Source organism: Monodon monoceros, unplaced genomic scaffold, assembly GCF_005190385.1.
Source record: "Monodon monoceros isolate NGI ecotype Baffin Bay Population unplaced genomic scaffold, NGI_Narwhal_1 Super_Scaffold_22, whole genome shotgun sequence".
Lineage (NCBI taxonomy): Eukaryota > Metazoa > Chordata > Mammalia > Artiodactyla > Monodontidae > Monodon > Monodon monoceros.
The window spans coordinates 38,760,310-38,832,398 of record NW_021703779.1 but is presented as its reverse complement, the minus strand read 5'-3'; the positions used below and the strand labels follow the sequence as shown (position 1 = coordinate 38,832,398).

The following is a 72,089-nucleotide window of genomic DNA, read 5'->3' as shown; positions in this document are numbered from 1 at the left end:
GCTGGGCCCGTGAGCCATGGCCGCTGAACCTGTGCGTCCGGAGCCTGTGCTCCGCAACGGGAGAGGCCACAACAGTGAGAGGCCCGCGTACCCCAAAAAAAAAAAAAAAAAAGTACATGCATCCCAATGTTCATAGCAGCACTATTTATAATAGCAAAGACATGGAAGCAACCTAAGTGCCCATCAACAGATGAATGGATAAAGAAGATGAGGCATATATATACAATGGAATGGTACTCAGCCATAAAAAGAAGAGTAAAATAATGCCATTTGCAGCAACATGGATGGAACTAGAGAGTATTATGCTTAGTAACATAAGTCAGATAAAGACAAATAGTGTATGATGTCACTTATATGTGGAATCTAAAAAATAATACAAATAAATGTATACGCAAAACAGAAACAGACTCACGGATAAAGAAAACAAACTTGTGGTTACCAAAGGGGAGAGGGAAAGCAGGGAGAGACAAATTAGGGGTATGGGATTAAGAGATACAAAATACTACGTATAAAATAGATAAGCAACAGGAATATACTGTATAGCACAGGGAATTACAGCCATTATCTTGTAGTAACTTATAATGCAATATAATCTGCAAAAATACTGAATCACTATGCTGTACACCTGCAACTAATATTGTAAATCAACTTCAAGTTTTTAAAAAAGAATGCAGCAGAATAATATTCATAGCAGCATTATTCACAATAGCCAAAGGGAGGAAAGAGATGTCCATCAATGAATGAACAGATAAACAAAATGTGGTATATACAGGCAATGGAATATTATTCAGCCTTTCAAAGGAATGAAATTCTGACACATGCTGCCACATAGATGAACCTTGAAGATGTTATGCTGAGTGAAATAAGCCAGTTACAAAGGACAAATACTGTATGATTCCACTTATGAGGCACCTAGAATAGTCAAATTCATAGAAACAGAAAGTAGAATGGTGGTTGCCAGGGGCTATGGGAGGGGATAATAGGGACTTAGTGTTTAATGGGTAGCGTTTCAATTTGGAAAAAGTTCTGGAGACGGATGGTCGTCATGACTGCAGAACACTGAATGTACTTAATGCTAATGCACTTAATGCAATGTACTTAACTATATACTTAAAAATGGTTAACATGGTAAATTTTATGTTACGCATATTTTATCACAATAATTAAAAAACAGGTAAAAGGAATAAAAGAGCCTTTCCCACTGAAGCCCTCGGTGGCTGGTCAAGAGCTTAGCATCCAACAAGACCGGAGACACAAGAGGTGCTCAGGGAATCTGTGTTAGGTGCACGAGTCAGTGGTGTCACGATATGTCTATTCTCATTTGTATTTCAAAGGAACAATCATTTCCTGAATTAGCAAACATTTTGTACTATTTACAACGCTCCCTCTTTCGTAATTTTGGACATTTGAGGATGATGTGCAAAGCTTATCGGACAGAACATTCTGATCGTGATTGTGATTGCAGTAGTGGCCCCGAATAAACCACGCCTCCCTGTACTCTTGCTTTGTGTAGTCCCTTTCACATTGACACTGGGCTTCAGCATATGACTTGCTTTGGTCAGTAGGATATTGTCAAGCTCTACACAGGCAGAGGCTTGATAAATGGTTGCACACTGAGGCTTCCCTACTTGGAAAGCTCACTCTAAGAGCCAACTGACCACCGTGTAAGAAGTCTGAGATCACTATGCTGTCAGGAAGCTGAAGCGAGCCATGTGGAGCAGCCAAGGTACTCACCGTGTTAAATAAAATAATGGTGCCTGAGGAGGTCCAGGTCCTAATCTTTGGAACCCGGGAATATGTTAAACTACGTGCAGTGTTCCATGTTATGTTCCATGTTAATGTCATACAGCCTATCCACTGTTCTGGTAAGAACAAAATATATACATGTGTAACAGGCTGTAAAATATGAATAGAGTAATATTACTGATTTTGAATATGAACTAAGTGCTCTTGTATGTGCATTAAAAACTGGTATTGCACAGTATAAAGATAAATGGTGAAATTCATATCAGTAATTTAAATTTTTGGGGGGGGGTACGCGGGCCTCTCACTGTTGTGGCCTCTCCCGTTGCGGAGCACAGGCTCCGGACGCGCAGGCTCAGCGGCCATGGCTCACGGGCCCAGCCGCTCCGCGGCATGCGAGATCTTCCCGGACCGGGGCACGAACCCATGTCCCCTGCATCGGCAGGCGGACTCTCAACCACTGTGCCACCAGGGAAGCCCAGTAATTTAAATTTTAATTTTTTGTGACAGATCTTTTGATGGCAAGTAGCAGAAAATTACATGAACTATCTTAGGTTTAAAAAAATGCATGAGGAGGATTTATTATGACAATACAGAGACATCTCAGAAACCAAGAAACGAAGGCAGAGTACAGGAGACCCTTGAACCAGGACCTGAAAAGCCATCAGAAGCACAGCAGTGCTCCTCCATCCCCCCAGGGCCACATGCTCTCTTAAACCTACTTCATTTTATCTGCTTTGTCTCTGTCTCTGTCTCTCTTTCTCTCTCTCTCTCTCCCTCTCCAGGATGACTTTCTCTGCTTTTTCAGACATTCTGGGTCAAATAGGATAGTCCTAGCCCAACGTTTTCTTTGTTTGCAGTCTTAGCTCCCAGTACAATGACCAGTACCTCTGAGTCTCAATTCTAAATTCCTTGGAGAGAGAAAGTGGTCCAGGTGGGTCAATTATGCAGCCCTGGTCCAATCAGCAATGGCTAGGAGGGCAGGGTCAGCTAGAGTAAACATGGCCAATAGGGCCAGTGTGTGTATGTGGGGGGGGGAGGGAGGGGGCACCTACATGTGTGGCTGTGTGCACATGCATGAGCATGATGGCATTTTGAGGCAGGCAGACACGCTAGAGATGTTCCTATAACCCAGCTCGTCTAGGCAACAGGAATCTATTTGTTCCTGGTGCTGTAACTTTAAAGAAAGTCAGAAGAGCAGGGCAGGTGGTCCCAGATGCCAAAGCCAGGAATTCTGGGAGTATAGAGACAGATACTTGTCCAGAGAAAGCCTGAGTCAGAGCATAGGCTCCTGGGATGCTGCTTCCTGGAACTCTCATACGCCACCCACTCACCCTCAGCTCGGGGAAGTCCAGACCAGTGGGACATCTGGGGCATGGGCATTCAGGAAGCTGAATGTGTGGTGTGGGTGGTGAAGAAACAGACAGCCTGTCTGTGTTTAATCTGTCTCTAGACAACACGCTCTTCTGTGTTTCTCCACCTTTCCTAACGCGTGTCTCCATTTGAGGAATCAAAACTCCCACACCTTTTTAATGGTGATTACATCTTCAAAGTGAATTAATTATTGTGATTAAAATCAAATCTGTAATTATTATAGGGATCATTCATTTCTAAATAAACATCCCTCCAGGAGATTTTGAAGCATCTCTTTTGGAGAATGGAATGCTCTGTCCCCTGCCCCACACCAACTGTATCCCACCACTGGTTGAGAATAACTGATTTCAATCATAAAACAGTCAATTCCATTCCACAGACATTCTTATTCGTGGTAATTATTATTAAATCAACACTTTTGGGATCTAAGAAATGGCCTTAGAGTGAAGATTCATGGGGATACATTTACTTGCAATGAAGAGATAGCCTTGAGCCGTTTCATTTTATTAAATTGCCCTTGTATTGGACATTTTTATATCTGCTGTTAAAAAGTCAGCTATTTGAGATATGCCCACACACTGTGTCATATTTTCTGATGTATATATAAAATGCAGTTTGTGCAAATGAATAAAATCTCAAATTATATGGCTAGCTGATCTATATGTGGTGGGATAATAAGTATTCCTAGTATGGTACTCCCGCCTACAAACCAAGTGGGTAGTCAAGAGCATCATTGTCTTTATTATTCTAACATCTCATCATTTATTTAGAATTGGGTTTATTAAGGCCACCTATTGTTGCCTTGAGTATTATCAAAAGACTTCAGAAATCATGTTATTTCAGCTTGAAGGCTAAGTGGTCTTCAGCAAATACGGACAAAAAGTTGTCGTGTAAAAATCTCTTTCCTAGAACAATTAAAACAAGAACGCGTTGGGGTGTTCTCTTCTTGCAAAGGTCTAGAGTATTATTTCCCAAAACGGGTTCTGTGTGGTGTTATCAGATACGATGCAGAGAGCAGGGGACGAGGGTCCTTGTGCAAGCAAACACTAAGAGCTTTACCACAGGACAATTCAGAGGCTTTAATACACTAATGCAGAGAAGGATAGCCAAGAAGAGGACACACATGCACTGCTTCAAAACAAATTGGATCACAGAAGTCCTTTTTGAGGACCATGCTGGGAAACTCTAATTCCATGAGATGTAAGTTTGAAGAAGCTCATCTATTGTATGGTGGCTTTTTCAATAATTGAGGTGAAATTCACATAACATAAACCATTTTCAACTGAACAATTCAGTGGCATTTAGTACATTCACATTGTTGTGCCACCACCACTTTCATCTAGTTCCAAAACATTTTCAACATTCCCCAAAGATAACCCTGTACCCATTAAGCAACCTTTCCCTATTCCCGTCTCCCCCAAGCCTCTGGCAACAACCAATCTGTTATTTCTACAGGTTTAATATGGTGGCTTTATTTTTTAATAGACTTTACTTTTTAAAGAGGTTTTAGGTTCACAGCAAAATTGAGCAGAAGGAACAGAGAGAGTTCCCATACACCCCCTGTCCCCACACACGCACGACTATCAACATCCTCCACAAAGTGGTACCTTTGTCACAATCATATGTCAGCTTTTTAATGGGATTTTTTTTAATTTATTTTTTTGTTTGTTCTTTTAAAAATTTTGTTGAAGTATAGTTGAATTACAATGTGGTGTTAATTTCTGCTGTACAGCAAAGTGACTTAGTTATACATATATTTATTCTTTTTCATATTCTTTTCCATTATGGTTTATCACAGGATATTGAATATAGTTCCCTGTGCTACACAGTAGGACCTTGTTGTTTATCCATCCTACATATAATAGTTTGCATCTGCTAACCCCAAATTCCCAATCCATCCCTCCCACCTCCCCTCGGCAACCACAAGTCTGTTCTCTATGTCTGTTAGTTTGTTTCTGATTTGTAGGTAGGTTCATATGTGTTGTATTTTAGGTTCCATATCTAAGTGATGTCATATGGCATTTGTCTTTCTCTCCCTGACTTACTTCGCTTGGTATAATAATCTCTAGGTCCATCCATGTTGCTGCAATTAATCAGATATTTTAAGCCTTGTTTTCACAGCTCAGATATTTTTATCAGCATATATGCATGACAAATTTCTACAGAATTGTCCTATAGTTCCACTTTTAATGCTATTGTCCTCTATTCCCCTAATGATGACTACATGAGTTTTTTTTCCCTACTCATCTGCGTCACAACATTCTAGTTCATGACTGTGAAGATGAACTGAAAAGATATTTCCTTACAGGTGCTCAGATAAACCTTTGTTGTTGGGTCGCTTCATCTCTCCAAGGTTGACATTATGGCTTCCATAAAAGTAGAAGACTAAGCATATGCTATACCTCCTCACCTGCCTGAAACAAGAAGTCTGCTTTTTGAGTAGAATAATGAATGGGTTGTAAGAAAAGGGAGAACATCTAATTTTAAAACGTAGTCCTCTTTATGTTTGTGTGAAATGCAAAACTTCAGGCCGTTGTTGTTTTCATCTTAAAATAGCCACTAACTGAAAATTTCAGATTATTTAATTGATTATTCAGCCATTCAAAGGTTATTTGGCAGCCATCACCAAGTCTTCTAGATGCTTTCTAGGAAAACAAACAAAATAAAATTTTAAAGAAGATACCTGTCTTAGTTTGAGAGGTGTTGCATAGTAGTTAATAAAATTCTTTAGGCTTGATTAAGCCCAAGTACCCAAAAATTGCAACTTGTATTGATTTACTGTAGTTTTCCAAACCTCTTTTCTAAAACTGCTCTCTCTAGCTTTCACCCTTCTTGGTAAAAAAAAAACTGTAGTTAGTTTTGCATAAATTTAGTCAATCGAGGGTTTTCTTGATCATTTCAAAGCTTTCCCTCTCTGTCCTTGTCTTTGGGGTAATAGCTAAGTTCCAACAGGCTCAGTAGGAGGCCAGGTTGGGGGAAAGAACTTCAGCTGAGGAACCAGTGTGGGCCTGCTCTTACTGCTCTCTGCACATCATTGGCATTTGCACTCACTGGCACCTGCCCAGATATTTCCATCTGGCCTCTGGTCAATGGTCTCTGCTGGTCACGTGTTTTCATCTTTATCCAAACTGGGAATACTGAAGTTCCACCATTATTCTCTCAGCTAACCCCTACCCTTGGGAAGACCTAGCATGGCTTCTTGTGCCATGCTGGAGTGCAGGGGGGCCCCTAAGTCTCCCTTAGGTCCTTCTGCCTGGACCTCTCAACCTTCAAGAGCCACTGCCACTTGTCTATCCTCACTCCACAGAGGAGGGCTTGGGGAGCCTCCTTGCAAGAGTTTACTCCAACTGGAAAGGGAGTGCAGGTTCCCATACTCATCTCTCACTCCCTGCAAAAGCCCCTCCCCTGATCTGAATCTCTTTGCTTTGCCCAGTCCAGGTCATTGTGATCTCTTCTCCAGGCTTGTTCTACCGTCCACTTCTTTTGTTTAGCATAGACTTCGTGCCCTGAGACGCCTTGGCTTTTAAAACAGAAAAAGACCATACTCTTGGAAGTCAAATCATTTGCTCTCAAACTATTGTCTCTGCCACAAGTTTCAAAAGCTGATTTTTAAATTAAAAACCAAAACTGAGTACATTTTGCCCCTTTACTCTGCTCTAACAATTCATTCTTTCCTGAATTGATGATGCCTGTCACTGGAAGGACAAGGGGAAGGACCCTCAGATCGTATTTCAAATTGTTAACTTGTTTCTCTCTCTGTGTCTCAGCAGAGTGTGTTTCTCTCTCTAAGAAGAGTGTAAAGATTAACTAAAATATAAGGCTACATTACAAAAGATGTCACAGAGCTGTATTTGGTTATTGACCAAAATGGTATAAATACTGTGCAGTCAGTGGCAGGTCAAATCAATATGGGATGGTCTCGGGGGTTTTCAAAGAGGAGAGGAGGATTGATTGGTTTGTGATATGTAAATCAGTGGAAAGGAACATCTAGTGGATTCCATGTTGAACCACAGAAATGGAAATATACAAAGTGTGGTGTTACAGAAGCTGGGGGAGAAGAAGATTTCAGGGAGGAAATGGTCAACTGTATTAAAAGCTATAGGGGAGTAAAAGAAAATACTTATTGAGAAAAAGCAATGGTGTTAGTTGGAAAGTTCCCATGCATTGGTGTTGGAAGGGCATCCGGTAACATTCCCTGATATTTCAAAGTTATTGAATTCTCAACAGAGCTGGATATATAGAGATTGTAGTAATGGACAAAGAAGGGTAAGACATGTTGGAGTCATGTTGGAAAATGGTCCCTGACCCAGAAAACTGCCAGAGCACACTTCCACTGGTCCCTGGGGCTCTGTACACATAATCACATACCCTGGCAGGGAAGGGATCCATTTGACTTTTAATAAGCATGCAAATGAAAAGAAAGGAGTAATAATATTAGTGTCTGAATACAAACTGGCAAGGTAGTATGTGTAAAATCAACCTTACTTTAATCTATGCTTATAACTGGGAGTTCTATCAGCTGTGCTCAATCATTATTTATTTATTAGTATTCTAGATGGGCTCTCAAAGCCATATGTCTACAGCAGAAATGCACAAAAGGATTAGCAGAGAATCAAGCTGCAGTATTAAATTTTAAATTGCATGGTATATTCATAATATTCTTGGATCTCCTTTTTTCTTTTTAAAGAATTCCTTTCTGTTCAACTCATTTGAAAAGAAAAATGACTTTCACTAGATTATTTTAAAATGAGCTTTGGTTTAACTAGAATGAATATCTTGAAGCCATTTTAGTCTTGCCTTTGTACTGTATATAAAGTGAATACAGAAATCTGCTCAAAATCACGAGTTTGAAAAATCTATAGCTTTAAAGGGCCAATCTATTTTAATTTACTTACTGAATGGCCAGCTGGATATGTGATGGAACTGTAAATAACACCCATTTTGAAGTAACTACATGGTGGACATTTTCTGCTAGCCAAATAAGCATTTTGGGGACTTAGTGATAAGAATAAAATCTTGCTCTGAGTCAGGACACTATTAGAGCTGAGTTAAGTGCCTGCCTGCCCAAGAGCTGGATAACAGCTCCATGGGGTGATTGGGAGTTAGACTTCATGGCAAAATGAGGCGGTGTGTCCTCAGTGACAGAAAAAGGAGTGTGTAATTGAATGAGTGAACTCGAATGATTGATGGATGACTGTGGAGACATGAAGAGAATGAAATTTATTTAGAGAAGTTCTCAGGTACAAACTTCCATCTACACATGACCATGGGGGTCATAGTCTTTCTGCTTACTTTCCCTATGCTAAGCACTGACTTGGTGGCTGCACTCCTTCATACATCTCACCAAGATCAGGCAGTGACCTAGGAGTTTGAGAGGCATCAGGAATTTTCAGGAAGGGGAAAAGAGTTTTAAAAGTACAGAGAATGAGTATCATGAAGCACATCTTTACCAAAATAAAGTATGAATTCTGAAAGTTTTTTCTATTCTCATCACCAGTCTTTCTGGATTCATGTATCTGTGATTGAAGAATTTTTTTATTGAAGTATAGTTGATTCACAATGTTCCAGGTGTACAGCAAAGTAATTCAGATTATATATATATATATATATATATATATATATATGTATGTATATATTCTTTTAGATTCTTTTCCACTATAGGTTATTACAAGATATTGAATATAGTTCCCTGTGCTGTACAGTAGGTCTTTGTTGGTTATCTATGTTATATATAGTAGTGTGTATCTGTTAATCCCAAATTCCCAATTTATCCCTCCCCCCTTCCCCTTTGGTAACCATAAGTTTGTTTTCTATGTCTGTGAGTCTATTTCTCTTTTGTAACTAAGTTCATTTGTATCATATTTTAGATTCCACATATAAGTGCTATCATATGGCATTTGTCTTTCTCTGTCCGACTTACTTCACTTAGTATGATAATCTCTAGCTCCATCCATGTTGCTGCAAATGGCATTATTTCATTCTTTTTTATGGCTGAGTAATATTCCAGTGTGTGTGTGTGTGTGTGTGTGTGTGTGTGTGTGTGTGTGTGTGTGTGTGTGTACATATATATATATATGCCATATCTTCTTTATCCATTCATCTGTCAATGGACATTTAGGTTGCTTCCATGTCTTGGCTATTGTAAATAGTGCTGCTATGAATATTGGGGTGCATGTATCTTTTTGAATTAGAGTTCCATCTTTTCTGGATATATGCTCAGGAGTGGGATTTCTGGATCATGTGGTAGCTCTACTTTTAGTTTTTTAAGGAACCTTCATACTATTCTCCATAGTGGCTGTACCAATTTACATTCCCACCAACAGTATAGGAGGGTTCCCTTGAAAAGATTTTTTATAATGGAGGACTCGATTAAGAAATCAGGTCAGTTATAAGTGACAGAGTCCATATTGGGACTGAGGACTCATTACACTTCACCACACCTGTTCGAACACAAGTGACAGAAGAATCTCAGTGGGTTCTGATGTCTGTTGCCAGTGCCTCCTTATAGGACCCATTCACCCTCACTTGATTCTTGAATTCTCAAGCCAGCTCAGTCCCTCTCTGCCCTGGACCTGCATGTGCGTTGTCCCTCTACCTGGGATGCTTTCCCCTCTTCGCAGGCCACTTCCTTCTCATCCTTCAGGTTATAGCTTAAACTGGGCTTCCCCACAGCAGTCTTTCCTGAGGACTCAATCTGGACAGTCCACAGTTTGTAACTATTTTTTGTTTGTGCTTATTTGCTCCTTATCCTCTTGATGGCAGGTGGTTTCTTTGCTAGGAGTGCTGCAGCAAAGTACCACAGACTGGATAACATCAGCAACAAAAGCTTATTGTCTCACAGTTCTGGAGGCTGGAAGTCCTATATCTAGGTATAGGCAAGGCTGGTTTCTTCTCAGGATTATGAGGGAAGGATCTGTTCCAGGACTCTCTCCTTGGCTTGTAGATGACCTTCTTCTCCCTGTGGCTTCACATTGTTTTCCTTCTATGGATGTCTGTGTCCAAATTTCCCCCTTTTCTATGAACACCAGTCATATTGGATCAGGGCCCACACTAATGACCTCATTTTAATTTGATTATTTCTGTAAAGACCCTATCTCCAAATACAGTCACATTCTGAGGTACTGGGGAATTAGGACTCCAACATATGAATTTGGGGGAGGGGGTGAGGAAACACAATTCAGCCCATAAGGCAGGAATTGTGTAATTTTCTCATTATTCACTGTATAGCTGCTCAGCACCTAGAACAGTATCTGGCACATAATAGACCTCAGCTAATGTTAGTTGATTGAACGAATGACCTACTCTTCCCAGTTGTTTAAGAGATGAGTTACCTTGCAGGTCTAGCACTGAACTTTCTCTTCTGGACCCTGTGGTTCTTGTATGCTGGGGAATTATCTTATTGCTTCAGGGTCCTCAGTGGGTATAGTCATTACTTTATACAGACCCTGCATCTTTCCTGGAAACACGTCATCTGACTTATTGGAATACACAAACTACAAGATGACAATGTTTTAAGTGGAACAATTACATGTCACATAGATTCATACCCTTGTTTACAGAGGTGGACATAGGCTGTCTCCAAGCTTCCTAGTTTACATGGTTCATAGGGTCCATCAGATAAAAACAGGTCAACTGCTCAGGACAAGAGCAATTATCACTGGTTGTTGGTGTTAAGAATGGACAAGAATTTCTACTGGGTGATGCCCTGAAGGTGGCATTGTGTATCATGACAAACTTTAATGTATTTATAATTTCTTTTTTCTTCTGTTTGGGTTTTTTTTCTTTAATTTTTATTTTATATTGGAGTATGGTTGATTTACAATGTAGTGTTAGTTTCAGGTGTACAGCTAAGTAATTCAGTCATACAAATACATATATCCATTCTTTTTCAGATTCTTTTCCCATATAGATTATTACAGAATACCGAGTAGAGTTTTCTGTGCTATACAATAGGCCCTTGTTGATTAACCATTTTATATATAGTAATGTGTATATGCTAATCTCAAACTCCTAATTTATCCCTCCTCCCCTCCACATTTCCCTTTTGGTAACCTTAAGTTTGTTTTCGAAGTCTGTGAGCCTGTTTCTGTTTTGTAAATAAGTTCATTTGTATCTTTTTTTTTTTAGATTCCACATATAAGTGATATCATATGATATTTGTCTTTCTCCGTCTGACTTACTTCACTTAGTATGATCATCTCTAGGTCCATTTATGTTGCTGCAAATGGTATTTATAATTTCTGATTATATTAGAGTACATTTTCATTGAAGAAAATATGAAACTTGCAGGTAAGCACAAAAAAGGCATTATAAATAACCCAAAGTCCCAGCATCTAGGAAAAAACCACTGTTAACATTCTGGCGCGTGTTTTCATGTTTTATGTTATGCATGAATAAAATTTTTAACAAACGTTTCAAACTGCGTATTACTTTTCAATCTGTTTTTAATTAAACTATACTTCATACACATTTTCCCAAGCCATTAACTATTCTTTAAAAATATTTTTAATAGCTTTTTTGTATTTCACTAAATAAAGGCATTTATTTATTGAGCCAATCTTCTATTGTTGGATAATTAATTGGTTTCCAAGATTGGCTACCATAAGAAATGATGCTGTGGACATACTTATAGGTAAGTCATTGCAAAAATTTATAATTATTTCCTTAGGACAAATTCCCAGAAGACCAGTGGTCAACATTTAAAAGTTTTTAAACATAACTGACCACTTTTCTGTATGAACTTCATAAAATTTATACTCTGGCCAGCTGTGTTCAAGGGTACCAGTTGCTTACACACGTAACAACTTTGTGTACTATAATTTTATTTAATTCTTGTCAGCTTGATACACAAAAGGTGATATATACCCCGTTGTTTTAATTTGTGCTTTATTATTAAAGAAGCTAAAATTTTCTTAAAAATAAAATGATTAGCTCTGCAATTTTGTGAATTACACTTTCATGGCCTTTGCCAATTTTAATTTTTTTTGATTTGTGAAAGCTTTTTATTGTATATATTTATTTTTAAACTTCATGTGTAGTAGTGATGTGTTCCCAGTTTTGTTTATGCTATTCCAATAGAAAAGCACAATATGCTTAAACTTTTAATATGTACTGTTTTTCCTTTATGCATAGGAGTGTAACATTTTTATATAGTCAAATAGACCATTTTTTAAAATGATGTTGCTTTCAGTGTCATGATTAGAAAAGCTTACTGCACTCCAAGGTTAGATAAACGTGTACCTATATTTCCTTCTGGAACGTTCATGTTTTTTTCTTAAAAATTTACATTTTTAGCCCAGCTGAAATCTATTCTGGAATATAATAAAGTTAACTTAATTTTTCCACAAGTATTTAGTCAAATTATATAACAAATATGATTTAAATGACACTACTATCCTATGCTAAATTCTTAAACATTCCTGCATTTGTTCTGGACTTTCTATTTTTCTTACCTTGAATTGATCGTCTAGTCCTGTGCCCGTACCACATTGCTCAAATTGTTGTGGCTTTATAATATATTTCAACATTTGGTTTCAGATTCCTTCTCATTTTTCTTTTAAAACTTTTCTTGGTTATTCTTTCATGTTTATTCTTCTGGATAAACTTTGAAAGCATTTTGTCAAGTTGCAAGAATGTTCAGTTGGTATTGGATTAGATTAGAAATGTATCACATTTATAAAGCAAACTGGGAAGAATTAACACTTTAATAATAATGAATTTTCCTATCCAGAAATACAGTGTCTTTCTCCATTTTAAACTCTTGTTAAAGTATTTTTTGATTTTCTTTACACAGTATAGCACATTTTGAAACTATGGTATATTTTTTGCTTCTTTTGTAGATGAAATATTTATTTTTTAATATGTAAAAGTCATTGATACTTGTATACTTATGTTCTTATCCACCACTTCCTAGTAGTTTTAACATTTTCATGAATGATTTTCTTGAGATTTCAAGGTAGGTTAAAAAAAATGAAAATAGCATTAGTTTTGTTCCCTTTCTAATATTTATACCTCCTATTCCTCTTCTTGTTTTATTATATTGTTTGGAACTCACAAGAAATAAAAAAGAATAGTGATTATTTTAAGCATCTTTATCTTATTCCTGACCTCAGTTGAACAGCCTGTCAGAATTATACAAAGTGTTGGTTTGCAAAATATGCCATTTATCATTTTAAGAAAGTTTTCTTCTAATCCCAGTTTACTACACATGTTTATATAATTAACGGATATTTAATTTTATTATCTATTAATTAATTGGGGACATCTATTGAAATTCTGGGTTTTCTCTTCTTGATGTGATAAATTATGTTAGTAGATTTAAAAATATTAAATAATCCTTGCATTCCTGGTATAAACTCTTTTTCATTGTGGTGTACTATTATTTTCATGCTGGATTCAGTTTGCCAATGCTCTGTTTAAAGATTTTTGTTTCTACATATTCACTAGATTATTTAATAAGCTTTCTCTCTGAGTGTTTAATCTTTATCAGGTTTTAATACTGGGTTTTGCTAGCTTCATAAAATGAATTGGAAGCTTTCCATCATTTTCCCTACTTCGGAATTATTTAAATAGCGTTGGAATATTATAAAAATGAAAATAACACGAGAATTCATTGCGACAAGGTTTGTGATTTCTTCCAGTTTCTGGTCTATTCCAACGTCTTACGTCTTGAACCAGTTCACAGGGCTCTTTCTCAGAAAAGTGCTTCTGGAACGTTAATGTGCATACAGATCTCCTAGGGATCTCATTGGTATGTAGGTTCTGATTCATTAAAACTGTACCAGGTAGTTCAAGTAGCCCACTCTCTAGAGAGTCACTTTAATTCACAGAAAGATAGAAGAATATCTAAGGAGAAGGATTATGTCTTAGGTCTTGTCCTCTAGCAGGAGACGCTAATTTGAGGACTCATGTACATATGATTTATTTTAAAAGTGCTCCCAGGAGAGACTGGCATGGGAGTGAGGGGAACAGGGTAGAGGAGAGAAAGAAGCTGAGCAAGGGTGTGTGTTTAGGAGATGTCCCAGCCTCAGCTTGATCCCGCAGGGAGCTCTGGGGGGGGAATTACAAGTTTGTCCGGACTCCGGGCAAAGGAACTGTGCTTTGTTCTCCTGCACTGGCTAAGGGCTGTGGGGTCCAAGGGTAAGGTGGGAGTGATGTAAACTTCCCGGTAATTCCTGCTCTGATGGCTGTGGGCAAAGTGGTTCGGGTGGCCTGAGGTCAGTCCTCACAAAAAGAGTTGCAAAAGTTGTGGGAGGGGTTACACACTGTTAAGAGGTATCCAAGGGGATGTGGGCAGAGCAATGACAGTACTGGCTTGTTACAGGGTGGATTCTGTATCCCTCAAGTAATCCTGCTAGACACTGTTTATTTCAGACAAATATTCAGTTTAAAATAGAGCAACAGAGAGTTTAAGACTGTGCTCCCTGATTAGTTGTGACGCTTGGTCCTCCCATGCTGGAATACTTTGGCAGAGATCAGTTGATCAATCACCTGGGAGTAGGGTTGATATCCTTCTGTGAAAAACAAGGAACCATCTAACAAGAATGTGTGCCTGCCTGGAAAGCCATGGTAACTTTGCTTTAAGGTGAGACATGGGAAAACCATGGGCAAGGCCAAGATTCTCCTAGAAAATTGTTTTTCATTTACTATGGTGCATAGACACATGGAAAATAAGAACCTGAAGCTCTACTTCATATAATTTAACAAAAATATCTTTAGCCTGGAATTTTTCAAGGCTTTGGACATTAAAAATATCTCAGTAAAGGACCCAAATTATTTCCAACAAGATAACTAAGTAAAATAATGGTTATGGAAATTTAATCTATATACTAGTTTGTAATTTGAGGAAAGTCTACCAAAAATCATGTCTTTAACTTTAGAAAAGATTATCTGCTGCATCTCTTCTTTATACAGTTATTAGCTAGAGTTTCAGCAATCTGTTCAAACCATAATATCTGTATATGAGAATATATTTGTTATTCTCACCTCTATAGTAGGGGGGCATACAGCTTGTCCAAAAGTGGTCCATCTGAGCCTTAACAAACAACCATTTGCACTGTGGCAGATTATATTTTCCAAAGATGGCTGCTATTTATGTGTATATATACATTATACATCTATATCTTTATCTGTATCTATATTCATATCTATTATATCTATATCTATATCCCATTCGTTGTGCCCTTCTACAATATGCTATTGACACTTCTCCATCAAGAGGTGACATCTGTGTTCCCTCCCTCAAGCTTTACCTGTGTTCTCACGGGTAAAACTTTGTAACTGCCTTGTTCAACAGAATATGGCAGAAGTGATGCTGTGTGGCTTCAGAGTCTAGGTCACAATAGGCAATATAGCTCTTTTTCTTGCTGCATTTACGCTTAAACCCAGCCATCATGTTGTGGGGATGTCCAGGCTATGTGAGAGGCCACATGTGGGTGTTCCAGCTGACAGTCCCAACTAGGCCCCCAGCCCATGGCCACCGTCGTCAGCCTCAGACATGCAAGTGAGTGAACCTTTAGAGGACTCCAACCCTCAGCCTTTGAGCTGCCCAGCTGAGGCCCTAGACATCACGCATGATGCGGAGACAAGCTTTTTCTGTGATGTTCTGTCGGAATTCCTGACCCACCAAATCTACAAGAGAGGACAAATGATTGTTGTCGTTTTAAACCACTAAATTTTGGGTTAATTTTGTTAACTGAGACATGCACCGGTAATCCATCATGTCACATATTAACCTTCCAAATAGACATGGGTCTATTTATGAACCCTTTTACATTTCACTGATCTGTTTAGTCATATTTTTAAGGAAAGTTTCTTTTTGTATCAGTGTATACGTATATAATGCTATGGAAAAACAAAACCCCCCAAATCTCTATGGTTTAATATATCAAAGACTTATTTCACATTCACACGAATTCCACTGTGGGTCAGGCAACTCTCTAGGCCAGTTGTCTTCCATTTGGAGATTCAGTGGCACAGGCTGCTTCCCTGTTGTGATGCCACAATCTCAATATATGGCCTCCAGGTCACTGAAGCATGGGAAGACAGAAGTGAAGAGTGTGTATCAGGATGTTAAATGGTTTGACCAAGAAGTGACACCTTTTCTGTCCATTGGCCAGAACTAGTCACACAGTCCCATCCACAGCAAGGGGGCTGAGAAATGTGGGAGATTACATGAATATGGGGTGAGTAATAGATGTTTTGCCACACCCTTTATTATTCATTGTTTATTTTTCCAGAAATTTCTTGGCTATTCTCACGCATATATAGTTCCTGACAAATTTTGAAATCTGATATATTAGGTTGTAATTGTTTTTATAAAAAATCAGCTCTTTCTATTTTGGGGGGAAGGAATAAGCTAAAACAAAGAGGGACAAGAAAGGTTCCTTATTTTTACTGTTGGACATTTGTTGCTCCCTTCCTACCAACCAAGACTCTTTTGGTTCCTGATTAAACATTACTAATCATGGTTTAATGTCTAGTTCATTTAGCATAGGCCATAACCAATTCCTGGTTCTAGATCCAAAAGTTGAGGAAAGGTCAATGCCATTTTCAAATTTCCTTGATGATTTGCTGAGTAACTGAAACACTGGTCTTAGAAACCTAGACTTGAAACAGAAAATACACATATCATGTGAGGGGAATGCCCAATAATTTAATAGTTCTATAGCTTTGGGGGAGAAGAGAGTAAAATACAGCCCTATTAAAGATAGGATAAAATGTTGCATTCAAAAGAAAAACAAACCTTGCTCCAAAAGCTTTGGAATCGTTATATAATTTTAATTGAAGTCTCTGAAAGAGTAAGCAAAGTATGGAATTTTGTCAGTTTTATATTTAAATGACAGGTAATTCTCCTTAGCTGAGTGAGGGGGAAACCATGCTTTTAAAATTTTATGTCCATCATGTTTTGTATGTGTAGAAATATTCCCCCTTTACCTTGGAAAATGACACTTCAGATCTATCTCAGACCTGCCTTATGCGGTAAATCACAGGTATTATTTTGAGATTACATTGTGCTTGAATGTTCCTTCTTTTTTTTTTTTTTTTTTTTGCTGTAGGCAACCAAGAGTCTGCCTGGAGAAGCAGACATTAGGCCTGCTCCAGGCTTCTAAACATTGACGTAACCCAGGCAGGGTTCAGTTTGCCAGTTTGCATTCCTTTTTTCTCTTACATTTGCTCCTAAATTGATCCAGTCCCATGGCTTTGTAACAGAGAACGAACCTGACTCCATATTGGATCTATTCCTTCAGCTCTAACCCTTGTGCTATGTTACCTGTGCTGGCTTTATACCATTGTAAAAGAATGTTGCCTAGAGCCTGAAATGTACAGGATAGCCCATTCTCGGGGCTCTGACCTTTAAAGGTATAACAATTTTTCATTCATACAGAGATAAAAAGTTGCAGAACAGAAAATAACAATTGTCTTGTTGGAGGTTTATAGGAACATTGTGATCAGACCTACATGGACAGCTGCCAGAACAAAGGATTCCTGTACCAAGAAGTTTGCAGCAACCAACCACACCCCCTCCCCTTTTAGTACAAAAGAAGCCTGAATGCTGACTTTGGGACACTAGTCCACCATCTCCGTCTGCTGGCTTTCCAAATAAAGTCACTATTCCTTGCCCCGACAACTCATCTTTTGACTTATTGGCCTGTTGTGCAGTGAGTAATATGAGCTTGGACTCAGTAACAGCTTTAAAAGGCACCTACATCCTGGCGACTCCAAAATTTATATCCTCCATCCAGATCTCTTCCCCGAACTCCAAGTGTTTCCCGCCTCTCTGCTTGGCTGTCTATTAGGCATTTCCAAATCAGAACTCTTGATTTCACTTCCACCCCACTACCCGTTCCTTCAACCTTCCTTATTTCTGTCAGTGTTCCGTTGTTCAGGATAAAAACCTATACATCCTTCTTGATTGCTCTTTTTCTCTTTGAATCATAAAGTCAATCCACCAGCAAGTTCTTTGGGAAATCTAAACTCAGAGTATTTCTAGAGTCCAATCACATTTCACCACTCCACTACTACCAACTCAATCCAAGTTTCTATGAAGAGGTAAGTGTTAATTTGCTCATGAATTATCCCCTGTAGAGAAGGAATTGGCCTCCTGAAAATCTCCATAGAAATTGGCTAAGACTAGTGCTTAAGGCAATCAATCCTGGTCAACAACAGGCCTTGGACCACAGCCCTCCCTGCATGTCCTGAAAGAGGCTGGTACTTTTCCAATCATGAGCAATGATGAGGCAAATCCCGCTGTTAGCTGTCTTTATCATACAGCTGCAACAAGTACCTTGGATCCTTCTCTTACTTCAACAACATCAGAAGAGGAGCTGGCAGGATAGGGATGGAAAAAAGTTCTGCTGTATCCAATTGCCACTGTATCCTGGTCCCTGCTCACCCCAAAGGAGGGACTGGCAGGATAGGGATGGAGCACGGTCCTACTGTGTTATATTGCTGTTACATCCTGGCCCCTCATTATATCAGGGAAGAACCTGTTTCTTCCTTAATCATTCAACTTAAAAGCCCCACATCCCAAAAGTCACACCCCTCTCCCACATCTGGCATCTGTGGTGAAGCTACCCCAGAGTGTGAGGGCCAGCAGGGAATTCACATAACTGCCCTGGTCCTGTCTTCTTGAGTTTTTCCTGATGAATGATGTTCCTACAGGTCTGATCTACGTGCCAGCAGATCATTTGTACTTGTTGCACAATAGGTGCTCTATAATGTCCAAATCAGAGCTCCTGATTCTGCACCCCCATCCACTGTATTCCTTCTCTAATCTTCCCTATTTCAATTAAGTGAGAACCTCAATCAATCATCAGTTCATACCAAAAACCTAAGTGTCATCGTCGGTTCCTCTTTTATATCCGTACCATAAATCCAATCCATTATCAAGTTCTGCAAGAGCTCTATGTTCAGATTATAGTCAGAATTCAACCATGTTTCACTGCATCGGCCTTCTAGTCAGACTGCCTATTTCCACAAAAGACCCAAGGTCATCTTTTATACACTTGAATCAGGTCATGTCACCATCTAGTTCTAACCTGCCCAGTGGCCTCCCATTCCATTTAGAATACACTCTACATGTCCTATCATGGCTACGGGGCTCTACATGATTTGGCCTTTATCTCATTTTCTTTCTACTCTTGCTCTTGTTCACTCTGCTCCAGCCACAGTGGCCTCCTTTCTTCATCATGAACATGCTAAGCTTGCTCCCATCCCAAGGCTGTCCCTCTGCCTGGAATGGTCTTCTCCTAGCCCTTGCATGACTTACTTCACCCATATCTCTGAGTTCAAATACCACTTCCTCCTGGGTGCATTTCCTGACCACCCAATCTAAAGTAGCATTCTCCTTCATGCTAGATCCCCTTATCCTGTCTGATTTTTGTCCTTGCACTTATCATCACCTGAAAGTATATTATATATTTCTTTATGAGATTGCCTGTCTCCCTAATAGATTTTCAGCTTCATGAGAGCTGGGACCTTGTCCATCTTGTTTGCTACTCTATCTTCAAGGCCTAAGACAGGGCTTGGCACTGCTCAAAAATTATTTGTTGAATAAATGAATGAGTGGGACTAAAAAAGTTCTGAAAATCATTTCTCAGATATCTGGGAAAATCGGAGGATCTTTCTGAAAATATAATGATTCATCAATTAGGTAAGGAAAGGCAGGGTTTTCTGTACTCAGTAAGTGTTTAATAAATACAGATTGAATAAGTAAATGGATAAAATGAAGCTGCCTTTATTCATTGCATAGAACAACTATGGAATACCTCTAAGCTTGTTATTTTTTCTAGACTCAAACCACCAAATATGTTTTTTAAATTAAGTTTTAATTGAAAAAGTCATACTTTTGGGGAAGACAAACTGTTCAATATGTGAAAAAATTCTTTTGGGAAAGATAAAGAAGTGTCAAATATGATAAGTAGTATCATGTATTTGTGTGTGGGGGAAGATCAAAAAATCTTTCTTTGAACATCTAGTCAATGACTGTTCATCCTTTCAAAAGCAAACATTAATTGCAAGCTGTCAGTACAAACTCTTATAATAATTCTTTCTCTGTGAAATTGACCTTAAATAGGATTAAAACTGACCTAACATGAATTTGTTGAGCTACTAGTGAATGTAGTTTGTCCATGATCACTGAGACATGCAAAGTTAATGAAAAATCCCTTATTTCTAAATGAAGGTCACATTTTATACAAAAGGAAGGGAATATTTTTCAGTCCTGTGAAATTTAAGAACTTGAGAAAGTTAAGATTTGACAGTAGAGTCTATTATTTTATAGCAAGAACATAAGAAATTGAAGTTCCAGTATGACTGAAACCATTCTGTTTCACTATGGAGAAAGTTATTACTTCCCAGCCTGCCAGTAGTTTTATAAGCATCATAATATGGGAGTCAAAGACCTTGGTCCTGTTTATAGCTGGGACTGAGTTCACCATTTCCTTAGGTGTTCTCCAGCAGGACCTTGCCTAACAACTACACAGAGCAATAATCTTTGAAATCTAAAGCAGTGTCAGTTCAATGTCTCAAATAACCTTCACACCGAGCCTCTTAAATTGTTTTTCTTTGCCCATAAAACAGATGAAGTAACTGAGTTTGTAAGAAGCTAACAACTTTCTCCAAATTGCAAAGCTAGTAAGATTTTCCAGGCTGGGGCAACTGTGGTGCAATTGAGTTAAGGATGCAAAACATGGAGCAACATGAAAGGAGACAATAATCAATTGGACTTAGTAACCCAGTGAGAGGTGCCAATAAAATATTTAAATGGTGAGTTCTCGGGAATAAGTGGAAATTCTTGTTTTGAAGTTCAGAAAGTAGACTAAGAACAGAAATGGACCTCGAGGTAATATTTGAGCCATGAACTAGATAAATCACTCAGGTGGGTTAGTTAGAAGAGAATTGAGGCCATGAACGAAAGGATGCCATGGTAGGAGTGGATCCTATCACAGGATGAAGACTAAGAGAAGGATGAATTTTAAGGAAGAGTTGCTCATTTGTGTCAGATACTATTGAGGGGTTCTATGGGGTGAGGAATAAGACCTTTGAAATAAAATGGACATTGAGGTCCTTACCTCTAACAAGGAGCCCCCAGCGATTTGGCAGGGTACTGATGATTTTAATAACCCTATTTATCACCTAATTAAAGAAGGGCTAATTTTAGAACCATAATGAAGCAAGACAACACATTTTGTTAGAGGATTTGTTGCCTCCTTAAATATAAGTCCTTTTTTTCTCAAATGGTCTTTGGACTGCTTTGAATCCTTGCGTTTTTAATTTTGGGTATAAAATAATTTTTCATTATCCTTATGGAGTAACTCATGGACAGAAAGATGTATTTTAAAAGAAAAAGGCTAGATAAAGATCTTAGTTTTTCTATGACACTAACTATGTGGCTCTTAAAGTGATTTTTATAAAGTTCAAAAGGTGCTTAAATTTAGAGCTGAGAGTCTTTTTTCTCTCGTCGTCTTTTTATAAACCAAGGATTGTCTCGAGTTATGCCTTTGATGAGATGTACAGTATGTTGTAAGAAAAGATGTCCTCTCAACGCTTTGAAGATGCTCATAAAATGGTGGAAAAGATGCCAAAAAAGATTATTCACTAAAATTAGCATATATCTAGTGGTTCATTAGCTTGAATTTACATTATAAAATGGTTTATTGAATTGATTGACTGGGTACTTTTATAATGGCTAAAGACTGGTTCTTGACTCTGTGCTTTAGAATTGCCTGGGGAGTTGTTGTTTTTCTTTTCCTGAAGCTGTCTCCTTTAATTGGGTAATATTTTTGCAGAAAGAAGGGAGCATGCCATATTGTTGTTTTTTATAAAAACAGACAATTTTTAGAGCAGTTTTAAGTTCACAGCAAAATTAAGTGGAAAGTACAGAGAGTTCCCATATTTTCCCTGTCCCTACACATGCAGAACATCCCCCAGTATCAATATCCTGCACTAGAGGGTACATCTGTTACAACTGATGAACCAACATGGACACCATTATCATTCAAAGTCTATAGTGTACATTAGGGTTCACTTTTGGAGTTGTACATTCTATGGATTTAGACAAATGTATAATGACATGTGTCTATCATTATAATATCATACAGAGTATTTTGACAGCCCTAAAAATCCTCTGTGCTCCACCTATTCATCCCTTCCCCTCCCCAACCCCTGGCAAATACTTATCTTTTTTCTGTCTCCATAGTTGTGCCTTCTCAAGAATGTCATATATTTTTGGAATCATACAGTATGTAACCTTTTAGTTTGACTTCTTTCACTTAGTAAGATGCATTTTTTTAAAAATTCAGCTTTACTGAGATGTAATTGACATATAAAATTGTAAAGAAATACACACTTAAGATTCTCCATATCTTTTCAAAGCTTGATAGCTCATTTCCTTTTAGCAGTGAATAATATTCCATTGTTTGGATGTACCGCAGTTTATCTATTCACCTACTGAAGGACATCTTGGCTGATTCCAAGTTTTGGGTAATTATGAATTAAGCTGCTATAAATATCTGTGTGGACATAAGTTTGCAGCTCCTTTGGATAAATACCAAGGATCGCAATTGCTGGATCATATGGTTAGGGTATGTTTCGTTTTGTAAGAAACTGCCACGCTGCCTTGCAAAGTGGCTGTACTATCCTGCATTCCCACCCATAATAAATCAGAGTTTCTGTTGCTCTCACCAATATTTGGTGTTGCCAGTGTTCTGGATTGTGGCTATTTTAACAGACATGTAATGGTATCTCATTGTTTAATTTCCATTTCCCTGATGACACATAATGTGGAGCATCTTTTCATATACTTATTTGCCATCTGTGTATCTTCTTTAATGAGGTGTCTGTTCAGGTCTTTTGACCATTTTTTAATCAGGTGGTTTGTTTTCTTATTGTTGAGTTTAAGATTTCTTTGTATATTCTGGGTAATCGTCCTTTATCTGATGTGCCTTTTGCATATATTTTCTCCCAGTCCGTGGCTTTTTTTTTTTTTATTCTCTTAACATTGCCTTTGCAGAGCAGGAGTTTTAATTTTAATGAAGTCCAACTCATAAATTAATTATTTAATGGATTGTGCCTTTGATGTTGTAAGAGGAGCTTTATTTATGTATTTATTTATATTCTGCATCTTCCTTTTGTTTTTTTCCCCAGCTTTATTGAGATATAATTCACATATAACATTGTGTAAGTTTAAGGTGTACAATATGTTGATTTGATATGATATATATTTCAAAATGATTATCACCATAGCATTAGCTAACATCTCCATCCTGTCACATAATTACCATTTCTTTTTCATTGTGAGAATGTTTAAGGTCTACTCTCCTTGCCACTTTCAAGTATATAATACAATATTGTTAACTATAATCAGCATGCTCTACATTAGATCCCCAGAACTTATTCATTTTATAAGTGGAAGTTTGTACTGTCTGACCAATATCTTTTTATTTCCCCAAACCCTCAGCCTCTGATAACCACCACTCTATTCTCTGTTTCTAAGAGTTTGGCTCTTTTAGATTCCACATATACATGAGATTATACACTATTTGTCTTTCTATGTCAGACTTATTTCACTTAGCATAATGCCCTTAAGTTTCATCAATGTCATCCCAAATGGCAAGATTTCTTTCTTTCTCACAGCTGAGTAATATTCCATTGTGTGTGTGCGTGTGTGAGTATATAACTATATATATAACTATATATATAACTATATAACTATATATATATATATATATATATATATATATATATCTCACATCTTCTTTATCCATTCATCTATTGGTGGACTTTTAAGGTGCTTCCATATCTTGGCTATTGTGAATAATGCTACAGTGAACATGAGGGTACACATATCTCTTTGAAGGTCCTGTTTTTATTTCCTTTGGATAAATACCCAAGAGTGGGGTTGCCAGATCATATGGTAGTCCTATTTTTAATTTTTTGAGGAAGAGAGGAGAGCTTTTAAAAATATCAAATGCCCAGTCTCCAGCCCTAAAGAGTCTGTTTTGGTTAACCTGAGTGAGGCCTGGACATCAGCATTTTAACCCTCTCTAGTTAATTCTAAATTTGAGAAGCAGAGGTCTAATGCCATAGTTTCCTTTCTCTACTTTTAGGTAACAACTTTCTTTAATTAAAAAAACAGACAAACGAAACTTATTATTTGTTTTTCTGGAGATGGCCCAATATCCTAATTTTCCGCTTACTGCTCTGATCTCTTCTTTTCAATCTCACTCAACATAGGTGACCTCCAGAGCTCTATCCTAGCTCCCCATCTCTCTTTAGCTAGATTCTCTTCCTCAGCATCTCCATCAGCTACATAGCTATAAATACCCTCCATAGGTTGACAATGTCCAAATGTCTTTTCTCCAGCTCTGAAATGGCCCCTGAAATCCAAACTTGTATATCACATTATCTTTTCTGCATTCCAACTTGGATGTCTTATAAGAATGTTAAACTGAACCTGTTCCAAACTGAATTCTATGCTTCCAGCCCCAACCTTCACTAAAGGTTGTGTCTATGCTTCCCTTAGTCCACCATGGGGCAAGGATCAGACTGAAGTTTCCTCTTTTTGTCTTCTCCCACAAACAATTCAGAAGTAAGTCTTGTATAGTCTACACACACCCCCAAGTACATCCAAAATCTGTCCACTCCACTCCTCCTGAACTACTTCAACCATAGTGCAAGCCACCGCCTTCTCTTCCCTGGGAGACTTCAGTGACCTCCCTACTTCCACACTTTGCCACTTCCCACTTCCTCATCTGCCCGTGATCCATCTCTACATGTGAACCAGAGTGAATTTCTAAAAAAATGTAAATCATTGCTTTAAAACCCACCAATGAATTGTCATCCTTTTGCAGACAAAACTGCGTTTGTTTCCAAGGGCTGCCATATCAAAGTACCAAAACCTGGGTGGGTTAAACAACAGAAATGTGTTGTCCCACAGTTCTGGGGGCCATAAGTCTGAAATCAAGGTGTCAGCAGGGCCATGTTTTCTCTGATGGCTTCAGGGGAGAATCCTTCCTTGTCTCTTCTAGCTTCTGGGGTTTGTTGGCAAACTTTGGTCTTCCTTGGCTTATGATGCATTACTCCAGTCACACGGCCATCTTCTCCCTGTGTGTCTTCACATCTTCCCTCTGTGTATGTCTGTTTCTGTGTCTAAAGTTCCCCTTTTTATAAGAACACCGGTCATATCAGATTAGGACCCACCTTAATGACCTCACTAATTTATCTCTATAAAAACCCTATTTTCAAGTGAGGTTGCGTTCTAACGTACTGGGGGTTAGGACTTCAAAATATTTTATTTGGGCGAGACGATCCAACCAGGAACAAAAACCCAAACTCCCTACAATCAAGCTTTACATAATATATATGGCCCTTGCTTTCATCTCTGACCACACCTCCTACCACTTGCCCATCTCACTCTGTTCCAGCCACCTTGGCATTTCTGCTTGCCAACTTTGCCCTTAGCATTTACTTGCAAATGTCATGTCCACAGAGAAACCAACTCTGGTCGCGCTATTAACTCACCCCTCTTCCTGCACTACTTCAGTTACTCTCTAGCTCATTACTATTTCATTTTCCTCATAGCATTTGTCACACTCTGAAGTCACCTGGTGTTTATATTGTCTCTCTCACTGTGGCAGATACTACTGGTTATCTACTCGTACTGTTCATCCTCTTTCATCACTAAGAATCTGACTATGTCTAGTCTGCCATGCACCCAGCTCCAGGGCGTGGATCGTGATTGGGTCAGACTAGTCATGACAATTGTGCTTCCCTTTGCAGAGATTACTGTTGGAGTGGGAATGTGGCCAGGTTCTGGTCAATGGGATGCAAGGGGAAGCCCTTGGGCTTTCTGGAAAGACTTTCCTCCTGATTGAAGAAGCAGACAAAAAGCAAGCTCTTCTCTCCTCTCTTGACTCCTGAATTTCAATGTGATTTCTAGAGTTCCACCAGCCATCTTGCATCCATGGATCGATCTGCTAGAGGGGAACAGAAGCCAACAATGTTGAGCAAGATGGAAGTGGGAGGAGCTTGAGTTTTTGATGATACCATGGCTACTGTACCAACCCTAAAACTATTACTTCCTGATTGAGTGCCATAAATTTCCCTATGTTTTAAGCCATTGATATTCAAGTTTTTGTTATTTGCCTTGAAAGTGTCCTTACTGACATACTCCTCCACCATTACCGAAGATACTTTGTCTGTCTTGTCCAATGCTGGACCCCAATAAGAATGACATCTGGCAGGTACGAAACACTGAAAGAATATTTGTTGAATGAATGTATGCTGTCATGCTACTTATCTTTGCTCCTCTGACTCAGCCTTCTTCCACTTACAAAACCTCTCCTTTGTCTCAGACTGCCTTCCCATTCTATTCTCTCTCTTTTAACCTCATCTGGCCCCAGCTCCTAGCCTGGCTCCTTCTCTGCTCCCCACATCCCCTTGGCTCACCACAGTATAGGTTTAGGCCCAGCCAAAAGTCTGACTGTGTGTCACTCCACAAACTCATCTTCATCCTCTGGTTCCCACTCTGTGGCTTCAAAGCCAAGATCCAGTGGTGTTGTCTTGGATGAGCCATCCTGACCACGTTATACCCTGCAGTGTCTTCATAAGTGAAAGTCTCTTTCTTCCTTACACTATCAAAAGCACCTTAAGAACTGGATCTATGTCCTACTTTTAGTTGCATCTCCCACAAATAATAGAGCATTACTGTAAAAGCACAGTTCAGTGAATTTCTGTTGAATAGGGGCAGTGTGGCATAGTGGTTAAGTCCTGGCCTTTTAAAGACAGCAAAGCCAGGGCTCATATCTGCTATTTGCTTGCTTGGTCAACCTCAGGGAAATCACCTGTCCACTCAGAGCTTCAGTTTCTCCACTTACAAAATAAAGAATAATAGTATCTACCTTATAGGATTACTGTGTATCTCTCTAAAAGAGATAATGCATATAGATATTTGTCACAAAGCCCAGTAGAGAGTAAACACCCATGAAACAGTTGCTATTATTATTAATAGCTATGTTTGAATGAATACTATTATATTCATGAGCATGGTAGAGACTAGTATTCTCATAGATAATTGGAAATCATGCCTAGCAGGCTGTGCTGGTGTGTTGGGATTTTACACACACACACACACACACACACACACACACACACACACACACACACATCCCCGCCACACCCCTATCTGTATCCATGTAGATATGATATCAAATGTTATTGGCTTTTGGTGGGTGTCTTGATAAGTACATATTATATATATGTATCTTGTTATGTATCCACCTAGAAATTTTCCACTTTCAAAATGTTGTAGCAGAGACTATAGCAGACTGACAATGAATCTGAAACCATTTGTTTGTTTGGAAAAGTAGCTAGGAAGAAGGAGAGGCTACATTTCCATTTGTATGTTAATGATGTTAATTTTCCTAAATTTGGAAAATGCAGTGTTCAGGTCAGGACTCCTGGTTGCCAACCTCAAAAACTGTCTCTAGCTAATTAAAGCAAAAAGGAATTTATTGGCAGGATTTGTGGGTGTGGTGATGGGGGGGCACTTCACAGAATCACCAGGAAAGCTGGAGATCCAGGCTCATAAAATGGTGACAAACACGGATGCAGCCCGAAAGACCAGAATGCTCCAAATGCCATCATGGGTGGACCCTGTGTCCCTGGAACACCCTTTGTCGCATGGCTGGGCTCTCTTGCACCTGACATTGGCTGCTGTAACCTCTGGGCTCTTGATTCCAGTGTGCCCATAGGGAATAACCTCTGACTGTCTGCAGGTCTTGGCCACTCCTCCTGAATGGCACATCTGGTGAGCCAGGCTTGGGCACGCCTGGCTCTCCAGCTGCTCTGAGGAGGGGAGAGGAAACACCTGCTCCCTTCAGATCCTGCCTCCCACCTGCCTTGGGATTCCCCATCCCTTCGGGGGTATTTGGATGCTGGGCAATCCCTGTAAATATCCACTAGAGCTACCGAGAAAGAGAGAGGCAACCTAAAAACAGAACCAGAAATAAAAGGCTCAGGAGGGTCCCTTGAAGAATTTCCCATCCAGCTGATAGACATCTTCTTCTCCAAACTCTTCCCATCCTGAGTGCCTATGAAATGGCAGCAGGAGTATTTTCATCCCCTTTGGCATAGATAGAAATGTAAAGAGAGTCCTTCTTTCTCAGGAGCGTTAATGATGGCTGGTAAAGTAACCACATGTGGCACAGTGACCTTTCTGAAAAGCATGGTGATGTGATGAAAAGAGTTGCTGGTGCCAGATACCTATTGATAGGCTCAGAAACAGGTCCTCTGGAGCCCAAGAGGCGGAGGCAAGCCTCCATCTTGAAAAGGGCAGCAAATGGTATTCTTCGCCACCCCTGACAGAATAACGGCTGGAGGGAGCAGTGGGGCTCCATCTGGGAGAGAGCCTGTCTTCTGTGGCCAAGCAATCAATGTGTTTGCAATTTTTACACTTTCTGTGGTGCCTTGCAGAAGGGCAGCTTGTAGGAGGCTGGAAAATTCCAACCAGGAAGAACCACACCTTTTCATGTTACTTCAGAGCAGATAGAGTGGTTCTGAGAACCCAAAGGCAAAAGATAGCAGAGTGGAGTGGTGAACATATGTTGAGAGAAAAACACAAATTATCAGGAGAAATGAAAATGTTGATGGACGTCAAGCTCTGATATTTGAAAATGTTGGTGGCCAAAGGATTTATCCACCCTCTCGATCTGACCCACAAAATTGAGCCAGAAAATGTGTTCATGACTATTTCCATGGCTCTTACTCAGCTACAAGTCATTTCCCCTTTCAGATTATTTCCATTTTTAAGCTCCAATTTCCATTTGCTTTTTGATCTTCTGCTTTTAAGACATTTCGGCCAATATCATCATTGGCCAAGTGCCAGGTTTTCTTTCAAGGCTTTGAACTTGTCATTTATCCTTTATCCTTGTAGGTGGATTCTGTTTTGTGACTGGCTGGTCCCAGGTGGACAGGGTTTTCCTGGTAAAGCAAAAGAAAAGGGGCTTCTTACTAAAGGGTGGAGATCAAACTGAAAAATTGAAGACACCTCCTGTAAACATCAATGACTGAAGTAAAGGTTCTGTGGAAAAGTAATAATGTGATTACCAATTTATGAATGAATAATAAATGACATGATCTAGCTGAACCTGACAGTTTCAGCATCAATAATTAAGTTTTATGACATATTTATCACTTTTTTATAATCTCAGTTTAATTCTTCATCAGTGTTCATTAAAAAAAATATTCTGGAGCTGGGTTCATCTGACATAAAAAAAATTATAAATGGTTCAATGGTTCATTGTGTTTTCCACAAAAGTAGCTGATGGTTTTCTGTCTTCATTTTCAGCTTTTAAGGGCAAGAGTTAGGAAATATTTCCCTTTGTATTCCTACAGCTCATAACAGTATTATCCAGCTAGCAGGCATTTAGCCCACACACGTAGTTACCTTTGTCACTTTTCTACTAGTTGTGGTGCCGTGGGTTGGCTTTACCTGTTATTCTCACACTCACATAACTCGAGGAGTCAAGGACTCCCACTTTGTCACTGTGTCTAAATCAGATCTAGTGTTTTATTCTAAATGATGCCGAAGAAGGCGCTGATTTCAGTACTGTCGTGGATTTAATCATGGATCTGCTGCTAAAAATCATTTACTGGATGAACAACTCAGAAAAGAACTCTCACCACCCACCCACACCGTAATAAAACAGGGCAGAGTTTTGCACTTGCTTCCACAGCATCGCCCGAGAAAGAGTTCTGATTCCCATGTTTCTTCTCTCTTACTGAGAATTTCAACTTCATCCCGGTCAGCTGCTGAATCATTAAGCAGAATGCCACTCTGTATTTCCGTGTCTTCCGTGCGGACGGCACCTCTTTAGGGCAGCCACATGCTTGCCAAAGAATTCAATCCCGAATATTATTTAGCCCCTTATTATTTCCATAACACCACAAAAGAAGAAGAAGAAGACGACGACGACGAAGAAGAAGGGGGTGGGGGACTTCCTCGCCCTTGTTACTCCTAGCCGTTCGCATCGTAAGATGCTCCGTGGAAGGGAGCCTAGCGGTGGGCAGCGGCTGCGAGTCCCCGATACCGGGCGCCTCACATTTCCGTGGCATTCCCATTTGCTAGTGCGCTGCCGCGGCCGCACGCCTGATTGATATATGACTGCAATGGCACTTTTCCATTTGACATTCTCTCTCTCTCTCCCTCTCTCTCTGCCTCTCTCTCTCTCTCTCTCTCTCTCCCTGTGTCGCTTAAACAACAGTCCTAACTTTTGTGTGTTGCAAATATAAAAGGCAAGCCATGTGACAGAGGGACAGAAGAACAAAAGCATTTGGAAGTAACAGGACCTCTTTCTAGCTCTCAGAAAAGTCTGGGGAGAAAGGAGCCCTGCGTTTCCCCCCAAGGTAAGCAGGAAAACAGCGCTGACGGCTTGCCTAGGAAATTACTTCTTTCCAAAAGGAGCATTTCATCCTCCTCTCAGACAAAGAGACAACCTTTAAATACCACTTAAATTTGCATTAATTGAATTTGCATTAATCTGTAGTGGGCTAGCATTGTGTTTTGTAAATGAACGGGTCTTTGAAGTCGGTGACAGGACAGGGGAGCCTCACAGAGAGGCTGGAAAATCTCTTTGGGTTTGACTGAAAGAGATTGGATTTTCAAACTCTGCGTAGTTAGATGTAACTTTGTAATGGTTCTTATATTTGACCCCGTGAAAGGAGATTGAGAAGCAGCTACTCGCCGACATGGATTCCTGGAGCCCCAGTATCTTCCCCGCCGCCCTCATCCCTCTTAAAACGGGGGCACTATGAACGTGGGCAAGACTGCAAGTTTAAAAGCGCACTGTTTACTTTTATTACTACTTATGTATGCTGCTGATCTCCTGCCAGGGCTCTGCCGGAGTGCTTAGAATGACTTCAAACAATAGGCAACATTTATTTCTAGCTTTCTGTGTCACGCTTTACAAGAATCCTGTTCCTTTGCACCTTTCTCTCAACTTGCAACATCTTCAATTCCATAGATGCAGTCAGGAGCGCCGGGGAGAGGGGAGGATGGATTTACTATAGGATTTTGATTGGGCAAAAAGTCCGAGGAAATGCATGCTGTTTGCCTTGGCCTTATTGCAAAGGGTTATTTTTAGTAATCAGCTTGTCCCTGCAGCCGACCGATGCTACCCAGTCCAAGCAGTGACTGGGAAAGGATGCTCCCAACCAGCACAGGGACCAGGACCTGTAGGAATGATTCCTACAAACACCTGAGGAATATTCGGAGGGTTCTTGCAAGCTCCTGAATACAAGTTCTCTCTTTAAATGAACAATTGGGCTGTAGGAGGCCTGGGCATAACTCTTTCTTGGGGGACGGGAAGTTTGACTGTGTACAGAATGTTAATGACTCAGAACACCCTGTAACTGAGGCTCATTGTAATCGAGGAGCTGAGATAAACCTGCAAGAAAGAGGTAGACTCCCTTCTCTGCTGAGATTCAGGTGCAGAAAAGGAAGCTATTTGGCAAGATGGGAGTCCCGCGTTCTATGCTCTGTAACTGTCATGAATAGCAGATATGGATGCTGTGAAACATGTCTCTTTTCATGTATGATATTAGTGTATTTTAATTACAAGGAGCCGGCGTTGGCAAATTGCTCCAACCCATAACATTAAATACCAGGTGCATTTGTAAATGTAGAGATGCCTAAAATGCAGAGCTGGCTCTAGGTGTCTATCGAATGCAGTGGGGACTACAAGATGCTTCTCAATTGTTTCGACCAAATGCAAATATCTGCCCCCCCCTTTTTTTTCTTACCAGTCTGGCTTCTGAAAGTAAACTTTTAGGTTCCTAGAGACCAATATTCATCGTGGAACGGGAACTTGGTTTATGGGGGAACTCCTCTGATTTTCTCTAATAACTAACCTAACAAGCATTGTTGAATGAGAGTCTGGCTTTTGAATGAGGTAACTTACAACCTTGGGATAGTCATTATTTATTTGAGAAAGCCTGAAAAGATAGCATGGATTCTATCGCCATACAATTTGAAACTACTGCTGTTAACAAAGCATTTAGCCGAACCAAAACAGTTTTCTTAAACTATGATTCAGACCATTATATGAGAGGGTCTGAGCACAAAATGCAATGTTTTGCATCATTTACTTTAAAATACATTTAGTTCAGGTAAAAGGAGTGCTGGCTGAAGCCTTCTTGATGACCATGTACCAAGCAGCTGACACCCACAGATGGAAACACGCCTGTGGAGTTTTCAATCTTAATTCATGTTCCAGTGACACTGTCAAGGGGAAAATAAATCATTTTTCAATACATTTAACAATTTCCAACTCATTTATTTTCCTCGGCCCTTGAAAAATGTGGCGAGTTTCTCGGAATTATAGCCACCAGTGGTGGCTAGCAATCTTTACTGTATTTTCAGAACTCACAATTCAAGCACTCTTATTCTTATTGGTTAATTATTCATGCCATCATTCTTTCAATAACTTATGCTAGTCCTGATGGATGCAAAGGTGAATGAGACATTGTCCTGCGCCCTAATTCTCAGTCTGTATGCCATCTCCAGTTAGATTTTGGAACAGAAATGGACTTGGCCAGTGGGTAAACTGGTCAATGAGCTCCTTGTTAGAAAGAACTATTTCAAATATCTGCTGGTACCCAGATTCACTGGAAATGATTGTCGCTTATCGGTGGGTTTTCTTTCCATTTATGATAAAGGGGTTCCCCTCAGGCCTTTATCACCGGATCCTGGGGACACGTCACTCACAGCTAGCAGAGCCTGGATCTTTCCTTCCTGGGTAGGAGAAGCCTAGAAATGGGGCGGTTTATCCTTCCTCTGCTCCCTTGAGCCCCCTTTGGAAAGGACCACGTGCTGTCTATATCGGGGATGGCCGTGAGTCACCTACTCAGCAACTGACATCAGGGCCACTTGATGAATCATTGAATTAGAAACATGCATGGAGGAAGATGCAGTCACTATCTCCCACCACTTACTTGTCCCACCCCCAGGATCGAAACCAGTGACCTCGGGGCCTGGCCTAAATTCAAGAGGCCCCTGGGAAGGAGTTGCCCGAAGTTCTTCCCCAAACCCAAGTCTCCGTCAGAGCCACTAACAGTGTCGCTTTCAAATAATCCGATCTTGTGTTTTCTGCCTCGGATAGGTTACTGGGGGGAAATACCCTGAAGACAGCATCACCAGAGTCCTTGATTTGGTCCTTATCAGCAGATAATCCCCTGTGGTTGGATTAAAATGCCTCTGACTCCCTGGGGGGCCTGACTCACCCTAGCCAGCCCTCAGCTTCTTGGCCAGCGGCCTTCCAGGCCATCCTCACCTCCTCCCATGACAGTCAGCTAAGGCAACTTTGCCCGGCCCCCTGCCTGAGCCAGTGGAAGCAGGAGGGATGGGACGGCAGGTGGCAGAACGGAGAAGGGCTAAAGCAGAAGAGGGAAGCTGGGCCATGGGAGGGTGGGTGAGCTCCGAGGCCCAGATTGCTGTGGCCTGCCCTGGCTGTGATCAGCTGTCATTTCCTCTTCGTGTATGACACTGTGGAACATATTAAAATTTCTCTGGGATGGTATGTTTGGAATTCCTCTGATGCCCCACCTCACCAACTTACCCGGACAATAAAAGCAAGGTTGTAAGCCTTTGAACAGCTGGCAGGCTATATATTTCCCCTCTTTCTTTCGCATAATCTAATTCAGAAAAGAATCCAGCTAGACTGGCAGTGCCATGTCTGGGTACTTGTTTCCTGCAAGTCCTTCCTCCACCACCTCCTCCCGCCCTCCCTGGAATCTTCCTGGGTGGCATGTGGCTTTTCTTTGCTTTTGCTCTCCACCACTCCCACCCCGCCCCCTTTTCCCCTCGCCTGAGCTCCTTCCATTGTGAGCTCGCTCTTTGCTCTGCCTGTTTTCCAGACAGCCTGGGTCCTGTTCCATCTGGGGACAACAGCCCATGAGGTCTCCCCATCTCCATAGTATTCCCAGGATGTCATTCTTGGCAGCAGCTCTGCCGGGCTGATAGGATCGGGGGTCTTTTTGGAGCGCCCCGAGCCTGAACCCACTCGCAGAGAGGAGCAGCCTCATGGCTCGGGCTGCCCTTTAGGCTGCTGGGAGTAGGGCTGGAGTGAACCGGGTTGGCAGGGACAAACATACCATCACAGTGACCCACACATCTCCGGCAAAGGGCCGGGGGTGGGAGTGCTATGGGAACGCCTGGATGCACTTCGGCCTACATTAAGAGAAATGTGGTTATTCTCTGTTTCAGGGAGAGAGACAAGTGACTTGAAACCAAGCTCCCTGGATCCTTGGGCCCCGCCCTGCCCCCTTTCTCTGTCCTTCCCACATCCTTCCCTTCCCAAGGAAAAAGAAGGACAGACGGGACTTTTAATTTGGCTAGCGCGGGCCTGAATGTCTTTATGAAACCCGTTTTGTGAAAGGGAGAGGGGAGAAATGGATCCTGGGTTGAACCGAACCCAGCATGGGGCTGGGGAGATGGAGAGGATTTTTTCTTTTTTTTCTTTCTTTAACAGCAGAACAACAGATCGGTTTATGAGTTGCAAATGGAAGGAACTGGACTTCTCAATTAGACATTCCCATTTAAGAGCTTCATGTCACCCCCTGTGTGCAGCATCCTTAAAAGATGCTGCACATGTCCTCGGGACCAAAACGTATTACGGAGCACTCTACAGTACAGGTCCCTAGTCCTTTTCTTTTCCTGGGGGTTTTGGTAGTCTTTTCCGAATTAGCTAAAGTTCATTAAAAGACCCAAAAGGAAAAATTGAACACAGCTGAATTAAAATGAGTCTTTTCCTGTTAGCTTGACAAGAAGGGGGAAAAAAAGAAAGGAAAGAAAAGAAAGAGAAGAAAGAACCAACTCCCCTCCTCTGCCACTTCTTGGGTTTTAATATGAATTATTCCATACAAGTCCCTAGGCTAGAGAATCTATTTAAAGACGCCTGGCAGCATGAAGAGAGAGGGTAAAAATACAACCACTCTTTTGTCCATCAAAGGTTTTCTTTGGGAGGACATTAAGAGCCTTCCTATTTTCCTGTCTGCCCCTGCCAGTGGCAACATTCCAGCTGGTAGTACCCACTCCTCACCCTTCAGATCAGCAACCATAAACTTCTACGTTTGCGTCCAGGAGAAAACAAAGGGTGGCGAATCCTGCTGAAACCCCTGTGCATGTGCAGCGGGGTGGGCGAGGCAGGGACTGGCTTGGCTGCGCAGGTTGCGTGCTGCAAATTCACACACCCACACATTTGAGTTTTTGAGGAAGATTGCGCCGATGGCATTCTTTCTGATGCCAGATGCTCTCACATCTGCAAAGCTTTCTTCTTGTGTGTCTGGCAATAGCTTGCTTGGTGCCATTCACGCTTACTGTCCCCCTCATCAGAGGGTCTCAGAGTCTGATGGGTGAGCCTATAATCACACCCCCAGACCCATTTTCAATAGTCAGAATGTAACACCATGGATGGGGTTCACAGTCTGGGACAACTACTTTCTTGTTAGAAAGACTACTGACTCAGAAAATGCAAAGAATGGGTAACTTTAGGAGGCAATATATCCCTCATGCTTAGAATCAGGAATTCATCCAATCAGAGTCCATTTCACCCTCATGTCCAAATCTGCCCATGAACATGGACTATAGCTTTAAACTCAGTTCTATAAGATGTGCAGTAGATATGTTTTTCTCTTTGTTTTTCTACAAAAGCTAAGAATTTTTTCATACCATTTTCTCTCCTCCAAGGCCGGGCTCAATCCCAACTTTTTCTTTTAAGCTGTGATCCAACCCATTGCCAGATTCTTTAAAAATGAAAGGGCAACAGGTTAATACATTCAAGAAAGTTGATGAGGTGTCAGAAAATTCTCAGGGGCGACCCTTCTGCAGTGCCACCAACCAACAATAGCCCTAAAGATGGAGTCTCCTCCCATCCTTCCATCAATAGGGAATAAAAACAGGCAAAGAGCAGGCCATGGAGAAGCAAAGAGAAGGAGGAAGGATTATTTCTGATGTTTAAAGTCTGCCACTGGAGATTTTCAAATAGCACAATTTCAGAAAGGGGAGCTTCCCTTAATTTCACCTACTCCCTCCCAGGAAGAGGGGTTTGAACTCTGAAGTTGCCTTCTTTACTTGACATTAGAAAAGGAGATCAACTCCTACAGTGAAGAAAATATCCCCCTTCCTTAACTCTAAGTGAAATGTAGACACACACATTCTTAATATGGATGTGAAGAGTCCAAGAAATCCAGTTCTTAATGTCCAATTTTTCTTTAAAGCGCGAGGCAATATTCAAGGACTTCATATAGTTCTGTGATTTCCCCCCCAAATTATGGAAAATGACTTTTTTTCAGAATTAAAATTTTTCTGTTGAGGTTTGAAATCCAAAGGCAGCAGAATGGAAGTGTCACAGGGAAACTGGCAATCAAAAGACGTAGCCAGAGTGTGTATGGTTTAAGCAAAGCAAAATACGAACAGAAAACCAAAAGCCCAATAAATTCATAGTGATTAGCAATAAGGGAAACATATTTTTATGTGATTGGCTTTTTTTTTCATTTTTAAAAAAATTTGTATTGGAGTATAAGTTCATTTACAATGTTGTGTTAGTTTCAGGTGTACAGCAAAGTGAATCAGTTATACATATACATATATATATATGTATCCATTCTTTTTCAGATTCTTTTTCCATATAGGTTATTACAGAACATTGAGTAGAGTTCCCCATGCTTTAACGTTGCCCCTTTGACATGAGTCTGTGTCCACAAGTGTTGCTTCCAAATTGCCACAGGATTGAATCCAGTATTCAAGTCCCATCATTGGGCAGAAAAGGCAAATTGAATGGGGAGTGGAAATACTGAGTTGCTCTATTGTTTATGCCCAATTTCTAACTAAGGGCTCTACAGCTGTTAGGTGAGATCACTACCCATCATTCCAAAGTGTGGGTAAGGAGATTCACATGCAGCTTTGGAAACACTTTGTTGGACACTTTGAAGAAAAGCCAACATACTCATTTGGCTCCAGGGTAAAAGGGAGCTTGTACCCTGAGCTAACATTGGTTATCTGCCTTCTCCTAAGGCCATACCACGGCCAGCAGTCCAGTGGCAGAGCAAGTGTCAAATTAACTCAGCACCAGGGTCCCCAGAACACCAGGGCACCTTTTCTTTTCCACAGGGAGAGTGTACATTCATGTGTTGGTGAGACCAAGTGCCCTGGGTTGGGTGTCTCAGAACTTTCCTGCTTTCCTTCCAAAGGGTCTTACACAAAGTAAATGGTAGAGTGTTTCTCATTCCTCATGTGAAACCCCCTTCCTGGGAGGCAGTGGGTGAAATGAAGGGAACCTTCCCTTTCTGGAATTTTGCTATTTGAAATCATTGAAAGGCCAGTGGCAGATTTGAAACATAAAAATAATCCTTCTTCCGTCTCTTCTGTTACCTCTTTTGTGGCTTTCTCTCTCCCTATTATTGATGAAAGGATGGAAGGGTACTCCATGTTTAGGGCTATTGTTGATGTTTGGCACCCCAGAATGCCCACCCCTAAGCCTCTTCTGACAGCTTATCACCGTATCAGTCACAGCTTTTAGTGGAGTGGTAGATTTACAGAAATAATCCAAACCCCCAGAGGAAAAGACTTCAGCCGTATCCTGCTTCTTGACACATGGGTAATCAGGCTCGGTCATTTCCAATTTATGCAAGGTTTGTTCTCTAAAAGTCAGTTATGTCAACTGTTAAGAACTCAGAATGAGTCTTTCCGTAGAAACTGTAGAAGCCCGCAGAAGCCCAGCACAGGGAACAAGACCCGTACCCAATGGGCAACTCTTTTCGACCCAAGTCCAGCCTAGAGCTTCAGGTACCCTAGCACAGAGGTTCCATAGATGCTTTACTAACGGACTGCCTTGCTCTTAACCACATCTGCAGAGAAGAAAACTCTCCTAACCAATCTTCCTCTTCTATCCTGAACCAGAGCATCATAAATGGCCCCACTAGGGCATGAGGATCCGTGGCTCAATCTGTTAGGAATAAGGGTCATTCATAGGAAAGGTGCAAGAGGGTTGAACTCAGCTTATATCCTCATCATGACCAATTGAAAGAAGTTTAATTCTACCATGATTGACTACTATTCGCTTTCTCCTCTCCCCATTTGGTGGAGACTGGAAAGAAACACTAAAATTTTACGACAGCTTTAAGAGAAATAAGAACTGGTTAAGTATCCTCGCTAACTGCTTCCTATTATTAACAACATGTTATTAATTTATAAACCATATTTGGTACATTCAAACACCAAGTCAACTGGTTATGACGGGCTATTTTTATTTCGGGCCACCAATACAGCCTCATCAAGGGGCTTAGGCACCACATTAGAACTTGTTTGGACTTTTCTGTGATCATTAACTTCTTGAGTAAACAAGGAACTCTTTGTGTAGTATTTCTTCGGGGAACATGTAGCCCCAAAGCAGGCGAGTACTCTGAGAAGCTTGGGTAGAGTTAGGGAATGTTGGAAATGGATAGAACCATAGAAACATCTTGAACAATCCGTACATTTTGTGAATGAGAAAACTGAGTCCAGAGAAGGCAAGTGACTTGCTCAAGATCACACAGCCAATGACGGGAAGGGAGGGCTCAGAGCTGTGGCTCCTCAGATCAGCCTTCCTTCCACCAGAGCAGACAGCAGTAGAATGTTCTTCTGGTTTCAGAAGGTTGTGGAATAGTTATCCAATGTTTCTGGCAAATGAATGCAAAACACCGGGACATGGAACACAGGCTAGAAATGGGTTGGGGAGGAAGAGATGAAACCTGTAGGGAAGTGGGAGTTTGGATCACAATGAGAGGTTTCTCTGGATTTCCTGAAAAAATCAGGATTTGAAGTTTCAGTCAGTCTCTAGGTCCAGTCCTCCCACACCAGTCTTGCCCCAGACAGTAAAGCTATTCAATCCATGGACACACACACAGATAGGGCCACTTGACAGTGGGCCAGAAATTACTTCTATTCCCAGTCCTTCTTTTTCACACCCTTCTTTACCCCAGGCTTGTGATTTATTGCTTCTTCCCTGGGCTCTATTTCTCCTTCCCTTTTGCTTCTCCCATCTCTTTTCTTCCTCCATCACCATCACCACTGAGTTTGGCCATGTCTGCCTAGTAATGCAGGCTGGGAGAAAACAGACCATCCCAGACTGGAGAACAGTTGTTTAATCCCAAGGACGTCCTCCTTCTCCTAAGATGGCTCTATGGGGGCAGGCATTGCCTCCTATGCTCTGCCACCCCTAATTGTAGAACAGACACCGTGAGATGACAAGGGCAGGAGATGCTCCCTCCCCACTGACCTTGTGGCTGCCCATCCTTGGAGATACCAGGGGCTGGCAGGCTGGAGGGCTGGCAGTGTGTGTGGTCAGGACGGCTGCCTCTGGGGCAGCCCAGGCTTGGCTTCTTGGCCACTACTGATGTGCTGCCAGATAGTAATAATATCAAAAACCATTCATTGAGCACATGGGATGCTTTATAAAATCCAACAGGCTGTTTACAGTTTATAAATTAAGTGCCTTCGGAAAAGGCATCTGACTTATTCTCCAAGGCATCTAGTTGACTAGTTCCAGTTGGAATTCTTTGAGTTCCTGGGAAGGGGCTACTTAGCACTTCACACTCTCTGATGAGACTTTGAGTTTCTTGCTTTTCTAGTCCCAGTATGAAGTGTTATCTAGTGGCAAGCTTTCTTTTACATTTAAATCTCTGATTTTTTTTTTTTTTTGCAATTCCTTTGAGAGAGGCTTTACGTTCTGCCATATTTACCTTACTCATGCCTGATACGATTGTTTTAAATGATAGTAAATATCAAATAATTCTGTCTGGCACACTGATGTCATTCCAAAGTCACTATATTTCATCTGCTTAACTTGATCTTCTTAGAATGAAGCAAAGGATGTTGCATATGAATTAGATGTTAAATGAGTTCATCAGCGTGTCTAAAAAAATTGCCCAGGAAAACAGCGGGCCAAGACTCTTTGCTTGTGGATGCAGTGAGCTGGAAGAGGGAACTAGAATAGGACTTATTTTTTCCCCTGACCCTTGAGTCTCATCTGTTAGAGCAAAAGGAGACACATAGTAGGTGCTCAGTGAATATGTGTTAAATATATATTTGTAGAAAGAAGCCACGGGAGGTAATACCTGCATGTATTATACTGAAAACAGCCCCCGGGGGAAATACGGACACTGAGCACGGCCCTCCCTTGTCTGGCAAGCAGGGCGAGAATAAGGCCACTCTTGGCACATGCCACTTGTCTTAGCCAGTTGCTGGAATAACTTGTGTGAAACCAGCACTTTACCCTTTGCCAGGCAGAAGGTCAGCCCAAGAGTGAGCTGATCTGTAGATACAACACCATCTCTCACCCAGGAGGCTGGGTCTGCTGTAAGCTCTGCTATATTATTTCGCTGAGAATGACAGGTGGGGAAATCTGGGCACCAGTTGTTCTTTTCCACTGGTATCGTTTGGAGGGTAGCTCCAAAGTCGGGCACGCCAGCCTACGTGCCTCTCCTCCAGCAGAGGCTCCACATTGGAGCTATTAGAATGTGGGCTCTGTACATCGGCCAAGTCCATGTCTCAGAGACTGTCCCCAGAGCACGGAGCAGCCCAGGTCTACTGAGTTCAACAAGAGAATCGCTTTCTCACTCAATCCATGCTGGCTGGGCTGAGGTTCTAAGTCTTGATAGGCAGCATTTGATTTTTATGCTACATGGCTTTCACAAAATTAAAGCAAGTTAGAATTAATTTAATTTTGAGGAAAATGACAGAAGCTCCTACAAGACAGACGTAGATACCCCTAGGCTGCCATAAAATGGGGATCTCAAGTGATGAAAACTTCCTTCATTCTTGATTTTCCCCTTTGTGAGTGCTTCCCTGGGCACTCTGCACAGCCTCTCCTGTGCACATCCGGACCAACACAATGTTAAGGCAACTTGACTTAATTAACATCACTCTTTTTCTTGAGCATTCTGTTCATTTCTTCTTCAACACAACAGTGTTGGTTCATTCAATTTGAACACAAGGCAAAAATCTCAGTGTTATGTTGCAAGGATCATACCTTTATGCTTCGAGGGTTCTGTCATTTCTGTGGCATATTTACACTGTTGCTGGCATTCTCATTTCAGAGTTTAATATAACAACTGAACAAAAAGCATCATGCTTTATGAGCGTGTTGAAATGAAAAATCTATTTCCTATTAGTGGTGAAGCAATATTTCTTCTGTCATTCTTTTATACTTTATCACTACTTCTGGGTTCAGCTTATCATCTTTAAAGAGAAAATCAGATAATAAAGTTACATTCTGTGTGACATTAACTAGCTCTTTATCAGTATAAATGTCATAACATTTGCTTGCAAAATTATTTTATTCACCTTTCAGGAAAAAAAAATTTAACTGTGCTTGCAATTCAGAACATTGCTACTAGGTGGCAGTAGTGCACAAGAACAAAATGGTCCACCTGGAAGACTATTTGACTAAGAGACTAGCATGTCTTCCCATATTTATAAGGAATAAAAGTTTAATACTATTAAAATACTCAAACTGGCACAAACTTTAAACATCCATTAACTTAATTACTATTTTTAAGCCAAGCTTTGATTTGAAAAGAGAAAGTATTATTTTTTAATGAAATTCTGGACAGGCAATACATTCACAAGTTCAGACATCTACAAATTAAAAAAAGTTATACAGCGAAAAGTCTTTCTCCCATGCCTGTCCTCCAACTCCCACAGGTAACTAACTGTACAGTTTCTTGAGTATCCTTCCAGAGCTTCTCTATGTAAATACAAATTAACACAAATATATATTCTTATCCCTCCTTGTTTTAACACAAATCAGTAGAGCTTCTGCATTCTTCTTTATAGAGTTGCCTAGTATTCGACTGTATGAACGTTGTGTAATATATTTAACCAGTCCCCTACTAATGGAAATTTTGTGCTGTTTCCAATTTTATGCCATGACAACCAATGCTGTAGTGAATAACCATATGCTTGTGTGATCTCACATGTAAGGTAGTTCTCCGAAGTGAAATTGCTGGGTCTAAATTATACAGATTTTCAATTTTAATAGATATTGCCAAATTGGCTTCTACAGAATTTGTACCAATTTTTACTGTACTTTCTCCAAAATAGGCCTGTTTTCCCACAGCCTTGCCAACAGGGTGCATGATCAGAGTTCTGACTGGTTGAGCAAAGTGTCTCAAAGTTCTTTAATTTTCATTTCTCTTAGATGAGTGAGGGTGCCCATCTTCTACATTTAAGGGCCGATTATACTTCCTTTTCTGTGGAATAAATGCAAATGCCAACACATACAACCATACATACACGTATATAGGGTTTTGTTGTCAATGTCATTGCTTGTTTTTACCATCATGCCATGCATGCTTTTCTTTCATTTGCTTTGCTCATTTAACCATACCCCCTGGCCATGGCTCCTAAAAGAAGTTGCTGGCAGTGGAGAGGGAAGGTCAGGAATGGAATGTCTGCTTTTCCCCTTCATCCTCTTGCCATTGACTCCTGGGTGAAATATCTGTGAACTGGAATGGTGAAAGGAGAAATCTAATAAATTCTCTTTCGGAGACTAATTAAGGCTTCAAGGAGACAGTTAACCATTTGGGAAAATACAGTCATATTGAAACTCAGGAAATGGTCAGCAATATTGCAGCCCCTGAACATGGCACCCAAGAAAGCTCTGGCTCTTTGAGCTGAAGTCTTGCTGAGGTTCAATGTAATGTGCAGAAGAAAACCTAGAATATGCAGCTGAAATGAAAACAAAAATGCTCTTCTGCATCCTTTGCTGATTTGGAGCTTTAGGCACAGGTTTGATCAATTTTAATGAAATATTGCCATTAGCACGTACATAAAGGACAGTGGTGCAAAGGTGCATGAAAATATGGTGTCCTCAACTGTAGGATTATCTTCTGCATATGGACATGGCAGTAACTGAATCCATAAGTATCTAAAATGTTGGCCTTTTAGAGCAAGAGAGGGTTGCAGACACCATTTTTCCCACTCCCCTATTCTACAGATGAGGAAACTGGGGCCGGAACAGCTTCAATGACCTGTACAAGGTCCCCCAGCTAATTAATGGAAGTGCTAGAGTCCAGGTGGGTCCCCTCATTACTGTTCCCTGCTCTTCCTGCAATTTACAGGGCTTCCCTGAAACACACATGCTGAAGTTTTGCCATTGCCGGGGATGCTTCACTCTGAAACGGCCCCGTGTCACACACCCTTTTCCTCCTGGGGTCCCCTGCCCCACACTCGCAAGACAGCTAAACTGAGGTTAAGGGGGTCTGGGGCCACTATATTAGAGTAAAACTAATTGACTTATAGGGACTTGAACTTCTTCATCTTATCAGTGCTTTGCTCTGTTTATTCAGACTGTCCATGCGTAGCAAGCTTAAAAAAAGGTTGTACTGTGAAGCAAAATAATCAAACTTTTATCTGAAATAACTTTGAAAGTTTTTCTGAAGGTTTAATTATTGTGTTCCTTTTGCTTTAGATGTAACGTCAAGTCCCCCAATTTTCCTAAATGTTTGAAAATATTTCTGATGCTCTCTGTTTGCTGGTGTGATAGTGTTGGCCATGCCTTGTGGGGTGGGGTTAGTGAGGTGATTTGAGGAGACTCTGGACCCAAGTCCTTTGTCCAAGAGGTATATGCTTAAAAGAACAAGGCAAATGTCAGATATGGCATGATCCCACTTTAATGATGTCTCTGCTCCAGCAACCACTTACTTTTTCAAATTATACGTGTGCTTGGGCTACAAAGGCTCTTCAGAAATGCGTGAGTCTGTTGGCAAATACACATGTGTTGCCTTAACCGCGCTGGAGGCCAGTTAGCATAATGTGGATTTCCGATGCAGCTTATCATTGGTGCTGGGTGGCACGGGGCTTCACACAAAAACAGGATAAGCCCAGAGCATAGAAGTGGAAAACTAGGTGGATGGGTGGGTTGGACTTGGACGTGGAAAATGTACTTCCTTCCTGTGGGACGTGGCGTGTGCTTGTTAGTGCTGACCTGCCTTCTCTCTAGCCCTGTAAGCTGACATTGACATCAAAGCTTACTGAATAGACCCTCTCGTCCCCACCAGCCAGGGATAAGGATGAAAGCACCCAATCGAGTTATGCTCTGGCCAGAACCACTTGACTATGGGGTCAAACTATCCTCCAGCAATTAAAGTCAACAAATGCTTCCATTAAGCCACTGTGTACACCTCCAAATGATTATAAATATGTACCATAATCTATGGGGGAGGGGTGTGAAATGGATGATAGCTTATGCTAATGACACTCTAGAAACCAATACTCTCCACTCAAAATGACATGGAAAAATTCTACTCAATACCTCCAGGGTTCCATTAGTTTTTCTGGGTAAACGTTTCTGGGGAAAATAATTTCTGTTTTCATTCCAGCTGTGCATCAGATACAGTGATGATGGATTGCGAGTGCAAACAGTAAGACGAAACTCCGGCATACAAAGGACGATGACAACCAGAAAGCTCCAACCAGATCCTGCCCTTTCCTTGAAAGGAACTGGAGCCTAGGAGGTGAAGGCATTTCCAATTTTTAGTCCTTTGCCTCCCTCTGCTGTTCCTCTTGAGAAGTTTTCCCTTACAACAATGAGAAATCATGTACTAGCTGCATCCTTTTCTATGCTCTCCCTGCTGGCGCTGATGGGAGATACAGACAGCAAAACAGACAGCTCATTCATGATGGACTCCGATCCTCGACGCTGCATGAGGCACCACTATGTCGATTCTATCAGTCACCCGTTGTACAAGTGTAGCTCCAAGGTAAGCTCGAGATCTCTGTGAGAGTAGCCTTACTCCCAGAAACAGGAGAGAAGCCCTATTCCTTTGACAAGGGACAGAGAACTATATGGCTGACCCACAGGGCTTGCCAGAGAATCATCCTTTTAGGGTTTCCCACCGTGCTTTGAACTTTTGTCAGTAAAGCTGCCTAATTGACCATGTACACACCCAGCCAGCTTCTCAAAGTCACTAAGAAAGGCTGGAAATTTCTCACAATAAAATTGTTGCTAGGCACAAGGTTGGAAGGGTGTGTTTCGTCCCTGGCTGTGAAAATGATGAGCAGTGGTGTCCTTTTTCAAGAAAGAAAATGGCGTCTACAGATTATCATAACTCTTTCTATCGCCACCAGCAATAAAGGGGAAGGAAATACAAGAAATATGATTGAGCAGTAAAACGTACTTCTTGAGGGGGGGGGCGCTCTTCAAAGTGTTTCCTGGTCCATGCCTTTCTCTACCTGCCATGTTTATGTTAAAATGGTTTCAAAACAGAAATGGCATTTTGATAAGTTATCATTTTTACCTTGATATCCACGTCATTCTTGTCTGGAGTAGGTTGTGTGTCTTTTGGCACAGGCAAAAGTGATGTCTCAGTGTTGAGACGGGGTGTATGAAGGAATACTATACTTCAAAGGCCACCAAGAGTGGCCCGCCACCTGGACCACCCAGAAGGGAGGCACATAGTAGGGAAAAATAGACTCAGAAGCAGACTTCTCACGACTCTCACTGCCCCCAGTCACACGAATGAAATTTGCCCACATTTGGTAAATAAGAATTTGTTTAGCCCAACCTCAGAGATTTTCACTTCCAGTCCTGAGACTAAAACCACTTAAATATTCTCATATGGCAAGTATTTTTTTAAATTACCAGTATAATTAAGAAGTTTTGGTAATATCAACCACTAAACTTGAGACCATAATAAGTTAATGGCTCTACCCTCCATTTAAAAACATTACGACTTCTGTCTGCCTTTAAAATTTCCATAACTTCTCTGATTATAGCTCAATGATGATGGCTTGTTTTAGTTTTGGGAGATCAGAATTTGGGTTAACTCACTTTAACCCAAACTTCCTGGCTCTTATTTGTACTTGTCGAACCAAAAAAAAAAAAAAAAAAAAGAGTAAATAGATAAATTTTTGCAAGCCTGCAATCCCTTCTTAGGAAAAAATATAAAACAAATTGAGAAAAAAAGATAGGACATGTTTTTCCAACTGATTGCTCAGAAACTGTAGGCCTGAGGTAAGGTTGACTAGAGCAATTATTAGTTTCTCCTCCACTCCCCCTATAGAGATCACTCATATATAGTGTTTCTTATTCCACGGATGATTTCTCCTTCTGCTGAGTTGTCCTCCATAATCATGATTCTTTAAAAAAAAGAAAGGAAATAAAATTATTTCAGGCTTCCCTGGTGGCGCAGTGGTTGAGAGTCCGCCTGCCGATGCAGGGGACACGGGTTCGTGCCCCGGTCCGGGAGGATCCCACATGCCGCGGAGCGGCTGGGCCCATGAGCCATGGCCGCTGAGCCTGCGCGTCCGGAGCCTGTGCCCTGCAAAGAGAGAGGCCACAACAGCGAGAGACCCACGTACCACCAAAAAAAAATTATTTCAGGCACTTCCCTGGCGGCCCAGTGGTTAAGACTCCTCACTTCAAAAAAAAAAGAAAAAAAGACTCCACACTTCACTTCGAGTGCAGGGGGCACGGGTTTGATCCCTGGTCGGGGAACTAATACCCCACATGCCGTGCGGCCTGGCCAAAAATAAATAAAATGTTTAAAAAAGAAAGGAAATAAAATTATTTCAAAGAAAGTGTTCATGTGATGATAGGAAGGAACAGGAAAATTGGAGCATCTCTGAAAACTAAAGAACAATCTGGGGCTTCCCTGGTGGCACAGTGGTTGAGAGTCCGCCTGCCGATGCAGGGGACACGGGTTCGTGCCCTGGTCTGGGAAGATCCCACATGCCGCGGAGCGGCTGGGCCCGTGAGCCATGGCCGCTGCGCCTGCGCATCCGGAGCCTGTGCTCCGCAATGGGAGAGGCCACAACAGTGAGAGGCCCGCGCAAAACAGAAAAAAAAAAAAAAAAAAAAAAAAGAACAATCTGGAAAGATTTGATGAAAAGATGGAGGAGCGCCTTAGCAATTATCACATTAGTTAAGGAAAGGTCAAAGAAGATATAGCCTTAACTCAAACCCAACAAACTCACAGTGCTCGAGCATGAGTCCTACAAACAAACTTTAGTTTACCTTTGTTCACCTCTGTTTCTTCCAGAATACTGTGATAAATAGAGCAAAATTGTGATTGTAGAGAAATGTTTGTAATTTCATGGGAACAATCTGTTTTCAAACATCCCAAACTATCCCAAATATAGCAATAGTTTTATGTAAATGGTGCTTGCAATTATAAACCTTTCTTCCTTGGCCATAAAATATGCCTGGCAGAATCTCAACTACCCAGACCTTTTCTGGATTAGATTTTCTCTATGTATCCGGGAACAAAAACTGGTTTTCATTTTGAGATATTCTATAATTCTTAACTCTCACAGACTCAGGCTGGTTTTCTCTCTAATGGGTTTCACTTAGAAAAATTGTTCATCTTTACGGACTTGGGATATAAAACATGCAGCCTGTGTCTCAAAAACAACCAATGGGGGTTTTTGCAAAGAGGAGACTAGGGTAGATTTTTCCTCTCTGCAAAACTTCTCCCCTCAACGTGAGGTTCAAAGCCCATTATTTACTACTGTTTGCCTGTCAGTTGTTAATGCTTCCTGACTCCCATTTATCCAGTGTCTGGTCTCGGGAAGACAGATAAAGGGGAGAATGTGACCCAGGCTCAGGGAAGGGAAGGCATCTGCTTGAACACCTAATAGGTGTCAGGCACCTCATACTATATGATCTAATCGTTGCTGACAAACCTGCGATGGAAAGCGTTATCATTCCCGTTTTATTGGTAAGGAAAACTGAAACCTGAAAGAAGAATTAAGTAGATTGTTCGATGTCATTTAGCCCAGGAGTGGCAATGTCTGCCTCAGAGCATGCATCTTTCATTTCATATTTCATTCATTTCATTCAATTCATTCATCTTTCACTTGGCTCTTCCTATTGGAGGAGTGCAACTAGAATGTAGGGGCCATCATTTATTTTCTATTATGATTTTTTAAAAATTTTATTGAAGTATAGTTGATTTACAATGTTGTGTTAATTTCTTCTGTATGGCAAAGTGACTCAGATATATATATAGATATATATAGAGAGATATATATATATTCTTTTCCACTATGGTTTGTCACAGGATGTTGAATATAGTTCCCTGTGCTATACAGTAGGACCTTGTTGTTTATCCATTCTATATATAATGGTTTGCCTCTGCTAACCCCAAACTCCCAATCCTTCCCTCCCCCAAGCCCCTCCCCCTTGGCTACCACAAGTCTGTTCTTATATCTGAGTCTGTTCCTGTTTTCGTAGATGTGTTCATTTGTCGTATTTAAGATTCCACATATAAGTGATATCATATGATATTTGTCTTTCTCCTTCTGACTTACATCACTCAATATGATAATCTCTAGGTCCATTCATGTTGCTGCAAATGGGAGCCACTATTTAGAAGTCCAGGCTCAACTTCAAGTCTATTGAAAATGATGATTTACACTCAGCAATCTTTGTAGAAAAATAAAAATAGTAGTGAATCTTTTCTGGGAGCCTTCCATGAGACTATCTGAACTTGCATCTGGCCAGACCCGGGGACCTTTCTCCCATCTCCCAGCAATTCAGGAAAGTGCTGAGATGGAGTCAGGCAGAAAAGACTGGCCACAGTGGTCCACGAAGGAGGTCAGTGCGGCCACAGAGTAGGATGCGCCTGGTGGCTTTCATTGGTAACACCTCCTAGGAGTGGGTACAAAAGATTGAAGAGTGGCAGCTTCGTTGACAATCTTCACTGAATTTTTTAGTAAAGGTGGTAAAGCAAACAAGCAAAGAGTCAGTGGTTAGTGGAAATGAGATATCTGGGGAATCTTCAAGGGAACTGAGATCCCAGGCTTTGAAGTGAGAGAGACCTGGTTTCAAATTCCAGCTCCACAGTTGGCCAGATGGGTGACTTAGGGGGAAGTGTAGTCATTCTTTAGTGCCTCAGTTTCTTCCCATGTGAAATGGAGCTAATGCTGTCTCCCTAAAAGTGTGGGTATGGGTATTGGTGATAATATTTGTAACGCATCCGGCCTGGTGTTCGGCATATAATAGACATTAATAGATGATAGTATGATCTTGATGATGAAGTTATAAAGTGGACAGGTGTTGAGACTCGCTTTTCTATTTTAGTCAACCACTGAAACCTCAATAACTATTGGGATCTCCTATAGCCTTAAAGGATTAGGAAAATGAACCTCACTGAGGTTCTTGTTAAACACAGAAACCTGGCAGGGCTGGGGGAGCACGCAGGAGGGCAAAGTAAATGTAAGCCACTGTGCTGGGTGCTAAAAGGGGGGATCAAAGTCAGAGAGAAACAGATCCTGCCGTCTGACCTCCCTTCCCACGTGAGCGGAGGAAGGAGGGATTGGAGGGGGTGCATTCTGGATTCAGGCCAAGGAGGGGTTTTCAGGAACCGAGACTGGGAAAGCGAGCCAGCTGGGCAGGCCTGTGAAGTCTGAGTTGGGTGAGAAGTAGGAGAGGGTGGCCCCGAGCCAGGAGAGCGAAGAGCCAAGGCATACGGTTGTCTGAACCCTGAAGGGCCACAGGAGCAGCTAGCGGGGTGGCCCCAAAAGAGAAGGAGGAAGAGGGGTCGGGGCACAAAGCCTGGGGAAATTCCCTGAGGAGAGGGGACCTGTCAGGCGCAGGGCTGAGCCTCAGGGTTGAGAGGGGCTGCTTAGGATCCTCAAGCCATCTGCCCCCGAAGCTCACAGCATGGTAGGACAAACAAGGGGAGTCGGGAGTATTGAGTTTATAACACAGTTGACTAGTGGGCAGATATGACTTGATTTTTTTTTTTTTTTTTGCGGTACGGGGGCCTCTCACTGTTGCGGCCTCTCCCGTTGCGGAGCACAGGCTCCAGACGCGCAGGCTCAGCGGCCATGGCTCACGGGCCCAGCCGCTCCGCGGCATGTGGGATCCTCCCGGACCGGGGCACGAACCCGCGTCCCCTGCATCGGCAGGCGGACCCTCAACCACTGCGCCACCAGGGAAGCCCGACTTGGTATTTTTTAAAAAAGGAACAAATGTATACCGTGGTGGGCAGTTGCGGCACAAACGTAGAAGAAAACACAGACTACGTTTTTGCCCTCATAATGCTTACAAGTAAATGGAGGAGATAGGGAAGGGAAGCATTCTGTGTGCAAAGGTCTCTTCAGGTCAGTTTGAGTTGTAACCAGAGTGAAGGGACCGGATTCTAGCTGGAGGTTGACCTGGCTCTCTGGAGATGAGCTGAACAGTCATTTATTGAGGGTGCTGGGGAAGTGAGGAATGGGAGAAGCAGAGGTGAATCATGCTCCTGAGGAGAAAGGGGGGGTTGCTTCAAGGGGTGCCATGGAATAAGGGATGCACAGGATTCACTGTTGAGAAAAAGGCAAAATATGTTTCTCACTCGATTGAGGTACCATAGCCAAAACTCTATTCTAGGATGGGACAGGTGGGTCTTTATTCTGATATTGATGGAGACCATGGCCTGAGCCAGGAATTCACAGGGGCCCCACGTGACAGGAAAGGAAAGTGGCTTTGGAGATGGCAAGTCTTTCAACAAGGGGTGATGAAAACCATCTGTGTTTGGATTTTCTCTCACTCAGAAGACAGTTGTGTATTGCAGCAAAAGGCCTAACTGTCTAAGAACTGTGGTAGGTCACCAGAGACAGCAGGAGCCTGAGATCTCCGGGTGCAGTCCTTGGTCTGGACCCAGGAATCACAGCTGGCTACAACCCTCACAGTGTAGCCTGAACTTGCCCTTGACTGACTTTAGCATCTTATGAAACTCGAAGGCTCGAAAGGCTGACTCTCGTGGCCTAATAGTATAGCACCGTGGTTCAGAGAGAGAGCTCAGGAATCTGCTGTCTCGGTTCAGAATCCTGGCCCTCCATCGTACAGCTATGTGACTTCAGGCTGGTAACTTAACCTCTGCCTTTGAATTTCTTAATTTGTAAAGTGGGGAGAGTTTACCTTTTGAAACAGTTGTCAAGTATTAACTTGCCTGTGAAGGGCTTGGCACAGTGCCTGGAGCCTAGTAAACGTTCAATACATGTTACATAGCATCATCGTTACTATTCCTTAATTATTACCCAAGGACCTTCCATTACTCTTAGCCTCAGCACATGGAAATCAGATTGAACGCGAAAGAGTCTATCCTTGAGCAAATACCCTGAACCCAGCAGCTCTGTTCATATTAGAAGGAACTAGGTATCACATCCAGCTGGAGCCAAGTGACTCCAAGGTTGGGGGGATACAAAGGGGCTGCTGGAGAAGTTGCCTAGCTTCCTAGCATCAAGAGAGTTGTTGGGGGGGAACATAAGATAGCAAAAATTAAACTGGACCAAAAGCAGATAACATGTATCTGTCACCCACCTGAGCCGTGAAAAGTCAATAGAAGTTCGTATAAGCAATAACCACCTATTGAGAACACACTCTTCTAGTGGTGCAGCTCCATGTGGGTTCTTTGTCCAAAAAAATTCATTTCTTGATTTGATAGTGGAGTAGTGTGTATGCTCTTCATTAAGAGCAGTTAAGCGCAGCGCAAAATGCAGAGCAGTTAACAAAATACAGCCAAGTCACCCACGTATGAGGAATGTGCGTTGACCATAAACTGGGGGCCAATGTGTTATGGCAGGTGAACAGATGTCTGAAGGTGTCAAAGTTTTATTGAACTGAAGGATGAATTGGTTAAGGAGTTAGAGAGTATGTGGTATCGTCCGATGAACTGCTGGGAATCCCTGGGAGCCCTCAAACCCCTGGGGGATGGAGCAACGGGCGAGGGTCTTGACAGTGGAGGAGATATTATTTAGGACTGCCATGGTCCATAGAAGATTCAGCTCTGCTTAAGTTTGGAGGTGGTGATGACGTGTCCCAACAAGCCCATAAGAAAAAGGTCAGACTTGTGTGGTTATGATATGGTTACAACTCCCAGAGGCAGGTCAAAGAAGATTAGTGTAGGGTGTGAGTTGGCACATGCCGCAGGAAAGCATCTTAATATCAGGAAGCGGGATATTATAGTGGCTTAGACCAGGGGTTTGGTTTTAGACAGATCTGGGTTTGATTTCAGCGTTGCGTTTTACCAGATACGTGAGTTTGGGCAATTTACTCAAATTCTCTAAAGCCTCAGTTTCCTCATCTGTCATAACAGTACAGATAATAATAGTACCTTTCACATAGGATCGTTATGAGAATTAACTGAGATTAAATGTTGTAAGCACTCAATAAATGTTAGCTGCCATCATTATTATTAGCGAAATGATCACTATCTAGTGGTGCATCTAGAGCGGAGCCTCTCAAACTTTAACGGGTCCAGAGCCTTGCTGCTCAAAGTGTGGATGTTAGCACAGCAGTACCATCAACCAGAATCTTACAAGAGACGCAGAATCTCTGGCCTCACTCAGAACTAGTCAAGCACAATCTGCATTTTAACAAGATCCTCAGCTGATTTACATGCACATTACACTTTGAGAAGCTCTGGTCTGGAAGAGGTCAGAAGTTGTTCATTAAATCTGTAATACAGGTGAGGCGTGGCCAAGACTAAAATGTGAATAGCTAGAGTGAATCTGGGGACTTCCCTGGTGGCGCAGTGGTTGGGAGTCCACCTGCCGATGCAGGGGACACTGGTTCGACCCCTGCTCCAGGAAGATCCCACATGCCGTGGAGCAACTTAAGCCCTTGTGCCACAACTACTGAGCCTGCGCTCTAGAGCCCACGAGCCACAACTACTGAGCCTGCGTGCCTAGAGCCCATGCTCTGCAACAAGAGAAGCCACTGCAGTGGCAAGAATCCCACGCACCGCAATGAAGAGTAGCCCCCGCTCGCCCCAACTAGAGAAAGCCCGTGTGCAGCAACAAAGACCCAACGCAGCCAAAGATTAATTAATTAATTAATTAATTTAAAAAATGATTCATATATATGTATGGATATATTTTTTTAAAAAAGAGTGAATCTGGGAAGCAGGTATTTATACCTTCCATTCCTAACGACACTCATTCATGGATCTTTATCTTCCAAACTCCCTGCTTGACTCCTGTAACACACACACACAAAACAGGGCTAGATAGAGATGGAATCTATATACAGTTGAACTTTGAACAACATGGCTTTGAACTGCACGGGTCCACTTACATGCGGATTTTTTTTCAATAGGAAATATTACCACAGTACACGATCTGTGGCTGGTTGAATCCTTCGATGTGGAACCGCAGATAGGGACGGGCAAGTGTAAATTATATGCAGATTTTGGAATACACGGAAGGTTGGTGCCCTTGACTTCCCATGTTATTCAAGGGTCAACTGTACTGGGAATCTCCCAGAGAGGGGATTTGCATGTATGTTGAGAACGTCAAGGGCCAGATAATCATTTCATGGTGTCTTCTTGGAGGAGAGGGCATTTGAATTTGGTAATGGAGGATAGTTGGTATTTCATTAAGTACAGCCAGGAGAAAAGGACATTCCTGAGAGAGGAAAGGCAAAGGCAAGAGGCTGGGAAGTTCAGGGCAGTTCCATGGACTCCTAAGTAATTAAGCTCGATCCAAATAGAGAGTGGGTGATGAGAATAGTTGTTAGTGAGATTGGACAGATATGTGAAATCCGGGTCATGGAGGGCCTTAATGCCTGTTCAGGATTTTGGATTTTATTCTGAAGGCTGGTGGCAGCCACTGAAGGTGTTTATTGTACATGTCTCTGCGTTCTCCTTGCCCAGAAAGTCCAGCTCCTGAGGAAGAGGGACCCGTTGGAGGTGGCCCCAGAGTCTTCAGTGCTGGAGTCCTTGTCCTTCAGGATGAGCTGAAGGCAGAGCTTGAGACCTTGAAGACTTTTAGTGAAATCACTATTAGGTTAGTTCTACAAATGGCCCTAGATTGCTGACTTGGTCATATTATGGACAGTGCGAGTTGCCTGGTCATTCAAGGTCAGCATTTGGTTCACCTGTACGTGTATCATTTGGGTACGACGCACTGCCATGTCTCTGCCCTTCTGAATGAAGTCTGTTGGCACAGGTTAGCTATATCCATCCAGACTGAAACTGAATCTCTAAAGACTCCATTTGGGGAGGTGATTCTTTGAAGAACTGCTTAATCTGCCTAATAGATAATCCACATTAGAGATGAGCAAATTTAACATCACTCCAAAGTGAGATGTCAAGGAACTATTCCCACATACTAGCAAGGGTGAGAAGGGACTGGGAAGACCTCGAACTCTCTCTCTCATTAGAGAGATGGGGCGGGCACCAAGAACTGGCCTGTGTAATATAGACCTATGGCAAAATCGCTCAAAACCCATTTCAGATCACGTCTGTTTTCCGCATCAATGTGAAGGGCAGGCAGGATAGAATTGAAGCTTTAATAAAATCAAAATGACTTACAGCTGCCATTTTCTCCCTGCCTCTGTGGCCTCTCAGAGAAAATAAATCAGTAGGCCTAGTCCAACTTATTCTTCACCAAGCCCTGCTAGTCGTTTCCTAATATCTCATATTGTCTTGTTGGTTGTTAAGAGATTGTTGGATTCATCCCAGCATCTTTTCAGATAATGATGTTAATGATCTATAATTACCAGAAGTCACCTTCCTTTTGGAAAGGTGGGCAGGCCATTTCCTTCTTTTAATTCTTGGGCATTAAATTCTGTCCTATAGGATGATATCAGACTTAATAGCTGGTGAGTTTCAATAATAATTGCTAATTCCTAAAATACCATGAGGTAAATGTCAAACAGTTTCATGCATATTTATGTATCTTTTAATCTTTTATTTGAGTAGTTCTACTTTTTATGTTCTTGTTGTGGGTTCTGGAATTATAGGGCAACTTTTTCTCTATCACTTAATATGAAGCTCACCAAGCAAGACCCTCCCACATAAACATACACCAATAACCTCAGGTTTCCCCCACCTTCTGTGCCTCAATGTATAGGGTTGTATAGCTTAATGAATCAAGCTGCCCACCCTACCCCCCTCATGACTGCCACTCCCAAGAAACCATTTATGTATGGGATGCATAAATGAGCCTCTGCTCCATCCCTTTAATCTATATGCAAAATATAAAGTGTGTGCTTATGTCCACTGTTTGGGGGCTAACTTTGGTAGTTCGCACCAGATCCTCAAAGGATCTGTTTACTAAAGCCACATTAAGAGCCACTATAAAGAACATGCAACCTCTGCTACCTCAACCCAAGCTTTATTATCATCCTAACCTACATTTGGAAATGGAGGTGGTCAGAAGGAATGCATCCTAGTATTTGCCCTAAATGACTGAAAACTCAATTGCACAAATCTCAGGATCCTTCAGTGTATAAGCCCAGGAGTGTGATTCCAGGTCCCAAAACATACCCTTTTTCTATTTCACTCTCTTGTTTCAAGTTGTGGTGCCCAGAATATTTCTTCCTAAATATCACTTAGTTATCCTCTTTTTCTTCTTCAGAAACCATATTCCTCTTCTTTAGTAATTCTCTGCACGTAGCAAATTCCTTTTCTCTGTAGTCATTCTTTACTTACCCCCTGATGGCAATTTGGAATGACTTTCTACATTTTCAGACTAATAGAACTGGCATGGGTCCAACGGTAGACTACCACCTGTCAGTAGAAATTTCTTTTGTTCTTTGGTTTTTATTTGCACATCGTGGTGGTGGGCCGCGTCCAGTGGTTCTAAACCCTCAGCGCACTTTGGAATCACCTAAAGAGCTTGGAAAACCACGAAAGCCTGGGCTCAACTCCAAAGGATTTTAATTCACTTGGTCCGAGATGGGGCCTGGGTGTTGACATTTTAAAAGCGAATTTGCAGCAATGTAGGTGATGCTATAGTACTTTATATTTTTGCTTATAATGACAGCTACCAATTCTTTTTCACTTAAGTTGGGAAATTTCATTTAATGGCAGCTGAAGGGCCATTTTCAACTGGAAAAATTCATGTATATCTGTGGTAAACTTTATCTTGATAAAAATTTGCACTCGTATTTTACCACCAGATGAAAAAAAAGATGAGCATCATTTAAAAATTAATGTATTTAAAATAAAGTACAGAGAAAAACATGTTTATATTATATCAGGCTTCATTTTGAATGAATCTTTTTTCCCCAGTCCTTACTGTAAAGATCTTGTGCTCTAACTTTTAAAGCCATACAAATAAGAGTGCTAAACTGTGGACTTAAAAGTAGGTGTATAAATATTCTTAAGCTGTATTACTTGGAAAATAAAAATAAAATATAACAACCACATAAAATAAACCAATATCATATTTTCTTTACCTGTTAAATATTGAGAGACATTTACATTTTTAAAGTAAACTTTAAAATTAGGGAAAAAGTAAAATAAAAGCAAATTTGCCAGGTGATTCCAATGTGTGACCAGGGTTGAGAGCCACTGGTCTTCTCCAGCAGGAACTCATCCAGCCAGGAGTGTTAGGGCCTTTTAAAGGATGCTGTGGGACCTGGCTGAAGTTTGGGCTTCCCCAGTGGGGGTAACCACTTCTTTTCTCTCCCCAGATGGTACTCCTGGCCCGGTGCGAGGGGCACTGCAGCCAGGCGTCACGCTCCGAGCCCTTGGTCTCCTTCAGCACTGTCCTCAAGCAGCCCTTCCGTTCCTCCTGTCACTGCTGCCGGCCCCAGACGTCCAAACTGAAGGCACTAAGGCTGCGCTGCTCTGGGGGCATGCGACTCACGGCCACCTACCGGTACATCCTCTCCTGTCACTGCGAGGAGTGCAGCTCCTGAGGCCTGCTGTTGAGTGGCTTCTGGATGGGACAGTCCCTCCCCCTCGCTGAAACAGTTCAACCAGCCAGGGAAGGACTGGCAAGGGAAGAGCTAAGGCAAAAAAAAAAAAAATATATGTAGCAATTCCCACGGGATTCTGCGTATTCTAGTAATAAAGACTCTACATGCTTGTTGACAGAGATACTCTGGGAACTTGTTTTCCATTCCCATCTCCTTTCCCTGGTACAATTTCTTTTGGTTCCTTTTCAGATTCAGGCAATTTCCCCCTTGGCGCTGAATGCTGTTTGGGTTTCCAACAATTCAGCATTAGTGGGAAAAGTAGGCCCCCATGCAAGAGTGGGTCAGGCTGTCACTGTTTGGTGCAGATTAGGGAAGCATTTGCTTTGGAAAGCAGGAAAGCCCAATTCTTTCTGGGACATCCTCTGGCTTTTTTTTTTTTCTTCTTCTTCTTTTTTTTTTTATCTCGTCATTTGGTCTAAGGTTGCCATTGTTGCTAAAGGTTACCAATTTCAAATTCCAGGCACCAAGCATGTGGATATGTTTAGCCAGGTTCATTCACAGCCAGCTAACTGACATTAAAATCACTAACAAACAGATTCTCCTATGTGATGCTGGAACTCCTGATAGCCATCATTATTATTCAGAAATGACTTTGGGGAAGTAAAAGTGGCTTAAAGAATTGTCACCTTGAGGCTCTCTCAGATAAATTATGTTAACATGTTGTAAGGGAGCAGACTTTTAAAGACCTGCACAAATATGGATCCTGCACTGACTTTGAAAAAGGCATATATGTACTAGTGGCATGGAGAATGCTTTATATTCATGCATGCAAATTAGACAACCAAGTACGAATCTATTTGTGGGTATGCTATAGCTTTAGCCATGTCGTGGGCATCATTCTCTAATATCCACCTGTCCATGGGAAGCTTGCTGCCGAAAATGGTGGCCTGGCTCATCTTCTGAACATTTGGTTCAAATATATTTTGGTCCTTGAGGCTCAAAATTTGAGTTATTCCCATGTTTTGAAATAAAAAGAGAGTATCTTCAAAATTTTGACGGTGTAAGGATTGTTTTTTCCTACTCAACATCCTACTACAGCGCATCCCCTATGGTGTGTGGGGGGGATCCAGAAATAGAGGGAGATCGGGTTTCAGAATGCACGGTGGAGGCATTTTTTTGAAATCAATGTACTAGGGTGGGGGGGGGCTTATGAAATGTGGCCTTTAGTCTCAGAATTTAGCTTGCTGAATGAGCACAAAATCTGATGCATTCTGGCTCCCTTAGCCACTATTCTCAGAAGAAAATAAGTATCCATAAATGAAGTCTGAAGAGCCAGAAGGAAAACAAATAGTTCACAAACAATGGTCTCTGTGTCATTGACCGTCCAGTGATCCAGGGCCAATGGTACGCATGAGCATTTACAAGAATACTCATGGTGCTAGCATAGTGCTATATCCACTGCAGGCATCTCAACACTAACCCAGACTGGCAACTCAGTTTCCAAGGCAACCTTGACACCATGCTGTCTTGGTTCACCAGAGGTGATGGTGCACCCCACTGTTAGTACAGCCAACCTGTGGGAAATTAATTCACACACCATCATCTCTGGGATTAAATTTATATCTGTGGCTTTGGAACACAATGAAACTAATACTATTAAACCTTGACCTTGACCTTAACCTTCATAGTGACAGAGCCAGCCAGTCCACTAAATTGGAAGTTCTCCCCATTCTGAAGGCAAATGTGAAATGGTAATTTGGACCATTATATGAAGAGAAATTTTGCTATAAAAAAAGAATTAAATTTAATACCTAAAGTTAAATGGTTATAGTTCTTAACCAATAATGAAAGTATTAACTGCTGGTCACATTTATAGCTATTCTTTCATGTCACTAATCGAAAAGCGAAAATAATACTTCTAGTCTTAAAATATCTCTTCCTGGCTTTGAAAACTCAATTTGCTTTGAGAGTCATATGTCCCAAACTCCAGTCTTTATTTCCTTACTACCAGTTTGGGATTGGAGGGGGCAGTTATATGAGTCATTATTTTCCAAATTCTCTTGAAGCCATAGAAAGTGTTCCCTTCAAATTCTTTTATGTGGTCTATTGTCAAAGTTTCCCCCATGGCAAAAAGTAGAATATGCTTGGAACATTAGAGAATCATAGAATGGTGGCATTGGGAGGGCCATTAAAAAGCTTCCATTCTCCTCTCTCGCTAAATAGATGAGCAAACGTAGACCTGCAGAAATCCAGGAACTTGCCCAGAGTCACACACGTCATCTTGGCTTTGGAACTGGAACCCAGACTTCCTGCTCTCTGCAGCCATGGGTTCTTCCCTTCCCCTTGCCAGTGAAAGGAGCCCCGCTTTTCTCAGGATCTTGTATGCTGATTATGGTGAATGGGCTGGAAAAGAGTACAGTGAGAGAGAGTAAAATTTAATGGGGGCAGGGCTTCCCTGATGACGCAGTGGTTGAGAATCTGCCTGCCAATGCAGGGGACACGGGTTTGATCCCCTGGTCCAGGAAGATCCCACGTGCCGCGGAGCAGCTAAGCCCATGCACCACAACTACTGAACCTGCGCTCTAGAGCCCGTGAGCCACAACTACTGAGCCCACGAGCCACAACTACTGAAGCCCATGCGCCTAGAGCCTGTGCTCCGCAACAAGAGAAGCCACCGCAGTGAGAAGCCCACGCACTGCAACGAAGAGTAGCCCCTGCTCACCACGACTAGAGAAAGCCCGCGCCCAGCGACGAAGACCCAAAGCAGCCAAAAATAAGTAAATAAATTTATTTTAGAAAAAAATTTAATGGGGGCATATCAAGGCTGAGAAGGAGGAAAAAGAGTTATAGTTTTCCTAAAGACCTAAAAATAGCCCTGGGAACTGAGAGAATTTAGACATTATTGGATATTAAGTTACTATGGAATTTGCATTATATCTTTCAAAAATTAAACATATTTAGCCTTATGTTAATGTCTACCCCTAAGGATTGAGAGAGAACCAAATGAAAACATTGATCATTTAAAAACACTGCTCGTGGAATGCCTAAGGAATGTCTTCCCCATTTGCTCTGCATGAATAAAGGGAAATTAAAATATCTTATAATCTCAGTAGCTTACATCTTAAAACTCTGTGTGATAATCCACAATGGTGCAGGGCAAGCCTCTTGTAAACTGATCTTGCCCTCATAATTCATAAGCATTTAATAATAATGAGTTAATAGTATAGTGGAAAATGGAGAAGTTTATGGGCTGAACTGATTTTCTTGGGATCTCAGTTTCCCAGACCAATCACTTCGGTTTTATTCATGTAACCTCCTGAACTTTCCCCAGAAGTTTAGAATGAAGGACAAATCAACCACGCCTGGTCCTGAGGAAACAGCAGTTGGCTTTCTGCTAAACTCAAGTGTTTGCTAATCCACTCAACACATTATTTTGTATTAGGTAGAACAGGATGCCTACACATTATGACTGGGGAACTGTTTGAGGAAGTTGATTTCTTCTTTGTGACGTTGGAGAAATTAAGGTACAGATTTGCTTTTGGTCGCTTCTTCAGGCCCCGTTGAAACATACACACTCGAGCAAGAGAGCTACCCAAGATGGCATGCCAAATGCCTGGGGGAAAGGGGTTTGGGAAGGCTTAGATGGGAAAGGGAAGCCATATCCTGCTTATGCTGCCTTCTTCATGACCCCAGGGCAGAGCCACATCCTGGTAGACAGACAAGCCCATTCCCTTCCAGAGCTAGAATAATGGAGAGGCTTGGATCTGGGAAGAGAGGTTCTGCCCATAGCTGTATCATTACACCCCAGGAGGACTATTTGCACATTGAAACTAAGCCTGTTTCAGTGCGCTAACAGGTACCCAGCAACTACTTGCTGAAGGACAATAGTTCATGAGAAAATGACATCATATGCCAACAAATCAATGTTTGCCCATAAGTCTTCGCTATATTAATGAAATATTTTGGTATATTCTACCATAAATCTATGAAAACATGGGTAATTTCTTTAACTCAATTATGAATGTAATTCCAAATTTCTCATTGATTAAAGACACGCTGTGCCCTCAAATATTAATGCCATCTTCTCACGTGGTAGACAGAACATTTAAAATCTGGCGACCATGGTGAACATGGACATGCATGCACCAGGGAAGGATTTGTTGCCTCAGCTGTCAATCCTTTCCAGGTCTGCCTCAGCTGCAGAGTCACCTTGCCCAAGGGCATACTCTTCCAGGGGTGGCTCTCACATTCAGTGACTGATATGTAGGTGGGGTAATAAGAGGCTGGCTATCTTAGTCTGATGAAAGACAACTCTAGCGGGCAATTCTCTCTCCAGAGCCATCCAACTGGGTTGGCTGAGGCGTGTCAGCTCTACCTCTCTTCCTGCCCGCACTTGCTTCCCTCCTTGTGTTCCACAGGTGCTGATCCCTAATAAATACCCTGCATCGCAAGTTCCATCTCAGCCTCTGACTCTTGGGAACCAAACCTGCAACAGTAACTTTTACATATTTTATTGACCTGTAAAAGGAAGCTATTACATCTACGCCATCTTGTCTTCTTAAGTGGCCAATAATATTTAGGGTTCAAATCAATGTTTCTGCTTCCTCTAAATGCATAGCTTAAACATATGTACCAGCACCTACTATGTGTCAACTAGAATGCTAAATGCTGGAGCTACTGCGGTGAAAAAGCCATAACTTTGATTTTCATATGTGCACAACCTAGAGAGGGTGAGAGATGACTATGATAAGTGCACTGGTGACATACAGAGATAACCCACAAAGCCGGCAATCTTGTGTGCTTGGTTTTAAGGTGGCCATTTTAAAAGTAAGGAGCTATGACTTTCTATAATAACATTATATTGGTACAGCACTTACACAGATGGTATCTCATCCTTATGAGGTAAGTTAATTATTACAAAAATCTCATGGATAAGAAACCAGAGGTTGTCTTCTGATCTTAAAGTCTGTGCTTTCTTTGCGATTCCCAAACACCTTCTTTTTCTTTTTTCTAAAGATTGAAGACAGAAGGAAAAGACCACCAAACCATCTTGTGTTGGTACCTGTCAGTTCTCGTTAGTAAACTACGATTCCGGAATGTGAAGAGCTTGTTGACACAAAGCATACAGGGCCTTGACCCAATAGAACTTTAGAGACTGTACTGTTCAAATACAAACTTCTGCAGAAAATAAATACGTTTCAAATTATATATGAAACCAAAGCTGTGCTTGTGAGTTTAAAACCCTTTTGTATTTGGCTGTAATCTTTTGAATAGCTTCAATATCCTAGTGTTACACATACATGGTAAATTGAATGGTTTATTTTAAAATTGTTCAGAGTTAGACATGGCTCCCTTGGAGCAGTTTGACTTGTGTGGCGTGTCATTGTCATCATCATGGTTGCTCTCATCACTGTCGTCATCGGCATCATCATCATTTTTAACCTTGATTAACAGAGTGTAATGAAGCAGGCATTGTGCTGAGCACTTTTCTCTGCTTTATCTCATTTAATCCTCCCAACAGACCTTGAGGTTAATATTATCCCCACTTCACAGATAGTATGAATAAATTCTTATGGTTTCTAATCACTTGGACTTTCTTTTTTGGTATCCTACAAGTCTTCATTATCTTCAAAATGATCACCAAACCTAATATTGCCATCATAATCGCAAAGTGTATATAAAGTAACTGTCCATGCATATGTGCAGTGGAAATAAACTTAAAGAGGCAAAGATCTTTCCTTCTAAGAGCTGACATTCCAAACCCTGCATATGTTTTGGGTTATTTATTTATTTATTTATTACTTTGGGCTGTGTTGGGTCTTCACTGCTGTGCGCGGGCTTTCTCTAGTTGCGGAGAGCAGGGACTACTCTTCGTTGCACTACGTGGGCTTCTCACTGCGGTGGCTTCTCTTGTTGTGGAGCACGGACTCTAGGCGTGCGGGCTTCAGTAGTTGGGGCTCGCGGGCTCTAGAGCGCAGGCTCAGTAGTTGTGGCACAAGGGCTTAATTGCTCCGCGGCATGTGGGATCTTCCTGGAGCAGGGCTCGAACCTGTGTCCCCTGCATTAGCAGTTGGATTCCTAACCACTGTGCCACCAGGGAAGCCCCCTGCATATGGTTTTAAGTAACTAAAGTCTTAACAATGTGTCCTCTTCAATTTTGTTCTACACCAGCAGTGTGTTTTTTCTATAACACTACCATCCAATTATTTCCTCTTCACATAGGAACAGTATCCTTTGCCTGCCCTTATTAAGCTACACAGCTTCATTTGTGATTCATGACTTTTTAGGTAACTATCATTGGAAGAAGCCATGAGAAACCATAGCTAACGGAATCATTGGTCCGAAAAAGGAACATGGAAGGCATGTCATCCAACTCTCTTATTCTATAGAGGTTTTTGATGTTGTGTCTCCTGACTTTTCAACCAATGCTCACGCCATTGGCCAGTGCTCTATTCTTGATTCTTCTTGCATGACAGTCTCTCATGAACCATGAAAATGAATTTTTCATTATTGTTGTTGAAACCAACATTCTAAGACTTTCTTAATAACTCTTTGCCCACTTTTACCCGCTAATTCATAGTGCTCAACACACGTATCACTGCATGTTAAGAGCATGAACTCTGGGGCCAGGTTGCCTGAATTCACACCCTTGCTCGGCTGTTTATTAGCCATGTGACTCCTGGGCAAGCTATTGGGCCTTTCTGTGCCTTGGATTTCCCATCTGTAAGATAGGATGAGTCTACGTATAGACTTCATGGTTCTATTATGAGGATTAAATGAGTTAATACATGATGTGTAGAAACCCAGAACCATGCCTGGCACTGAGTAGCACTCATGAGTATTAGCAACCATTTGCATTATGCATTCAGAGTTCAAACAAGTTGTAACTTCTCTAATAGAGCTTTGGTTAAGCCGAACATTATTCTTATCCATAATTTTCCCCAGCAAAAATGTATGCATTTTTAACATTTCTTGTTATATTGCTATACGATAAAAAGTTTTCATTTTTAAGGTTATAGTACTAAATTGGTAGAAATAAATCAGAACTGGTTGTTATTTTACAACTTAATTTTTAGTTTGTGTATTCTGCCTTAAAATTACATTCATTCTAGTGGCAGAAGACACTTATTAGATCGTTTTATTTGCCCTCCTCCATGCATGAATCAGGCTTAGATGAAAACAACTAAAGCAATGAAATGTGCAAGTTTTTAAATATTTTTCTGGGAAATTAATTTATTCTAAAATAGTGTACAGCCTTCTCTTCCTCCCATCATTCAATTATTCTCAAAAACCCTGTCTTCTCTCCCCCTGCTTCACACCCCCCTTTAATAATAACTCTTGCAGCTGTGAGTTAACGAGCCTATTCTGAAGTATGTTCTGAGTAGTGGCCTGCTGGAAGAACTTCATGAAGGCACATTTTTGGTTAAATTTAAATTTAAATTTAAGGACACCAGAGAGTCAGGGACTATATGTTCCACCACAAGGAAGGGAGGATTATATTAAATAGTACAAATTAACGCATCTAAATCATTTATTCCTTACATTAATTTCTACTTTTCCAGAATAGTACAACTACGGATGATCACAATTTATACATTTTCCCAAAACAGCACAATTATTGATTAGCACAGCTTAATATATCTAAATCATCTATCTCTTGCATTAATTTCTATTTTGCCAAAACAGTAGTCATTTACCCAGAGCCAGAAACTTTTGTTGCAAATATTGGATTTGAGCAAAGAGTAGAATATCTAATTAAAATTGGAAAATTACAATTCTATATGACTGAAGCTGTAATGTGAGCCACGTAAATCATTTTTGTTTGTTTGGGGTTTTTTTGGCCACACCACATGGCATCTTAGTTCCCTGACCAGGGATCAAACCCATGCTCCCTGCATTGGAAGCACAGAGTCTCAACCACTGGACCGCCAGGGAATTCCCCACATAAATCATTTTTAATTTCATAGTAGCCACACTAAAAAAATTTTTTAAACAGGTAAAATTAATTTTAACAACATATTTTACTCCATCGAATCTATCCCAAATATTATCATTTCAACATGTAATCGATATGAAAATTTATTACTGAGATCGTTCACATTCTTTTTGTCACACCAAGTCTTTGAAATCTGGTGCTTATTTTATAGTCACAGTGCATGTCAATTCCAACCATACATTATTTTGGAAATATATGTACTGAAATCCCTGTGAAAAAAAGGGCAAATATGGTGGACAAGTCTAAGGACAAGATCAAAGAGGTTGAGGCAACAAACTATGGCTGAACTGGTTTAGAACCTCACAAGCAATAGTTACTTGGACATTTAAGAGACTTTACCGTCCACGTGGCTTTGCTCAACAATATCCTAGGAGTCAGGAACCCCAAATGCATTCCTGGCTCCACCACCAACCAGCTGTGTGATCCAGAGTGAGTCACGTTTTCCAATACTCAGTTTTGTAGACCAGATTATGAAGATCTCTTCCCATATCATGAATATCCTTTACACACACACACACACACACACACACAGAGCCTTGCTCTAACACTTACCTATTCTCAAGGTAAAGGAATTTCTAAACGGTCTGTTTCTGTTGTACTTTCACCACTGAGAAAACTGATATTTTTACTTATTGAGTTTATCCATGTTTCCTTTTCTTCTTTTCAAGAGTTGTACATGGGTGATATTTTATATAAGTGATTAAAAATAGAAGTGAGCTCAACCTACTGTATAGCACAGGGACCTCTACCGAATACTCTGTAATGATCCATATGGGAAAAGAATCTAAAAAAGAGTGGATAGATGTATATGTATAAATGATTCACTTTGCTGTACAGCAGAAATTAACACAACATTGTAAATCAACTATAGTCCAATAAAACTTAATTAAAAAAAAGAAAAAAATAGAAGTAAGCTCATTAAAATACTGCTTTGACCCAACTCGGAACAGAATGAATCGCTGGTAATGCATCATTCATTTTGAGAACTTTTTTTAAAAAGGTTAAACATGTTACATTTCATGAAAAATGTATTACATTTTCATGATCCTTTCCTCCTAGCTCACTCTTCCTCTTTTCCCTTCTAACAAAGGCAGCAAGCAGCAGATGGATGGGAAGGGATGGGGGTCGTTCAGTGGTGGGAGGGTGGGTCAGCCAACCCTTTGCTTTTGTGTATCGAGGCCCTGGCTATATGCCAGAGGTATCTGAGGAAAAAAGAGAGCGGAGCGATACAGGCTTTTAGGCAGAGTGCTCATTTGTAATTAAGTTGCTTAGTTGCAGGGCCATCAAAGGAAAACTTCAAATACCCTGACAACAAAACCACCTGTGCTAAAAGCAGAAGCAAGATCGTGCAGGGGAAAGGCAGAGCCGATGGCAGACACTAAGGAAGCGCTGAGCAGAGAGGCCATTTTGAAAGACAAAAGCAAGAGCCTGGGCTGTGTGTCAGAGGAACCTGGTGGGCATTGTTAGATCTGAGACTCCGAATCTACTGCTGGGGTCCCGTGCTAATGCACGAGATCCTTAAGCCTTTCTTTGTTCACTGTGTTGCCTCAAACAGGAGCGTCTGATTTTAAACTAATAAGCCCATGACATCATTCGTGGAATATTTATGCTGCATCCAGTATTGGGCTAGACACGATGAGTACAATCTCTAATTTAATCCTCTCAACAACTTGGTTGTTAGGTGCATTTTACAGACAGGGAAACCAAAGCTTAGAGAGCTTGAGTGATTTGCCCTGAGTCTCACAACCAGTAAGGGGCAGAGGCAAACTAACCACAGATTTCTGTCTACCGAGCTTAAGATTCTTTTTCTTTTTGCTCCATATCCATTCTCTGTCCCCGCACACACCAAGGTTTGACCCTCAGAAGTCACGTTCGCATTGGAGGACTGTATCAGAGGGTCAGGATCTAAGGTCAATCTATTTTAAAAACCTCCTACCACTCAAGTCTTTTTAAGACCAGCTCCTATTTCTAATAGGTCCTTAGTAACTTCTAGGTAATCTGGGGACTCCAGCTTACCACCGGGGCCCTGGAAACTTCCCAAAGAAACTTTAAGTCAGACTTCACTTGGCTTTGAATACAAAGGATTTGGGTAAAACTCAGCCAATAGAGCTTCTGATAAACATGGCCTACTCTTGGGAAGGGGGGAGAGGGGTAAATTAGGAGTTTGGGATTAAAGTATACATACTACTATATATAAAGCAGATAAATGACAAGGACCTACTGTACAGCACAGGGAACTCTACTCAATATCTTGTAATAACCTTAAAGGGAAGAGAATGTAAAAAAATATATATATATATATGTTTATATATATATATATATATGTACACCTGAAACTAACACAACATTGTAAATCAACTATATTTCAATAAAAAATTTAAAAAAACAAACCAACCATGGCCTACTCTTTCAAACAGGCAAGCACTACAGATAACATGTACCTCTCCAGAAATATAACCATCCCAGACATATAGCATGTGGTAGTGGCCCACTGCGTCATTCTAGGTAGGCAAAATTTTTCAGTGTCAATCCCCCAAAGCATTATATATCACAGCAAACAGCATTTCGAGCAACATTCACACTGGCAAGACATCTGGTATGTAGCCTTTAGATGGTGCTCATGTTCTACTGTTAACACAGAGTCTGCAAGAACCCTTTATGCTCAGAATCAAGGAGGTGGAAGGGACCTCAAGAATCTGGCTGTATTTCAAACCTCCTTTGCCAGGCCCTGGGAACACCCTCGCAAACACGTTTTGAGGTATCTTGGTAACAATACATTTCCGGGGTGTTCATTTCTATAGCAAGGTTTTGGTCATGCTAAATGTACCGGACTACTCTAGGCAGGTCTCACGCAATCCATGCCATCAGTCAATACTTTAAATATGAATAAACATCCTCAGAATTCAGATTCATCTTGTGTCTTTGTGCATTGGCTAGAGCTTATAACGATCTGGGTTTCTAATGTCTGATTGTGTCGCCAGATTGTGTGATGGAGCCATTCATGTTGTGAGACAGTTTTCTTCGGGAAAGCCTCATTCATTCACTTAAGAAAGAACTGGTGAAACCTACCATCATTCATTTTTTTTCTGGCTCTGAAAAGAGGGGTGGGGGAAAAAACACATCACACCATAGCAACCTTTCTACGGCAGGCTTTTATGTCATTTCTTCTCTTTTCCACACATTGTGAGTTCCTGAGGCTCCATTTGTCTCATAGTCCTGCCAAAAGAGACAATACTTCGCGCTCCAGTTTTTCTTTGCCAATGCAGCGGGTGACAGGCTGTGTCACGGTCGCATTGAGAAACCTTTGACATTGTTGAGGTTTTTTATGCAGGGAAGAAAATAACTCCTTGTGCGTTCCCATGGACGGCTCTGCACATGTGGGAGCTGACAGAGGTTCCCAAAGTAGGACGCCACACTTAGTATAGATACTTGTGGGTATGCGTGTTTGTGTGTGTGTACGTGTGTGTTTATATCTGCCCTGAGTGGAGCAGAAAGAAGATCTAGGGAGCAGGGCGGGGTAAAGGTCAGGAAGGAAGTGAAGTTCCCATCCAGATTACCGGGTGAGAAAAAGTTGGGGAGAGTCATGATACCATCATTCTGATGTCTGAAATGCTATCATAGTGGAAAAACATCAGTCTGTCCAGAAAGATCACATAAGGGACAGAATTAGATCCAAAGAGATGGGAGTCTTTGGGAGACAGGATTCAATTCAATTTCAGCAAGAACTTTTTTTTTTTTAGTTCTTAAAATTAAAAAAAAAAACCAAATTCTAGCTTACAGAAGAGTTGCAAGAAAAGTACAAAAAACACTCATATGCTGTTTACCTAGATTCCTCAGTTGTTAATATTTTGCCACATTTGCTCACTGTCGCTCTCTGCTTCTGTCTCTCTCTCTCTCTCACTCTTTCTGTCATATGTATTTTTTCCCTGAATCATATGAAAGTAAATGGCATATAAATATCCCTATATTCCTAAATATTTCATCATGCATTTCATAAGAATAAGGACATTCTCTTACATGACCTGAGTAAAATTATACACTCCATACTCAAATTTCAGCAGTTATCTGAATGGTATCCTTTATAGCAATATTTTTTTCCCTCTGATCCAGGATCCACTAGGATAACATTTCTGGTGATGTTAATAAGTATGAACTTTTTAAGATTTGGGGTTTTTAGAAATGAAAGGGGCTGTATCAAATATCGAATTTCAAATATCAGCTTGGCAAGTATATCATATAACACTTACCAGTGTGGCAGAATAAAAGAACTATTTAAATAAACAACCTAAACAACCCCAAACCTTTGTGGTTAAGGCTCTTTCTGTCCTATGTGTGAAATCTGCCTGTCCCAAAGTGGTGAAAATATCCTCTTAGGTCCTCTTCTGGAAGCTTTATAGTTCTAGGTTTTACATTTATGTTTATAATACATCCCCCAAAAGTTTTTTGTGTGTGAATGGAGTGAAGAGTCGAGGTTCTCTTTCTTTTTCTTTTCTATACAATTGTACCATTTCCATTTCTTTAGAATATTATGGCCCTGCTAAGCATCAGATATCTTTCATAGATGAAGAGAAGAGATTTGGCCAAAACTTTGCAGCAGATGAAAGACTGGGTAGGGGGACATTGCATTGGGAGGGTGTGGTCATATGAGGCAGAGGGCTCGCATTCCCTTGCCTCAAACGTCAGTGGTTGGGGATTCGTCCTGGGGTCTGAAGTGTCACCTGTGGCCTTCTTACTGAATTTCAAAAGACAAGGAACTTGCTTGTTGCTTTAGAAAACACCTACTGGGGACCTGGCCAAACGGTACCACTCGGAGGAGGTTGTTTCTGCCCAAGAAGTAGCCCCTGAGCGTCCAAGGGAGCCCAAAGCAATTAATACATAGGTGGGAATTCTAATGTGGATTTTTACTTGCCAAGTACAGAATATCATACGAGTTGGCTTCAGAAGGGGCTTGGTTGGAAGAGACATTCAAGCTGGGACTTGAAGGAAGGGCAGGAGAGAGCCAGATGGGGAGGAAGGTTAAGATGGCCCCGGCATGTATAGGGGGTAGGGCAGCTGGCAGCCAGCAATAGGTAGCCCCAGAGACTAGGTTTGGGAAGTGAGGCAGAGGATGGAGAAGCGTGGGGATGACAAGGAAAGGGGTGCAGCAGTTGACTTGCCTCTCCAGGAACTTTGCACTGTGCTAAGGATTTTAGACTTGATTTTAGGTGCATTGTGAAGCCTTTGAAAGATTTTGTGTTACTGATTATTCTGTGCAAAGAGCTTTCATGCACAGAAAAATATTCTTATAGTTACTTGTGTCTAACTATTAAATTTATCAAAGTAATAAATATAAAAACCTATATTTTTAAGCTTTTAAGCTCAACTTATAAGTTATATTTATAACCTTAGTGATTTTTGTATAAGAAAAAGAACCATCTTAAATTGTTTATTTAATGTGCACTTATTTCATAAATTTGACATATCAAATTCTCCTCAATATTTAACACCAGTTTCAACTTTAATTACTCGAATTACCTTAGATATTTCAAATTACATTTACAAAGTTAATACATTTGATTCTCTCACATTTACAAAGGCAGATTCACAAATCTAGTGTGAAAAACTTTCCTAAAATTTAGTAGATCAAATTCTCTTAAGCATTTCAAACATCTTTAAAAAAAGAAAAGAGAAGCCCCCTTGGAGCAAACCTTCAACACTTGTCACTACACTTGTCCAAACAGAACGTTCCCAAAGTGTTCTTGCTTTTTTTGTTGTTTGTTTGTTTGTTTGCGGCACGTGGGCCTCTCCCTGTTGTGGCCTCTCCCGTTGCGGAGCACAGGCTCCGGACGCGCAGGCTCAGCGGCCATGGCTCACGGGCCTAGCTGTTCCGCGGCACGTGGGATCTTCCCGGACCGGGGCACGAACCCGTGTCCCCTGCATCGGCAGGCGGACTCTCAACCACTGCGCCACCAGGGAAGCCCCTGTTCTTGCTTTTAATACCTTCCTTGTGTTACTTTGTTAAGCAAAGGGAAGACATTTACCAGTTCAGTTTAGCTGAGGTTTCTTAGTCAGAAATTCTGGGCTGTAAAAATCTGAGCAGAAGCTTCACAGGCCCTGTATTTTATTATTGTTTCATTTATTTATTTTTTTTCTTTTTGGCCACACCATGCGGCATGCCAAGATCTTAGTTCCCCAACCAGGGACTGTACCCATGCCCCTGCAGTGGAAGCACAGAGCCCTAACCACTGGGCCGCCAGGGAAGTTCCAAGGCCCTGCATTTTAAAATGTTCCTGGGATTTGTTTTACTCAAGTATGGTAAGACATGCAGACATGGAAATGACTGCCATGAAGGAATAAGTTCTTACTCACAGATCCCTAGAATCAGGATGCACTCCACATCATGCAGGGCCACATGGGGAAGCACCAGAGTCAGTCAGGAGGCAAAAAGAGTGAGCGGGAAACGTAAGCAAGAGCCTTTATTGTGTTTTTTGTGAAAAGGAATGAGCAAGGCAGGGTAGACAAACAGAGCAGGCTTATTATTGAATAGTTTGAATAATTTGGGCAGGCTCTGGGCTGTAAGGATGGTCCCTAGTTGTCTGGTACGTAGCCCTGGGGTGATTTAGGGCAGAGGGATAGTTTCTTGGACTGCAGGACCCTGAAAAAAGGAAGTAGATGGTGGGTATGGACCAGCCCTAAATAAATAAATAGATAGATAAATAAATAAATTTGTAAATTTATAAAAAAGAAAAAAAAAGAAATGCTTGGCTGGGCTGGGCAAGATGGAGACCAGAACCAGGCACTGGTATAGCTGTCTTCAGCCCAGAAATGGTAGTGGAAGCCATGAGAACAAACAGACAAACCTTTTAGGGGACCCTGGGACCAACCACATTTAAGGGGCAGGTAGGAAAGAGGGAACTGCTGGAGACACCTGAGTGGTTTCAGTCAGAGATGCTGAGGCAAAACCGGGAAAGAAACAGTTGAGGAAGTGGAGGTTGGCGAAGATCTGGGGGTGGTCAGCAGTGCATCACCCACCCAAGGATTGTGTGAGGACTGGGGGATTTGGTGGCATTATGGGGAATCTTTGGTGACCTTGGCCAGAGACTTTCCATCAAAGTGCAGAGGAAAGGGACCTGATTGCCAGGAGAGGTGGACTGTGGGGATTGGAGGCTGCAGAAGTGAGGCCAGCAAGGCAAGTCTACTGGGCTTTTTTCAGATTTCCTGAGCAGGGCAGGAGGAAAGGTCCTGAGGAGTGAGCTCCTGTGGCCTGCTCTGCCCTCTCCAGGACCTGCTGACTCACACGTATTGTTCTCCAGGGCCCTCAA

At 41.4% G+C, this 72,089-nt stretch overlaps 1 protein-coding gene across 1 annotated transcript; it reads left to right on the top strand.

Moving 5' to 3' along the window:
• The first annotated feature begins 30,317 nt into the window (after positions 1-30,317).
• On the top strand, positions 30,318-57,842 carry NDP (norrin cystine knot growth factor NDP). The gene is made up of 3 exons (XM_029241111.1): positions 30,318-30,525; positions 44,536-44,916; positions 56,565-57,842. The coding sequence occupies exons 2-3, from the start codon at positions 44,743-44,745 to the stop codon at positions 56,790-56,792; spliced, it is 402 nt and encodes a 133-aa protein (XP_029096944.1). The 5' UTR covers positions 30,318-30,525; positions 44,536-44,742; the 3' UTR covers positions 56,793-57,842.
• The last annotated feature ends 14,247 nt before the right edge of the window (positions 57,843-72,089 follow it).

Coding starts and splice junctions, on each gene's coding strand:
- NDP (XM_029241111.1), top strand. CDS start 44,743: ATGAGAAATCATGTACTAGCTGCATCCTTTTCTATGCTCTCCCTGCTG. Junction 44,917..56,564: donor TGTACAAGTGTAGCTCCAAG/GTAAGCTCGAGA, acceptor TTCTCTCCCCAG/ATGGTACTCCTGGCCCGGTG.